We start from the raw sequence: 62,649 nt of genomic DNA on the forward strand, positions 1-62,649 counted from the left end.
GCTTCTGTTGACCAGTATTTTTCTGTTGCTAAGGAGGATGTATCCAGGGCTGAAGCACTAAACTCCAAAATTGCTGAGATCTTTTCCCTAAATGACCTGTAAGCTTCCTCAGCATTTTTTTCTCTCAGCCCAGAAGACATATTTTTTGAATCCCTGGCCTAACCATAGCATTGTTTCATTTAAGTTTATTTAGAGTCCTTTTTTGCAATTAGTGGCAGATAATATACAATGTCAGGGTCCAGGATCTCAAACAATATGGAGATAGTTACACTCTTAAACTACAGCAACATCCATTAAAAAAATAATAATCTGTGGGCTGTCCCCTAACCGCTGCAGGCAATAGGATATAGGGACAGAAGTTCTCTCTCTCCCATTTACTCTGTTCTCCTGTGCACAAAAAAAATCAAGGCTAACTGGTCCAGGGAGAGGAAGGACCCATAATGTGCTTGTAACTATGGTTTCTGTTATGTTTTGGTAAGGTGGGATTCAAACTGGCCGGTGCCTTCTCCCACATTTGGGTCTGCTTTTTGACCCATCTTCATTCAGTGGAAGCCACAACTTAAAGCAGTTGAACTTTAAAAGCAAATGGAGCTTTGCTTAATTTTTTGAGAGAAGAAGATCCTCGCATGGACTCAGTCCAGCTCTTTCCCCAAGCCCTAACTCAGCCATTTATCAAAGGGATTTGAGTCGAAGACTTTATGCTCCATGCTGTCAGTGGGGTTGGTTCCCCACTCACTTGTCAGCATGAAGCTTTTCTGATCTCCATCCTGAGAAGCCTAATATTTGGTGCTGACTTCTCAGCCACTGTGATTCTTATCCTTAGCTTGTCCAGCATCATCTTGGATGTTACTGGTCAGACTACAGAAAACCACCACAATTTACAAAATTGTTACAAGCCAACACTCATTTTGTTTTTCCTCAATATACTGGGCTGCAACTTGTGCCTGTTAACAGCTTCTTCAAGAGCTGCTAAGACCTCTTTGAATCTTTATCTGGGACTTGCTGGGAGAGGGAAACACAGACAGCAGGTGGCCATAACGACAGGGTGTCAGGTACTTCCCAGTGAGCTGTCTGCACGTTTAAACTGTAGACCTCAGCCTCCTTTGTTTCTGTGAGGAAAGGAAGCTTGGGTCTCTAGTAGTGCAAGCCTTAAGTTAGACATGGCAGCATCTAGCATTTAGCCACATTATGGCTCATACTGAAGTTCTAGATTAATTTTTAAATTTGAAATGAAGATTCTTTTTAGTCTTCGAGAACGTTCTTCTCCCTAAATCATGTCTTAGAGTCAATCTTCTATGGATTCTAGATACAGCCACTGCAGCCTTCAGTTCCTCAAAGACTATTCCAGAAGTAGCTGGTGTCATTACTGAACAGCAAAGGGCGAAGCCTATGTAGCTAATTTCTGAAGTGACATGATTTGTAGTCAGCTGCCCAAGCCATATCTCAAAATATATGCATGGATGCATATACGGCTGTCACAGGGATTATGAGTTCTAAACAAAAAGCAAAAATTGAAAGGATAGTTGTGTATCCACTGGAAAATGTCATTTCACATGACTTCTTTGTTAGGATGATACAAAGAAGCAGAGGTCAAATCACATTTATGAACAAAATCAAGCCAACTGATATGTGCCAGCAAATGAAAATATCTAGTTCCTACCAGACAAGTGGGGAACAATGGTTAAATAAATAAGTAATATGTGTTAAAAGAGCTGTCTGTTAATATGTTCTTGCAAACTTTGTAGCTGCACTGAGAAACATTTTCAGTCTGTTGATAAGAGCTCAAAAAACTGTCCTAACCAGCCACATGGGCGAGGAGATGTATGCTGTGAAGCAGCCTATGAAGGAAAGGCAGACAGTGAGAAGTAAATGGAGTGCAGTCGGAGTAAATTGTATTTTTTCACTTGATGGACAGCAGCTCCCCAGGGCAGGGGATTGTGGTGAACGGAAGAATATCACACAATCATAGGATCATAGGGTTAGAAGAGAAGGCAGGAGGTTTCTAATCCAAACTGCTGCTCAAAGCAGAGCTCCAAGGTCAGACCAAGCTGCACCAAGTTTTGTCACGTCTAGTCTTGAAAATATCCAAGGATGAAGACTGTGTAACCTCAGCGCAATGTATTCCAGTGTTTCACCACCCTCATGATGGAAAAGCTTTTCTTTATATCCAAGCAGAACCTCTTGTTGTTTCAGTTTATGACTGTTGTTTCTCATCCTCCTGTCATGCACCACTGAAGAGGCTGCTCTGTCTTCTTGAGGAACTGGTACATGCTGGAAGATGTCATTTGCTTTATGTTCAATGCACAGTCTTTTGCTCTCTCTGCCTCACTGGGTACATTCCTCTTGTAGAAGAAAGGGTCAGAGTTTGCAAGCTGAACTTGTCAGCTGCCAACAATGTAAACTGTATTTTAGCTGGAATCTGAAGTTCAAGATAACAGAGACTCCAACTCAAAGCATCAGAATCTACTACCCTTTTCATCTGGTAGTCAGCCAAACTGCAGAGACCGTGAGAGAGTTCTGGAGGACTGTGCAACTGGCAGCATCAGAAGGAATCTGCTGGTTTGAGATTGTGGTTGAACATTCCCTGGTTGCCATTTTTCCTGCAAGAGCTGCCTTTCCCACAAACCAAGGCCCTTTGTCCTCTCAAGGCACAAGTTCAACCTCTAGTCAAACAACAGGTCCAGCAGCACAACAGCAGCGTATCTCCTGCTGCAGGTAATAACCTTTGGGGCCCAGTGGCTGAGCAGCTACAACCTATAATTTACAAGCATTCGTGGCATTACTGGCATCCGTTCTGTGTTACGTATTTTTATGTACTGCTGCTGGTTTTGCTAATTGGCTGCATAGCATAATTATGCATGCAACAAAGATGCATGCCAGTTTGGATTTGGCATGTGTATCTTTGCCATTTTTGGAGCTTTTTGAGTTTACCAGGGATATTTTTTTGATTTTTCTTTTTAACTAAGTAGAATCTATCTACCTACCTTCAAGTTCTGCCCACCTCAGCTGAACCTCACTCTTGTTTTCACTCTCAACATGTGCAGTTCTCACCACTCCTGAGCTCAATATAATGCCCATGCAGTAAATGGTTGTTTTCTTGCTACCTGTGAGCTCTCTCCTTGGCTGTGGAGTGAGATGCTCAGTAACAGCTAACAGTGAGGTGGGGTTTGGTTTGGAGCAGCTCCTTCCACCTCCCTACAGATGTAACTTTGCATTCCAGGTCTGCTCTACTTCAGATCTCGCCATGTCAGGCTCATTTTTCTCTGACTCCAGTTATTCTGAGGAGCATTTGTAAGACGTGATACTACAGCGTTGGCTTTGTGATTTGATAATGTGTATAGTGGGTTATTAAGGCCATGTTTCCAGACTCAGGAGACAAGAAACATGCAGGATAGATATTGCATTCCTTATGCTGCGTATCTTTAAACAGGTAGCACCAGCAAAGGGGAGACAGTAAAGGAAATACAGAAACAAAAAGAGGGGGACAGGAAAGGAGCAGCAAAACAATGCTAAAGAGAACCCCCCACACACCCCTTCCAGGCCAGGCACTGGGGAAAATAGAAGCTGATACAGGAGGAAGTAGCTTTATTCCCCCTTCCTTCTTTTGGAAAACTTGGTTCTAGCTGCTGCCACCCCACATTCTTTAAGAAGCATCTGCATTGCTGAACCCTGTTCCCCCTTCCAAAAGGGAAGCCGGCAGCATTTATAAACTCTGTTATCAAGCCAAAACTTCTTTTCACCTGGGTGAATGGTATTTACTTAGCCTTTATAGGCTATTTATCTCATCTTCCTAGGAAGTGTGTAGATGATATAGCTCAGGGATACTTTTGCAAGGTATCAGCAAGCAATTTCAAATATCTATGTATAAAATAGATATGATTCAAGAGGGATAACAAAAATTCTTGCGTAGTAATGTTACTCCTTACACTGCCCTCCACAGTAGACCAAGCTGATTCATAGAAAATAGAATAGAATAGAATAGAATAGAATAGAATAGAATAGTTTGGGTTGGAAGGGACCTCTAAAGAGCAATGAGCAGGGACATCTTCAACTAGATCATGTTTCTCAGAGCCCTGTCCACCTGACCGTTCCAGGGCTGGGAAATCTACCACCTCTCTGGGCAACCTGTGACAGTGTTTCACCATCCTAATTGTAAAAAATGTCTTCCTTGTATCTAGTCTAAATCTACCCTTTTTTAGTTTAAAGCCATTACTCCTTGTCCTATTGCAATACCCCCTACTGAAAAGTTCATCCCCATCTTTCTTATGAGCCTCCTTTAAGTATTGAAAGGCCTCTATAAGGTCTCCCCAGAGCCTTCTCTTCTCTGGGCTGAACAACCCCAACTCTCAGCCTGTCTTCATAGAAGAGGTGCTCCAAACCTCTGATCATCTTTGTGGCCTTTCTCTGGACCTGCTCCAGCAGGTCCGTGGAAGAAGCAGTAAATAACCCCTTATTCACGTGTGAAAGAAGAATAAATGTTTCAAGAATTTGGTGCTGGAAAGAACCCCAAATTTCCAATTTACTAAAATAGGAGTTTTCAGATTGTGACTTTATTCAACACTGGAGTAGGACTACAACAATTTGTGAGAAAGAAACCAACTTTCTTTAAAACAATTGGTTGCACAGTTGTTTAGGAATCTGTTCAAGCAATACATAAATAAAGTTTATTAGTTTTCTATGCCTGATGGAGAGTATGATGGTAATTGGTGATTGATGTCGCTGTCTTTATCTCAACCTGAGCTTTTTCATCTTATTTCCTGCCCCTGTCCTGTTGTGGAAGGCATGTGATTCAAGGCATAGATGTATACTGTGTGTTATACTTGCATTTAAATGAACATAATATATTCCACCCGTGGCTAATCCATGTGATGTAAGAACATGCCACAAGCAATAACTAATAGTAATAGGACTGTATTTTAAGTGGTAGAAGCCGCTTGGTTGCTGCTATTGTTCAACCTGAGCATAGCTGATGCTCTTACCACTTTAAAAAGATGTAGGCATAGAAATATATACATTTTATACTTTTTCATTGTTGCTATTCTTACCTTATTCCTCCACTGATGTTATCATCATGTGAGGTCTAATTTAGATAGTAATCTCCAAAAGCCTTTGTCACTTTACTCTATTATGTGCCAGTCCTACACCTGTGGTGCTATATAAATGCTAATAATGCATCAATATGCTCATTCTTTTATAAGTTCTGTAGGTGGAATTCCATCTGGTTTGTACATGTCAAGTGAGATGTTGGTGTGAAAAGTCCTTGCTGTTCAGAATTTGTGTTGGCTTATGAGCAGTTGGGAAATGACAGAAAAAAAGATCACAAACTGGACGTGCTTATCATTTGTACAAAGCCACCGAGATGTGTGCTTAAGAGGGTGGCTGTGACTGGTGCAGAATCCCCAAGTGTAATTCTTCTCTAATCTCTGAAAAGCCTTAGTGAAGTAATTAGGACATTAACTAGTCTTTTCAGCTGTTTCTGAATATCTTCAGCTCAACCTCTATCTATTTAACAAAGTTTTGATACTTGGAGCACTGTCATTTCTTTGACAAGATGTATCTACTTCGGACTCTTGGGAGTGAGTGTTAAGAACTCAGAGCATGTCCAGGCTCCCAGAAAAGCTTTCCTTCCTTCCAAACTGGTCTCAGATGGACAGGTCTCCACTTCCAGAAAAATCAGCCTTGACCTCCACGTAGCTGTGCAGAACCTCACCAGCAGGGAGTGACGTGCAAGGCCAGGGTAAGTTTTTGCAAAATATGTTGATTCTATGAATCTGTGAAAGCATCTTGACTATTCCCTGAGCTGAGTTTGTATCCTTTCCCATGAGATAATTGTGGATTTGGCTGAATTAGACTAGGAAAACTTGATCCTAAGAACCTTGTAATCCAAAATGTAAAAAGCTAAAGAATATAGGAAATAATTTTGCAACTTTTCCCAGTTGCAAATTGGATGACATCTGGAAGTGTCTCCATTGGTTATTCTAAATTGTATTCTGAGCTGCTCTAAGTGTTCATCATTTGCCAAGAATTAATGTAGCCACAGATTACAAAGGGGAGGAATTCAATGTTCCCTTGGTAAAGAGAAAAAAACTTTCCCCTTCCTCCATTTCATCTTTTGGCCACTTTCACTGGAACAGATACTGATTGTGATTAAGCCCAAAACAGGAACTTTCAAAACCAGAAAGTCCTGATTATTAATAGAAATTAGCCCTCGTGCATTGCCTGGTGCACAGACTAAATGCGAATTTGTGGCAGAGACACACATACAGCTACGCACAAGCTGTTGTGTGGGGTGAGACTGAGAAATGGAAGTGGTTTGTTGCACTCAGAAAATCAAAGCGTCGTCACGCAGGGATTGAGGCTGGTGAGGCAGGAGGAGAGCTGAGAATCACAGGAGCTGGGCAGCCCCGGAGCTGAGGGCGGGAGGAGGAGGAAAAGGAGGAGGAGGAGGAGGAAGGCAGCTGCTTGCCTGCCCTCCTCGCAGCCTGCAGAGCTGCTGGCCACCGGTGTCTGAATGTCCAGGAGCAAGGCCACCCTCTGGACATGGCTGGGCTGCCCTGGGCTGCTGGGCTGCTTCTTGCTGGGCTTTCTTGCAGGTGAGTACGGAGACCCCAGGGCTCAGCCCGCAGCCTTTGCCCTCCAACAGGTATTTACATGCGACTCCTTGTTGTGATTAACTCCCCATCAGGGAGCTTTTTTCTGCTTTTTATGGACATTATAAAATACTCATTCCGCTGTTTGTCTAAAGGGTTGTTCTCTCTGCCAGTTTTGGTCTTTGGGGAGTGAGGAATAGAACGCTGTGTGCTTCAGCCCAAGAGGAGCCCTGCTGAACTGACAGCTTCCCGTAATGAGTAGACAGACATTCAAAGAGGAGAGATTAATTGAAAAGTTTGAGACGTCTGTGATTGCAAACCCTCCAGGATTATTTTTTTGCTGTTTGTGTTTCCTGATTTTTACTGAGGATGTGTTTAAATGCTTCTATTCAGTTGCTATTTTAGAAATGAAAGGGCAGAATGTAGAGGAGGAGGAGTTTTGACTGACAGCCAGGAGTGGAGTTGCTGAATTTTCCATCATGTACAATGAACTTCACTAGAACATTAAATTCTTTTCTGCAGTCATTTACGGCATTTGATTTTAAGTCTAAAATTGCACATCTGCATCTATGCTTTTTAAACTTTTGTTGTAGCACACACCTAAGGCTGAACCATGAAAGAAAATCCATGAGGTCTATTAAATATAAAAACTATTACTTTGATTTTGGTGGTCCCTGAGCTGCAAATTTCTGATGCTTGTGCTATTCTTATACGTTTCCCTGAACATCATATTTGGCCATGCTCCAAAACAGAATACTGGGAAAGATGGACCTCTGCTCTGATCCAGTGTCACTGTTATGTTCAGAGTGTTACTACAATTGCATTTAAGTCTAAAAGATCATATGGTTTGTGCATGTGACAGCATGTATACTTGTCTTTATTATTACAGTTTTCCCAGTTTGGTATTTTTGTAGCTAGAACAGTAAAAGGATTTGGTTTGGTTTGGTTTCTTAAGACAAATTCATGCAGTTGATATACTGTCTGCTTTCAGATTTATGGCAACTGAGAAATCTTTAACTTTAAAACTAATTAGGGTCACAGTTAACTTTTCTTCTTTAATTATTAAATAGACTGACCCCACCCTTCTCCAAATCTGTAACTATTATAGTGCTGGCAGGGTGGCTGTTGAACCTTAGATCTTCACTTTAAATATGCTTACGCACATATTTTTAAGTATATGTATAAATTAAGTAAGGGAATTTCATCACAAGTATCAGGAGTTCAGTCCTCCCACTGCACATAGTCAATTGTGAATTTGAACTATAGTTTAAAGTTAATGAGACATGAATCTGCCTTAAAAAGGGGACTGTATCTACCAGGTATTTATGGTGTGTTCTTTTAAATATATCCCTTTTTTGGCAATTAAGTCAATGAAGTATATTTAACTTCTCTGTTTCGCTTCTAGGAGCCAGCAAACACTGACAGAGGGTGCTCTAAGCCCTGTTCATTCTCATAGTTTTAGTGCAACTGTTCAGTACTTCAGGTTGCACATGGGCTCAAGTATGAGAGGGCTGGAGTTCTTGCTAAGCAGGAAGCTTTTCAAATGTGTTTCAGGATGGTTTACAAAACCGACCGAGAAAACGCCCAACTCTTCAGATGTCTATCAAAATGTGAGACAGAAACTTGTGGCTGAAATGAAAGCAGAAAACATCAAGCAATTCCTTCGGTAAGCCCTGCACATCTCTGTTTTTGAATCATTTTATCAGTCACAAAAGCGGGAAAGTGATAGCATCAGCCCCAAGGAACAGCTCTGAAAGCAGAGCTATTCAGACACTTTGGAAGTATTTGATTTGTACTGAATGTCTGGGGGAAGGAGAAGGGAGAGACTCACAACCTTTCTGTCCCCCCCCTCCCTATTTTTGAAGTTACCTTTTGGAGTGGTTGTGCCATTAAGGGTACTTCCCTCAAGGTATATTACTGCCAGTGCTTATCATGGTTTTTATTATGATTTTTCATAGTCTTGGTTTAGTGCAGTATAAACATCCTCACAACTGTCTGAAACTCTAACGTAAAATAACTTTGCTTTATCTCAGTCTGAGTCTATTTTACTGTGTTTGGGATACACCGATTGCTATTAATTACATTTGATGATAATCTGTCCAGTGGCCCCTTAGACTTTCAGGTTGAGTGGCTAATAACCCAGTCAGTCTAAGTAGAAAATTAATATATTCAAAATGCTACAAAGTTTGCATGGCAATGAGTTGCATGTATAGTTCCAAGTGATAATTCCTTTAGTGTGGCCAGATTGGATAATGTCCTGTCACTTGGGTGCTTAAGATCCCATTATTCTCTGTCTTCTGTTTCCGAAGGTGAAGGTCCCTGTCCAAGTGCAACATGTGTGTATGGTTGGTTAAGTCTTGCGTGGCACAATTGTTATTAAATAAACTTTTTTGCATCCTAGTGCATCCATATCTAAAATGCTAGGGTTATAGAAATACCCTCTTCTTTTGCTGTGTAATTCACTGGAAATGAAAAAAAAAATCATTCTTGTGCATATTTATATCTTCTACAGAAGAACAAATATATTCTCACAAAAAGTAAACTAATATAACCTCTGGTTAGTAACATGCTGATATTCAGCATGTAAGTCAGCAACTGCATCAGAAACATCAAAGGTTTGCTAACAAATTTGATTTCTGTACATTTATTCTTAAACTAAAATGTTTCATTTATAGTATCAATTAGCTTTTTAAGTCTATAGGCCTTATCTTATTTTGTATTTGTGGCTCTCAGTAGACTGAGAGTTTCTGAGATTGTGTTTGAGAGTCCAGGCAACATAGAGATTGATGACAGCATGAAATAACACTGCAATTATGCTGAAGTTTCTTGGCCATAGGGTGTTAATGGTGTCTGGTTTGTCTGCTCACTTTGATGATGGGCCAAATGCTTCATACGTTTTTTTTTCCCCCTAAATTCAAATTAAAAGCAGGAACTGCAGAAAAATGATACCAATACGCTATCCGAAAAGGTTGTTAGAGGCATAAAAAATGTAAACTTGAGAATTTTTAATTCTTATTCTTAGTTATTCAGACTACTAAATCTGTTTTTATCAAGTGGGGAAAAGAAACTTTGAGTCTTAGAAAATGCAGGCACCTTGACACTGAATCATAGCTCTGGGAAGGATAAAACTGTTTCGAAGTGAAAAATTGAAAAAAAGCATTGTGTGGTGTTCAGCCGATTTTTCCTGATGGCATATGTAGTATTTAAACTAGAGTACTTAAGGAATTAAAAAGTGCTTAAAATACTCTAAAGAATTAAAGCACAAGATGACAGGCAGTAGCTTTGGCAAAGGTTGCTGCCACACCTCAGTGCATACACGCAGAGTTTAAAGAGAGGGAAAGACAACAGCAGAGGGAAAGACAACAGCAGAGAGCAGAAGGTTGTGGTCTACACAGAGAACCTAGGTGCATTCAGATCCGGGGGGGGCAGGTGGGATTCACCTGAAAGATCTAAATGTTCTGACTGCAAGGCTGCAGTCTATGAGAAGTTCTGGTGATTGAAGGAGGTCCCTGGTGGCTGAAAAGGCCTGATGTTGTGCCCATCTTTAAGGTAAGAAGGACAATCTGGAGGCCCAGTGGGCAGGTCAACTTTACTTCAGTCCCTGGAAGGGTGAACAAACATCCTTCTGGAATCTGTTTTCAAACACGTGAAGAACACAAAGAATATGTGTTTATGTGATCACTCTGATCAAGGTGATTGTCTTCTGAAGGAAATGACTGTCTATGTGTATCAGTGGAGACGTTACAGTGCCTGAAACATCCTTGACTTCAACAACGCTTTAGATGTTGTCTCCTGAAGCATTCTCATTTGGAAGTGCATTCTGAAGAACAAGTTGTTACATGGGTTGAAACTGAACAAATTGAAGTGGTACTAATCATGGTACTTGGAACTCGTCTAATTAATGGTGATTAATGGTATTTGACATCCATGGGGCAGCCATTAACAAGCATCCTGTTGCGAATTCGAAGCTGGTGCTTAGTACCCAGCTGACTGACCAGCGTTCACCATCACCCATTTGTTCAGTGGGCCAAATTGTAGGCAGATTTCTGTAGGGTGGCCGAGGGGGCTGAATATTGTTTCTGACTACTTATCACCATTATGTGTTGTATCTGATCTGGATGTAAATGTTATTAAGAAGGCTTTTATTATTCAGGCTTTTGATTAAGGAAAAAAAGAACAAATCTGTGCGGATAATTTGACATAATGATTTTCAAGTTAAACTTATTGGTACATGTTATGCCAACAACATACAAAGCCATCATCTGATACCAGAATTATTTGGAGGGCTCCTTTCTGAATGTGTAGCTTTTCTCTATCTATTTCTGCTCCTTGCACACTGTTCATATTCTTTTGCTGAATGTCTTTGACGCTGATTTTCATTGTGTGTAGATGTGGCTATTTCTGCTATGCAAAGAGAAAGGTTCAGCTGACTTATCTTAAGACCTCAGGAAAGATTCTCTGCTCTGACTAGATTTTGAGCTTATGCTGATGCAGACTGATAAACAATCACGTTACACAGCTCAGACTTTAACTGTAAGACCTGACTTTCCATGCATGTGGCTTGAAGATAAGCCTTATACACACTTATCTGAGTTCACTATTGTGCTTCTGTGCATTTGCTGCTTACTGGGGCTTTTCTATTTTATTTTAGCTCGTTTACCAAGTTGCCTCACCTCGCAGGAACTGAACAGAATCTTCTTCTTGCCAAACAAATTCAAGGCCAGTGGAAGGAATTTGGACTGGATTCAGCAGAACTTGTTCATTATGATGTGCTTCTTTCGTACCCAAATGAAAAGCAGCCAAACTACATCTCAGTAATTGATGAGCAGGGGAATGAGGTGACCCTTTTAATGACTAAACTATATTTGTGTAAGACTTCTTTAAAGAAACAGCATGTGCCTTATAATATGATTAAAAAAAAACAAACCAGTGCAAATGGAACCTGTATTTAAAAATGGTTTTCCAGACTCTGCAGCAGAACAGCAGAGTAACTGAAATCTCCATGCCTCATACAGCAGAGAGTGGATGTGTGGAGAGGCTGTGATTAACACCAATAGACCATAAGGTGTAAGAATGGCCATATTGGTTCAGCTTAAGCATGCATCTAGGTCAATGTCCTGTTTCCATAAGTGGAAGTGCCTGAAGTGGATGCACAGGGAAGTTTAAGGACAAATAAATTTATGTAAGGCATGCAATTCTTCCAGTGTCTAGCTGTTTTCAGCTTAGGTGTTTGCTGAATATGGTGCAATTAACCTCTTTAAGAATCCTTAATAGACCTTTTTTCCAAGTATTTATCCAATTAGTAACCCTCCTTAGATCTCTCTTCTGAGTAGGTTTCCAAACTCTGCTTGAACATCTTGTTGCTTCCACAAGCTGAGAGGTAAGGAACACCACACAGATACTACCCCTTCTATGAAGTGCTGCCTTGTTTCATTGGCTCTGAACATGATCCTACTGTCTTCCAACAGTGTCTCCTAAGCGAATGTTGGAAGCAATAATGAACAGTTGGTCTAGAGTCACCTGCTCCATTTTGTACACCCAGGGGAATAAAGAAGTGGATGTAAGATCTGACACGGAGCCTGAGGGAGGAGAGGAGATGGGACTGCTAGAGAAGCATTAGAGCACGTAGGCAGGGATGAAGAGCCCTGGTAGAAGTGAAGGAGTATGTGCTTGTGGATGACATGAGCTTAGAGGTGAAAGAATAGAGGAATTCTTCCAGAAACTCCCTGACACAGTCTCTCAGCTATAATCTCACATGGTGAGAAAGCCCGGACGTGAACCTTGAGGCAACATGGGTGTTACGATGGATGGTGATGGAAGGCAGCACGTGTAACTGGAGTGTAACTAGCAAAGGGGTGAAGAGAGGAGTAATGATGCGTGTGAGAGTGATCACAAAAATATCTGTGATGGCATGGATGAACTCAGTGTCTTTTTATTGTCACCACCTCTTGGCAATTTTCAGCTACTTCCTTGCTTAGGTTCAGGCAGTGACTGATGAGCACCTTCTGACAAATGATCTATCTCTGTATTCATACCTGCATTCTCTTATAAAAATTCAGCTATGTATCCCTCTTGTGTGTAGTTACACAATTGTGTAACTATATAGTTGCACAGTTGTGTATAGCCAATTTTTTATTTCAACTTTTGCGTGCTAGTTAGAATTGTATTTTTTGCTAACAATTTATGGAAGTTAGCATATCATTTGCAATAGCCAAGCTTAGTGTATAAACTTCTGCCTTAGAGGTAGAGTGTTTGACCAAAGGCTTCTGTTATTTATTGATAGATTTTCAATACCTCGTTGTTTGAACCACCTCCACAGGGGTATGAAAATGTCACTGATATACTGCCACCATATAATGCTTTTTCAGCACAAGGAGTGCCAGAGGTAAGAAAAAAAATTATGTAAGAGTATTATTAGCTGAAGTCATATATTGCAAAGCACTTGCTGGGATAGATTGCTCCAGCTTCTCAAAATATTTCTTGTAGTAGTTTCAATTAACCATTAGTATAAGAGAACACCCAAGGACAGGTAGGCCACATATTGTGTGAAGGTCAAAAGTCTCCTATTAGAAGCTTTCTCAAATTGCTAGAAGTCTGAATCACATAACAAGTGAAAAGCTTTTATCTTTAAGGAAAATGTTGGATACATCTCAGGTTACTCCACAATACTCAATCATATGGAGAGGAGTTGCTGAAGTAATAAGTCCAAATAGCAATATATAAATCATTTTGGAAGACATTTTGGATTAAGTGAGTGTCTTCAAAGGCTACAAAATCTCTCACTTAATCTGATAATTCATCACAGAGGAACATGTCAGGGGCAATTTTGCATTTGTTCAAATTGCGAATGAAATTATATAATAGTGAGTGTTTGTGTATGCAAGGGATAGCACTATTTTTGCATGGCCACAGAAGTTTGTTAGTTTAGCAAAGTACATTGGTTTCATTTCCAACCTCAGTTGAGCCAAGACATCCTATAGAATATTGTAGAAATCTTTTGCTGTTGTTTTTCTGAGCACTGCTTTTCATTGGTAGACATGCAAAGAAAAAAAAAAAAAAGAACTATACATAGTGAATAAAACTGTATTTCTGACAACAGATATTTTGTTTGTTGAATGGCCAGTTGCCATGAAACTGCCTTTTTTTTTCCTTTTCTGTGCAGGCAGATCTGGTATATGTGAATTATGGCCGCACTGAAGATTTTTTTAAGCTGGAGCGTGAAATGGGAATTAACTGTACAGGAAAGATTGTCATTGCCAGATACGGGAAGATCTTCAGAGGAAACAAAGTAAGGGTTGTGTTTTACTTTTTCCTCTGTGGGTCAGACACTGCTCATGGTAGAGCCAGCAGGAGTTAATGGGGGCTGTAAGTTGGAACATATGAGCAGAATGAAGCCTGCAATGTGTCCATTGTGACTGCATTTGAAGAGTAACTTCCAAACCAATAAAACCAGATGAATGTGTTAATCTCCTGAGACTGAGATGACTGCACACTCCTTAGGCAGTTCTCGCAAGAGATTAATTTAGGGAACTGAGTAGTTTGTAAAGCCAAGGCTTTTAAGACTTTTCATCCATGGAACTGCAGTATTTTGAAGTATTTGACAAGGAGTCTGAAGCACAGAGATTGAATAACTAATGCTTCTGACTTTACACAATGACTCTGACAAAACTGGTGATAGTGGGACAGTGGGGATAATGGTCAGGTTTTATGCCTGTGCTTTATTTCATAGCCTTGAACTATGATTAAAGGTGTGACACAAATAATGAACTGTGTTTCACTGTGGTTTTTTCTGCTTAGTCTGTGGTCATTTTAACTCTTACACATATGCAGCTTCTAAAGCTGTCCCCATGGAAGTAAGTTGCAACATTCAGATGTATTGTTGAATTAGAAAAAAAAGAAAAAGGGCATTTCTTAAAAGCAAATATTTTGACAGGTTAAAAATGCCGTATTAGCAGGAGCCCAAGGGATCATACTTTATTCAGATCCTGCTGACTACTGCGCCCCAGGAGTAGATCCCTATCCAAACGGCTGGAACCTTCCAGGTGGAGGAGCCCAGCGTGGGAACGTCTTAAACCTGAATGGAGCTGGGGATCCTCTGACACCAGGTTATCCTGCAAAAGGTGAGTGAAAGATCTGTACCCCAGGTCATTGAACACTTTATAAACTGATGCTGAAAGTTATTGTGGTACTAGAAATTAATCTATTTTCAGTATGGATGTAAAGAAAAAAGCTGCTTAAAATTATTTTAATTTTCCTGTTGCAGGCTAAGTTCTACCTGTATGTCATAAAATCATAGAATCATAGAATGATTTGGGCTGGAAGGGACCTTAAAGATCACCGAGTTCCAATCCCCCTGCTATGGGCAGGGACATCTCCCACGAGACCAGGTTGCTCAAAGCCCCATCCAGCCTGGCCTTGAACACTTCCAGGGATGGGGCATCCACAGCTTCTCCGGGCAACCTGTTCCAGTGTCTCACCACCCTCACAGGGAAGAATTTTTTCCTAAAATCTCATCAAAATCTCCCCCCTTTCAGTTTAAAACCATTACTGCTTGTCCTATCGCTACTCTCCCTGATAAAGAGTCCCTCCCCATCTCTCCTGCAGGCCCCCTTCAGGTACTAGATAGTGACTATAAGTCTCCCCGGAGCCTTCTCTTCTCCAGGCTGAACAACCCCAACTCTCTCAGCCTGTCCTCATAAGGGACGTGCTCCATCCCTCTGATCATCTTCGTGGCCCTCCACTGGACCCGTTCCAACAGATCCATGTCTTTCCTGTGCTGAGAACTCCAGAGCTGGATGCAGCACTCCAGGTGGGGTCTCGCCAGAGCAGAGCAGAGGGGCAGAATCACCTCCCTCGACCTGCTCGTCATGCCTCTTTTGATGCAGCCCAGGATGTGGTTGGCTTTCTGGATTGTGAGGACACCTTACCAGCTCATGTTGAGCTTCTCATCAACCAAAACCCTTAAGTCTTTCTCTTCAGGGCTGCTCTCAATCCATTCTCTGGTCCCAGTAGTGACACCTGAGGAACCTCACTTGTCACTGAGCGCCACTTGACATCGAGCCGTTGACTGCAACACTTAGAGTGTGGCCATCCAGCCAATTCCTTATTCATTGAGTGGTCCATCCACCAAATCCATGTCTCTTGAATTTAGAGACAAGGATGTTATGTGCGACAGTGTTAAATGCTTTGCACAAGTCTAGATAGATGATGTCAGTTGCACTTCCCCTATCCACCAACACCTTAATCCCATCATAGAAGACCACCAATTTGTGTGTGCCAGGCCCACCAGATTCAGACAGACGTTGACTGTCTTCAACATAGGTAAACGCATCTGTGGATGCCCTCTGCAGCTTGTAAACAGGCTGCACAGGGACTGTCTTCACACACCAGCTTGGTTGTCCCACTCTCAGCCTGGAGGAGATGTAATGATACGGATGGACAGCAAATCTAACCTCACATCAAATGTGGGGACTTCTCCTACACAGCTGTGCAGATGCGCTATTGGGTTTGTGGCTCTGTCATTACGTTTTGGTTTCCTAGAAGCAATATCTAAGAAATGATGTAAGAATTAAAAAACTGATGCATGCTTGTGGCTACTGTGTGGCTGCACTGTTCAAAAGTATTTCCAGTTTGGTGGAAGTTGCTAAGAACACTATGAACTTGACATTTTGTTCTGGTTTCTCAGAGTACACTTTCAGGCATAAAGTTAATGAAGGTGTAGGGATTCCCAAAATCCCAGTTCATCCCATTGGATATCATGATGCAGAAGTACTATTACGGTGAGTATACATCAGTCCTCCTCACCAGAAGTCAATATTCACAAACGTGCAGCAAAATTTTTTTTACTAAGGTGGTAAAATCTATGCTGTTACTTGTATTTATAGTTAATTTGAAGTTATGTATACTTCAGAAAGTGTGGAAAATTCAAAGCAGTCTATTTCTGGTGTGACGCTTTTAAGAATTTTGTAAACCCACCTTGTGTTAGGTGCAGTAACCATTAAGGGAATTTAAGGTTTTCGCCTACTGGTTAACTACCTTTGTCTTGGTTTTCACTTAGTGCAATGGGAGGATCTGCAGCTCCAGACAGCAGCTGGAAGGGAAGTCTCAATGTGTCTTATAACATAGGGCCAGGATTTGCAGACAGCTCTTCTACAAGGTCTGTTTTAACACTTGCCTATTTATAAAATATTGCAAAAAAAAAAATCTCCACAAGAAAAATATTGTGAAACAATGCATCTAGAAATATTCTCGAGAAATTTACTTCCGAGAGGGAAACACTTGGTGATAATTATCAGGACTACAAAGATGATTAGGGGCCTGGAGCACCTCTCTTGAGGAAAGGCTGAGGGACTTGGGTCTTTTTAGTCTGGAGAAGAGAAGATCAAGGGGGAAACTGATCAACACCTATAAATACTTAAAGGGTTGGTGTCAATAGGATGGGACCAGTCTTTTTTCAGCGGTGCCCAGTGACAGGACAAGAAGAAATGGGCACAAACTTGAACATAAGAAGTTCCATCTAAACACGAGGAAGAACTTCTTCACTTTGAGTGTGGCAGAGCACTGGAACAGGCTGCCCAGAGAGGTGGTGGAGTCTCCTTCTCTGGGGACATTTAAAACCTGCCTGGACATGTTCCTGTGCAACCTGCTCTGGGTGGACCTGCTTTGGCAGGGAGGGTTGGACTAGATGGTCTCCAGAGGTTCCTTCCAACCCCATTTCATTTTGTGATTCTGTGATTTGAAAATAAATTATGAAAAGCGTTGCTCAGTGTCCCCAGTGTCAATGGACAGACAGATTAAGAGGGTGTAGGTCCAGCCCTGTTGTTCCAACTTTAATCCTTAATTTAAGGTTTAGACATTGTTTCACTGGTCCTTTTAAAAATGGCTATACAGCAATAAGTAGACATTTTATTAATACTGTTGAATTAACCCTGAACTTCCTCCTTACTTCAAGCTTTGTTCTGTTCTTTCTTGTTTCTGATGACTGAAGGGACAATGGGACAGCCAGCCTGTAGCAGTCAAACAGAAAAGGACTGATAATTCAGTAGTTCTCTTCTACAAATGTTTTCCTTGTCCACTGGAAGCCTCCAGGGTTCCTGTGAACTTAGAGCTGTGAAGTGTGGCAATGATTTGGGAGTCCATCAGCTGTTCCCTGAAGCTGGTAGGCCCCATGGTTGAAAGCCCTGAACAATAACAGGACAGAAGAGTCCAAAGCACATATATCTTATTAATTTGCTTGGAAGGAACTGGTCTTTGACCAAATAGATTAACAATTCTGTGTTGGCAGTTTACATTTTTCAGCTCTAACAGAGAAATACAACCGTCCAGGTCTCCAGCACTAACAGAGTCACTCTTTAAGGGTTTCTGTGAACTTAGAGCTGTGAAGTGTGGCAATGATTTGGGAGTCCATCAGCTGTTCCCTGAAGCTGGTAGACCCCATGGTTGAAAGCCCTGAAAAATAACAGGACAGAAGAGTCCAAAGCACATATATCTTATTAATTTCCTTGGAAGGAACTGGTCTTTGACCAGATAGATTAACAATTCTGTGTTGGCAGTTTACATTTTTCAGCTCTAACAGAGAAATACAACCGGCCGGGTCTCCAGCACTAACAGAGTCACTCTTTAGCAGACCAAGACACATAACAATTGCACTTGGCGACTGGGAATTTGACTGCTGTCAGGGACCGTTGTAGTGTTCTTCCTTGTTTATAACTTGTAAGCTGCAATAGGTAAAGCTAAAGATCACTTTTCTATCACTTTTTCACATAAAAAATACTTTCAGATAACATGAGGTATCATTCTATGGGGACTGGTTGCAGACCACAGTGAACAGTGTCTAAAAATGGTGTGTCATTACCACTGCTCCACCTCCTGCAAAACAAGAGTATAGAATTACAGAATTTCCTAGGCTGGAAGGCACCTTTCAGACCATCTAGTCCAACCTTCAACCTAACACTGACAAAACCCACCACTAAACCATGTCCCTCAGCACCACATCTACACAGCTTTTACATATCTCCAGGGATGGTGACTTCCATGGGCAGCCTGTTCCAGTGCTTGATAACACTTTCAGTGTAAAAATTTTTCTAAACTTCCACTGGTGCAGCTTGAGGCCATTTCCTCTTGTCCTATCACCCGTTACTTGGGAGAAGAAACCAACCCCAACCTCTCTACAACGTCCTTTAAGATAGCTCTAGAGAGTAGTAAGGTCTCCCTAAAGACTTCTTTGATCATTATTCTTTTCTGCTCTGCTTTAACACTAACTGAAAATAAATAAAGAAGGAATAAATAAATAAGAAAGCATATTTGACATACTCTACAACGTCCTTTAAGATAGCTCTAGAGAGCAGTAAGGTCTCCCTAAGGACTTCATTAATCAATTATTCTTTTCTGCTCTGCTCTAACAGTAACTGAAAATGAATGAAGAAGTAATAAATAAATAAGAAAGCATATTTGACATAATTAAGGTGCTGTTTAGAATGTCTTGAAGAGCAACAGCGAGAAAAGAAACAATATGATTCATTTACAAAACATTTCTCAGAGTAGTTCCATATAAAAATGAACCTTTTGAATCTAGGTAGAAAGTCACTCACACATGGAAAGTGTGCAAGTATATGCACGCTCAAGGCACTGGTGTCAGTTTTTTTCTGGGCAAAGATCCAGTAGCTGTCCTGAAGTAGGTTTTGATTTTGACAGCTATGCAGATTTGCTGCTGAAAAGATAACTTCAAATGTGAAACTCTTGGTGTAATAAATAAGAAAGCATATTTGACATAATTAAGGTGCTGTTTAGAATGTCTTGAAGAGCAACAGCGAGAAAAGAAACAATATGATTCATTTACAAAACATATACATGGGAAAGTTTTTTAAATGCACTTTTTAACATCTTCCTACTTAATAGGGTAACAGTTTTGTAAATATGGGGTAATCCTTCATATAATTCTTTCTCAGAGTAGCTCCATATAAAAATGAACCTTTTGAATCTAGGTAGAAAGTCACTCACACATTGAAAGTGTGCAAGTATATGCACGCTCAAGGCACTGGTGTCAGTTTTTTTCTGGGCAAAGATCCAGTAGCTGTCCTGAAGTAGGTTTTGATTTTGACAGCTATGCAGATTTGCTGCTGAAAAGATAACTTCAAATGTGAAACTCTTGGTGCCTTGCCAGACACAAAAAACAGACTTGATCCTTTGTTTCTTCTACAGGTTGAGAGGGGCTGAATACTACTTCATTTTTAGCTAATATCTGAATTTCCTTCCTTTTTATAAAATTTCACAGGTGGTAGAAAGTCACTCACACATGGAAAGTGTGCAAGTATATGCACGCTCAAGGCACTGGTGTCAGTTTTTTTCTGGGCAAAGATCCAGTAGCTGTCCTGAAGTAGGTTTTGATTTTGACAGCTATGCAGATTTGCTGCTGAAAAGATAACTTCAAATGTGAAACTCTTGGTGCCTTGCCAGACACAAAAAACAGACTTGATCCTTTGTTTCTTCTACAGGTTGAGAGGGGCTGAATACTGCTTCATTTTTAGCTCTCCTAATATCTGAATTTCCTTCCTTTTTATAAAATTTCACAGGTAGATTTTCCCAGGAAGAGGGATGGAGAATTGACAAATCTTGATCACTTAGGTCTGCTGTCCTAAACTGGGATTTCAGTTTATTCCTGGATGAATATTTCTAGTGACCTTCTCTCCAAGTTCTATCTTATTATACGGAATTATGCTATGAAACCAAAGTGTATTCTTTATAAAAATATGTATATCCACAATTATCAAATATGTTTTTCAGTTTACTCCTCTAATACACGGTTATCACGGAATTATGCTATGAAGCCAAAGTGTATTCTTTATAAAAACATGTATATCCACAATTAACAAAATTCATTACTGTATATGATTTTCAGTTTACTCCTCTAATACACGGTTATCCAATTGACTCCCATAAATAACAGGTCAATGAATTCAGTAAATGTTTGAAAGTTTATAGATTGGCCCGCTTCATAAGGTTGTTGTTTCTAAGGCATCTTTCTGTCAGAGGGTTAACCTGAAATGAAAAATGGGACACTGGTACAGCATGATCAGTGCTGAACACACAAAACAGAAGAGAAGCACCAACTTTCTGGCTCACAAGGTATTACATTGACTTTTTGTTGCCTTCTCAGTCAGAAATGGTTACTCTCTACTGCTTTTCATTTCAGAAAAGTCAGAATGCATGTTCATACAAACAATAAAATAACACGAATTTACAACGTCATTGGCATCCTCAGAGGAGCTGTGGAACCAGGTGAGCATCAAGGATTTTAATTCCTTTCTTATTTTGTGTTTGGTGAAGTTGTTCTCATGTTGCGAGATATTTCAAGTTTTTCAAATAGCCAGATGTTGGGTCCCAGTCCAATTTTTGGTCCAGGAGGGGATTTGTAATGATTCCAGGGATGTGATGTACACTGGCAACAGCAATCTTGTGGCAAGTGAGCTGTGAGATATCTTGTCTTTATGTTGGGTTCTTACACCAGATAATATGGAATCTGAGAAACCTTTAATAGTTGTCCTGTCCCTACTAGCACACTGGTTTTAATTGGCATTCCCAAGAATATATTTGAATGGGAATGCTGGAATGATAGATGTCAGGGAATTTTTTTATAACACCTGTCAATTTACACTAGGTCTCCTCTTACATCATTCATACATTTTACCTTTGCAAAAATTAACACAATACAAAGTACAGAAAACTAGTGATGATTTGGGACCTCAACATACTATTGTTGTTACTTAGTGGCGGGCCATATATGTGAAAAACTTTTAAGTGGAAAAATATGTATAAAATATTTATTGTTTTTACTTATATACTTCAATAGAGTAAGCGAATGATTGCAGATTACCTTAAAAAGTCAATTTGTAGCACTGGTATTAAACTTCTTCGTATTTAATTTGATACAAGTAGGGATGCGATCATAGGAAATACAGGTAACCTAAATGCATTTTTAATTAAGGCTTGACATTGTGTATTTGTTTACAGACAGATACATTATTTTAGGAGGGCATAGAGACTCCTGGGTGTTTGGTGGTATCGATCCAACTACAGGTGCAGCTGTTCTGCAAGAGGTTGTACGGAGTTTTGGTAAAATGAAGATGGAAGGTAATTTATTACAGACATAAAATGATGGATATGGAAAACAGCAGCTTTGAAGAACTGTGTTGAATGTTCCCATAAGCAGTGGTGTTGATTTAACTTACCACCTCAACAGAAAGTTGTATTTCTCATTATGAAAGATGCAAATTCTTTTAAGAGATGCATATGTAGTATTGCATCTTAGTTTTTCAATTTATTCCCTCATGTCTCTCATCAGTATAATAGTACCCTTTTACTTGTGTGGAATGAAAATACTGCATTAAGAAGAAATGCCTCTGCAATAATGTGTTCCTCTAAGGAGTTTAGAGAGGACTTTTTTTACTTCTATATCAATTAGGTGCTATTTTTTTAAGGTTATTTCAATTAACTGTGTTGATCTTTCACTTAAGTTTCTAACTTTGAGTTTTCAAGTTTAACTTTGTGACTGCAGGTTGGAGACCTAAGCGAACTATTATTTTTGCTAGTTGGGATGCAGAAGAATTTGGATTGTTGGGTTCCACAGAATGGGCTGAGGTAAGTAAAAAATAGTGTAAAAAAACCAAAACCTGAAAGTCTGCTGCAGGAAGCTGCAGCACCCAGTGGCAACTATTCCTGACTATATTTCTGCCTGATAGAAGGATGTTGAGAAATTCAGAAGTGAGGTTCTGAATGTTTTTCTCTTCCTTTCCCTCTTGGGCACGGTCAGTTCTTAACCCTGTAAGTGGTTTTGTTCAGCCCTGCTAAGAAATACACATCTAACCAGAGTTTTCATTGCTTTGTCTGTAAAATCCAAATTAGAAATAGAGCAGACAGACAATTGTTTGATGAAACACATTTCTGCTGAACGATGTCAACTTAATAGTACTGAATGGCTTAACAGAAACATGTTGTCTTGTTCTTCTGCTAGAATTTTTTTTAGAATTTTATTTAGAAGGTTATATTTAGGTATGTGGAAAGAGCTTTTAAAATCTATAAAATAAAATATTTTAATATTTTAATTTTTTTTTAGTTCATTGTTAAGTATTACAGTAAACAAAATAATTACATAGAAAATGACACATTTCAGAGGAGGGAATAAAACCAGAAACGTGCTCCCAAACACCAAAGGGATTCCATCATTCTTCTGCTAACAAAACTGGGATTTCTGTTCCTTTGGATTTGCACTAATTCTTTCTCTCATAAACTGTTTAGCTTCCAGTTGCAGTAGACTCTCTGCATCTTATTCCTGGTTTATGGGACATTAGATGAAGAAAGCATAATTTAAATTATCTTTTAAATCATTTAGTGAGAGATTTTTAAGACTTAGGTATTAAATTTCATCCCACTTGAACTCCACTGGTAACAAAGGTATACTGTATATAAAAATCTATTTGTGATTTCTTTGTCTGTGCACGTATTTAGTTGCTGTCAAGAAAAAACACACAATTGTTTTATCTCTGAGGAACACAAAACAATGATACTTAAAAGATCAATTTTTCTTGAGTAAGTCATGAATAAATTAAGAGTTCTCTTTATGTTTGCGTTGTTCACATATTGCTACAGCTGTTCTGTAATGTTTTTTGTTTAATAATTTAATATATAGTAATCTATCATTCCTTATTTCATGAAGCAGCAGCTGTACTAGATTAGAAATCCATGAGCACAATTTATATTAGAAGCTCAATGTTTTTATATTATTGTTTCCTTGCCTTATCTTGGTGATGTGCATTCCTCCCTTTTGACACCTAAATTAGATTCAGTTTCTCTAGGGACATTCCTCACGGCTCACATTCCTGTTTTCTGTAGCTGCCAGATCTGTCATCTAGTAAATCTTGAGGAAAATTAACCCATGATATTCACCATCTTCTGTGCAACAAAAAGGGTCTGCAACTGTGACAACATCTTTTTGTTACATCAACAATCTCCATTGCTCATAAATGAAGGAATTTCTTTATGTTGCAAATATGCTTTTGCATATATGCAAGGCCTCATGTACGGATATACAGGCCTGCCCCCTTCCTTCATACTCTTTTTCAGAATCTCCTCTACTGTTTGTTTTGAAGATATCAATTTATTCCTGAAGTTATCAATTACCAATCGGATTTTTAATTCTCGTGACTTACAGATGATTAGTTGGGTTATAAATTGAATGAATCAAATAACAATTACTAACCTAATTAGAATATCTATCACAAAGCCAAGGCTCAGTAAAATACCACTTACTGATTAGAATATCAATTTCAAACATAATTACCACTTTCCAAAAAATTAAACATGCGTGTGTGTATATTTAATGTGAAAGCAATGCTTGGTTGACTCAAAACAGTCAAATTAATCTGAATAGGAAATGTCAGCGCTTTGACTCATCCCTTTTTGAAATGGAGGAGTGTAGAAATGACAGCAACGCTCGGTTTATCGGTGTTAAAATTGAGTTCAGTGCTGGGAGCTCACGTTAATGCCCGCGGAGGAATTCTGACTGACCCCACAGTTGCATGTGCAAGAAGTGCTGCCTGTGTGAAGTTAAAATACATATATAACCTTAATTTACCCTGTTGCAATGCTGGTCAGTACTTTTCCTGTTCCGCCTTGCTCCCGTGCGATGCAGCAGCCAGCACCTGCACATTGAGGATGTTTTCTGCAGGAAATTCAGTCCCAGAAAGCAGGAGACAATTTCATATGCCCAGATCATTGACCCATCCTCAAACGTTAATATAATTAGTAAGGTACATAGTGTTAATTTTCCTGAGTTCTTAAAGGTAACACTGTGAAAAACAGTGCACTTAACATACTCTTGACAAAATGCCACTAATTGAAAGTAATAATTACACTCTTACAACCCCAGGAAAATGCCAGAATCCTGCAGGAACGGGCAGTTGCTTACATCAACACAGATTCCTCTATAGAAGGTGTGTCTTTTATTTTTAAACTCACTTTACTTCACAGCTGTCAATTTTAATAGTTCACTGTTTATTATTTATTGCAGTCAGAGCTGGCAAACATAAGACAGATGATGTGTTGTTCAGAGTAAGTGTAGCAAATACAGAATTAAGTGGAGGGAGAGAACAATTTAAATTCTCTTTTTTTTTTTTTTGTTGCAAATAGCAGCACCCATGAGCTGCAGCCCACGTGCGTGGGGTCCAGAATGTCTCCTCTGGAGGAGTTTAGTATTCTGTGCTAATGAGCTGAGCGGTCTGATTTTGAAACTCTCTCTTAACTACATTTACGATTTAATTTACAATTTAATTTACGATTTATGATCTAATTTACGATTACAGTTTCAATATATGACAGACTGCTGCTTATTCTGTTTGCAGCTCCAGCTCCTTTCCCTGTGTAATTACCTTTTTGGAACACTAATTTATTATGATCTTAAGACAATTTGTGTTGAGACCACAGAGTTACATTTTGTGGGGGTGGAACCCATTTTGGTGCTTTGGGCCAGCGTGGTCACCTTTGTTCATTGCTATGAGCAGGGAGAATATGCAGGGAGTTACATGTGTCTTATGGCAGGGCTCTTCTAGAAAAATAAGCTCTGAAAAGTGTTTCATGAAAAAACTGATCAGCCATTATCCAATTTACTGTGCCCCTCAGATTGTGAGAAGAATCTGTCATATGGGAAAGCTGCTCAGAAACTGGACTTTGAATTTTGGGTCCAAAATTATGACCTAAATCACAAAAACCTTAAAATATACTGAGCTTTATTACAGAAGGACTTCATTTAGTGTTGTCTGTGCTGAAATAATAGTCAGTAGAGTCCTGTGAAGCTGGAGTCCTGCATCATAAGCTCAGTTATTTAGGGCATTGCTCTTCCCATGTTAAACCCAACTTATTTGGGCTTACTGTGTGTGAATAAAACGGATATCAACAGGCATATCAAAGAACTCTTTTTATTCCTGTCAGCAGAAAATTTTGTCTGTCACAAAAGGATTGGAAGGGAAGAAAAGCCAAACCCAGTTTCTAAATGCTCAGTTGGAGTTGAGCTACAGGGAGGGTTAGAGCTGTTCCTTCAATTATGGAGCCTACGTGCTGTGTAAAAAGTAGAGCAGAATTTCACGCCTAGAAGATCTCACGAATGAAATAATAGCTTTACAACCGCTTCATATTCTCAGCATGGACTGTAACATATTTTTAGTTGGTTTGCAGCCAACATGCTGCTGCCTTAACAATTTTCTTCCAAATCTTGATTATTTAAACGTGTCTCGTGCTTTATGCATTAAAGAAAATGTGAAAGTAAAAGCATTGGAAAAGAAATATGTGATAAGGGTAAGAACACCGTATTCAGTGTTCTGTTTTAAGTATCTTGGACATCTTTCACCTGACTGAGCATTAAAATCCCCTGTATAGCCATAGCATCCATGCACTCTGCCGATTATTTTGTTTATCATCATACATTCTCCACAGCACTTCTTGTGCTACGTTTTGGACAACAAATTATTTCTATTCATTGTCCTTTAGCAATTAAAGGGAGAATAGAGGGTCCTCTTTTTGAGCATTTTTGTGACTGTAATTTCCAGTTCTCAGATATAGACTCTCCATGGAAACATCATTAACATTATCTGGTACTTTTTCCATCATCATGGGGTTTTCTGTAATCGTCAGTCTAGTCCTCTTCTAAGTACACACCGTGCAAAGGATGACCCAAAGGTCTAAAGCCATATTAAAACCTCATAACAGTGTTATCTGAGAGGTTATATTTTATTATGTCCAAGCCTTCTTGCCCCTCTTCCCCTCTTTGTTGCTGCCCGTATTTGAGGGCAGAGGGCTTTGCCCAGCTGCTGTGCGGTGGCTGGAGCCTACAGAGAAGACTGTTTTACACTCCTGCCTGCCTCAAAAGTGGTGATAGTTTCTTTGTGATGGGGCCATTACTGCTGTAACAGACAGCTTTGATATGAGGTAGGCACCTAACTCAACACAGCCTGCAGGTGGTGTGGAAACCTCATGGGTGGAAAGCATAGCAGCCACAGCCTGGTGGTAAATGGGGAGGTTTAGGAGACAGTAGATGGAAACATTACTCTGCATCTTTTTTTGGCTCCTATTTGGGTGAGACTTACTTAGTTCTGAAATGTGAAATGCCAAACATCTTGCAGGTCTCTTACTCAGAAGGTGACCTGTTGCTCAGATACGGTCTGCATTGAAAAGCATTGTAAAAGTGCTCTTCATGATAAGAGCAGAAGCAGCTGCATTGAAAGGCTTCTTAAAACATCTTGCAGGGAATATGTCTTTCCTCCTGCAGCTCCTGAATGCACTAATTTTATTTTTAACATCCTACAAAAAGCAGGATGTTACCATTGCCTTCTGTTTAACACAAGCTTCAGGGGGTGTATGAGTGACAAAGGCTTGTAGCTAATGAGGGATGGTTGGGCGTATTTTAGAACTATGGGAAGGCTTAATGACATTACTGTGTATGTGCTATAACCAATGCATCATTGTTGTGCAGTAGCAGTAGCTTATACAATGTGACCAAGTGGTTATTTTTCTGTATATATTCTGAGTTCTTGCCTTGGAACCAAGAACTTTGTCTAAGATAGGATTGCAGGGTTTAATCCTTTAAGAAGATATTGCCACTGGTATGTGAAAGGAAAATTTCCGTGTCTTTATTTCATTTTTAGGTAACTACACATTAAGAGTTGACTGCACCCCTCTTCTCTACAAACTGGTATACGATCTGACAAAAGAGGTACAGAATCAGTGTGTCTATTATTTGCGACTTTTTAAGAATATAAACCTGCAAGTTTATTAGATAAAATTGAATTATTGAATTTATCTTATGAATTATTGGATTGATCTTATCGCTGTGCTGGAAGAATCTTGATCACACCAAAATCAATAGCAAAACATTCCATCAGTGGTCCACAGTCCAGGCTCACAGTTTCTCAGTATTCTTAGAAAGGTTGAAATGTGTTGCTGGCATAAGTGAAATATTATTTGTAATACAAAGTAAAAAAAAAATAATTAAAAGAAGATAAGAAAACACTTGAGCAAGACCAATTCTCTAAAGTGGTAAGCATTCAAGGAAATAAATTGCATTTTAAATTTCCATTTCATGTGCAAAAGGGAATCTATTAATTTTCACATTGGCTAGCTACCATTTTTTCTCTGTCTCTTCCCCCTGAATCTCTTTCATATCTCATTGAGCCCCTGAAATACCGTGATAAATACTGAAAGACTGAGTGGTTTTTTTTTAACAGGCAGATGTATGGATTTGCATGACTACAAGTGGTCTAATCATGCCTCCTTTGCTTCCACCTCTCAGGATGAATTATCATAAGGCTGAAAGATTTATTAAAACATAAAACTTCATTGGCTGTATGAGGAGTTAACCAAGTTTGGCACCTTGCATGAGCCATTATCATTATCCTCAGATCTGGATCCATCTCAATTAACAGAAGACATCTCTGTCTGACTTAAGCAACATGGGCTCCCTTTAAAGGCAATGCATAGGAATAAGTACCTTTAAAATGGGATTCATTTGGCCAAATGTGTTTGTCTACTCTTGTACATACAGAAATCTCAACTACTTCCCCCACCCCTGATATTAAGAGAACCCAAGTGACTTGGTCCAGTGTAAAAATCTACACTGTGATGACACTTGGTAGGTTGAGTCCATCCATTACTCTCCCATCCCATTCCCTGCATTCATCCTGAGTTATTTTCAAATGCAGTGTACTTTCTTTTAACCCTGAAAATGCCCTGGTTTGAATCTGAGGCGGTTTATCTGTGCTATGCCCATGTTCTTCTTTTCTACATTTTATTTTCTTACCAGCTTTTTCTATCTTACTCTTTCTTCCTTGCTGGGGAAAAAGCTGTGCTTGATCAAAGGTTAACTGTGATGCTTCACACAGTGAAGGGCATTTTGTTCCAGCTATAAAAATGTCTATGTCCCTAGTGCTGCAAGGCCCTGGATAAAATAATTTACTTTCTGTCTGCAGCAAGCCACTTACTCAGGGATCCATTTTTCTGCAAAAGATAAACAAAGTTAAAAAAAAAAAAAATAAAAGCTCTGGGCTAAAAATAGTACCTCACTGTTGATCTTAAGTCAACTATTTAACTAATGCTGGGTTTGAGTAGAAAAATTCCATTGAAGTACCAAGTACCATACGAAGTACTTGAGACTGGCTTTTTTGAAAATTTTCCCGTTCAGTGTTATTTAAGCTTTTAACAGTAGAAGCATAATACAAACAACAGAAATTGTGACAACTATTCCATAATTCCATGCTGTTTCCTTGGTAAAAAGCTCCTAGAAGTACATTATATTCATCCATATTCTTCATAGCTTCGTTGGCAAAGGTGATTATTTCATAGAGAGTTGTCCATGAAAAGTCTTATTATTTCTTATTATTTCTTATTATTTCTCCTTAAAGACACTGTTGGAACATCTTAGATTTTTTTTCTTGTCAGTTCCACAGAGCAGGATTCTGCAACAACGTCCTCATTCTCTGCTGTTCTCTGCTTTCTGTGCAAATTCAAAGAGCACTTTCCCCAGTTTTACCATATTGTCTCTGTCCAAAGAATTTCATCTGGAATCCTTTTTTCCTTTTTACTCCCTTTTTTTCGCTGTCTCACTAAGTAAATTTTAGACACTATTTGTCACACTTTTATAGTGGAGTGTTTTCCTCTTTTTTTTTTTTACTGCTGAACCTGGGAACACCTTATTATTTCTTATTATTTCTTATTATTTCTCCTTAAAGACACTGTTGGAACATCTTAGATTTTTTTTCTTGTCAGTTCCACAGAGCAGGATTCTGCAACAACGTCCTCATTCTCTGCTGTTCCCTGCTTTCTGTGCAAATTCAAAGAGCACTTTCCCCAGTTTTACCGTATTGTCTCTGTCCAAAGAATTTCATCTGGAATCCTTTTTTCCTTTTTACTCCCTTTTTTTCGCTGTCTCACTAAGTAAATTTTAGACACTATTTGTCACACTTTTATAGTGGAGTGTTTTCCTCTTTTTTTTTTTTACTGCTGAACCTGGGAACACCTCTCATCTTTCTGAAAAATACAATGATGGTTCATTTTTTACAATGATTCAGCATTGTAGTTTTGATTTCCAAACCATTTTTCATTTACCAGTGCGCCACCAGTGACCTCCTGTCATCCATAAATCACAGCCTGTGAAACCTTTCTCTCGTCCTCATTCTCTGCTGTTCTCTGCTTTCTGTGCAAATTCAAAGAGCACTTTCCCCAGTTTTACCATATTGTCTCTGTCCAAAGAATTTCATCTGGAATCCTTTTTTCCTTTTTACTCACTTTTTTTTGCTGTCTCACTAAGTAAATTTTAGACACTCCTTGTCACACTTTTATAGAGGAGTGTTTTCCTCTTTTTTTTTACTGCTGAACCTGGGAACACCTCTCATGTTTCTGAAAAATACAATGATGGTTCATTTTTTACAATGATTCAGCATTGTACTTTTCATTTCCAAACCATCTTTCATTTACCAGTGTGCCACCAGTGACCTCCGGTCATCCATAAATCACAGCCTGTGAAACCTTTCTCTGGAACACTTACACTCTTTTGATCTTTCCTGTAAGATTGTTCATAGAGATTGTTGGAATTTTCCCAAGGAAAAAGAGGTTTTGATGAACTCTTGGAGACAAGTCAGGGCGTTTTCTGCAGGACTGCTTCTAACTAGGATACCATTTTTTTGGCATAGAAACACGTACACAGAAGGTTGATAGACCCTGTAGAAATGTGGTACATCTCTAACTTGGCTCACTGCTTCTAGCATCTCAGAATAAAATCCATTTAAGGGTTCAAACGTCTTTATTCTCCAGGTCTCTAAAAATTCCAGTGAATAGGAATTCACTCCAAAAGAAGGAGAAAAACCAAAACAACTGCTAGAACAGGGAAGGTCTGTTTTGCAGAGGGATCTGCTTAATTTTCTTTACTCTTTTTTTTTTCTTCACTTGCTTTCAGGTAGCCTCTTGTAAAGATAACCAAAGACTACAATCTGTACCTTTGCTACTCAGTTGCGTCTTTTCCACTAATATGAAAAAAAACCTAATTTCTGTAAGTGCTAGAAGCTCTAAGGCAGAGCGATTATATTCTTAGTTTTGCTATTTTAATGGCAATGTATTTGGGTTGGAATGACACTGGGAAGCTATATGTACATGTCAAACCCTCAACCCATTAAGTCTTTGCATATCCCAGTTGTTAGTTTCTTGAATAGGAATAGTGAGAAGTCCTGTGCGCCTCAGGAGCCCTAGTTAATTCTTGGAAACAGCAAATGGGGCCAAAATGTTCCCTATGCTTTGCATTAGGCTTTTGCATGGGATTGAATTTCATTCAGGAAGCTCAGCATGTGACAGAACATTACTGCAGATGTGGGTGATTCTGTATGTTCAAAAGAAAGTTATTTCTGTTCATATTAAAAAGTCCAACATCCAACTATCCAACATCCCAAGATCCCTTTGCTTTTCTTGTTTTTAGTGAGCCATTTGTCACCAAAAAAAATGTTGCGTACACATGAATTCTTGTCTTCTAAGGAGTTCTGCATTTAAGTGTAGTCCTCAGCATGCAGATGGGACATTTAGCTGTTGGAAGTCCATTTTGGCCCCACTCTACTGCTAGGCTTTAGACAGTTGGTCACCATCAGCCAATATCTGCAAAAGTCCAACTCCAATTCCACTATTCTGATCATCACTTCTTACTTTGTATTTATAGTTAAACAGCTCTGCATCTTCCTGTGAAGTAGCAGTGAGTTTATGCTGATTCTAGGTTTGGATCTAAGTCAGGGCAAATAATATGTTTTACTAGGCTCTCAGTGGCGTAGGAAAAAGCTGGCCAATGGGTTTTACATAAGCAGAGCTGTCAGAATAACATCTCTGCCAGAGCATGAAGTGCTTTTTCTCCCATATGTCAGAGTTCAGCTTGCTCTTATTAATGTGCCATTTTCAATTTAGCCCTAGAACTTGACCAAAGTGCCCTGAAAATGACAGCAGCCAAGCCATTACTTCACAAAGTTGTTATTTTTCTGCTAGCTGCTGACATAATCTCAGAGGTCAGAACTCTTTGGGTTTTCAATTTAGAGTCTGTATATTTTCAATGCAGAATTTAAGTCTCAACAATAATGTGGGATGAAAAAAAATCCCAATCCTCTGCATATCATAACCAATCTTATATTTAAAGGACCATGACTATTAAAGATTGTTTAAGTGTAGATGGAGACCAGGGCCAGAGCCTTGATTTATTTTTACCTCTGCTACAGATTCTTTTTCTGGGATACTCTTTCCTAGTTGTCCTGGCTGTATGATGGCTGTACTAATATTTACCTTTTCCATCCTGGTTACATAGCTTTTCGATTTTTCTAAGGTAAGGGTAGGACCTACATTTGTACATACAGTGTCTTGCACAATGGTGCTCCAGTCTTGCTTGAGTCCCCTTGGCACTGCTGTAATATAGTTAATGACTGGTTTTGACCCTTCTTTGTAGCACAATGCTTTTATACCCTTCCTATACCAAAAAGCATTCAAATTTCAGGCTTAGCCTGTTGAGAGAATATTGCTGCTGTGTGGGGCAAACCTCCACAGGGTTAGGACTGGCATCTCCCTTGCCTGCTGAAAGGAAAGCAGCTGGGGCTTCCTGGCTGCTGGAGGAGCTCCATAGTGCTACCTCTCCTGTGAGGACAGACTGAGATAGTTGGGACTGTTCAGCCTGGAGAAGGGAAGGCTCCAGGGAGACCTTATTGCGGTATTTCAGTATCCAAAGGGAGCCTACAAGAAAGATGGAGAGGGACTTTTTACAAGGGCATGTAATTACTCCTCAACTATGATGAGGCTAAACGGCTTCAAACTGGAAGAGAATAGATTTAGACTAGATGTCAGGAAGAAAATTTTCTCCCTAAGAGTGATGAGATACTGGAACAGGTTGTCCAGAGAAGTAGTGGATGCCCCATCCCTGGAGGTGTTCAAGGCCAGGTTGGATGTATGATTTTACATATACTGTTGTGTGTGTCCTAGAAATCCACAGGATCCACCTCCCCCTTTACATATATGGTTGTGTGTGTATCTATCTACACAGTGAATAATAGGGTGGTAAGAAGTCCTAGAAATCCACAGGATCCACCTCCCCCCAAAATGGTTGAGCTACAGCTAGTGTCCTTGAGCTTTTAACCTGCTCTTCCCCCCTGTGGTTGGTTCCAAGTGCATGTGAGATGCCTTTCATGATTGGGAACCATAAATGTATGTAACAAATGTAAATAGTGTTTGTGTCCCGCCCTGCATGCAGCAATGCAGGGGACAGCTGCAAAGGTCTCCTTTGATACTGAATTGTCAGAGGTACTTCCAATGAGATTATAATGTTTTCCTCTCCAGATTTTAAGCCCTGATGAGGGTTATGAAAATAAGTCTCTTTATGACAATTGGCTTGAGAAAGATCCTGCAACTGAAAATAATAGCTATCCCAGGTAAGTTGTTAATCAATTTTTTCTTTCCCTATATTTTCATCATATCATGGCATGGCTACTCTCCAGAGTTTTTCAAGATGTGCTATTGATGACAGCAATAGAAAACCTTTTAGTACAAGGTGACTCTCTAGCAATATCTTTTAAAGTAAAATAAAATAAAATTTTATGGCTTTTTTTTTAAATGATGCTGACATCTATGCCTGCTGTAAAATGAGACTTCATGCGTTTTAAAGGTCTTTTATTAGTAGAAAAGCAATTTGGAAAGCAATCAAAAAAAGACCGGGTGGGGAAAGAGTTTGAAATATAGTTTAGTCACCCTACTGGATGAGATAATATCAAAATTGTTAGAATAAGCAAATGCTCAGTTGAAAGAAAGTGCCTAGAGCGGTAATTAAAAAGCTCTCTTGATACTTAATCTTTGGTTATACAATAAATGTAAATGTAATGCATTACAAATCTATATCTGGAGCTATTAAAACTTCATAGTCAAAGGTATTAAAACTCCAAAACACTGTTTGAGCCTGTGACTCATAGAGCTGAATCTGATTCACCATGTGGCATTACTCACGTAAGGGAAATGGAACCGCCCCTTGGTGTGATTTGACCAAAGTGTTCTGTGTGTGTTGCCCTGTCTCTCGGACCCCGGTAAGGTGAGTGTCCAGATCCATTAGACTCACTGAGATTTCCTCCTTTTGAAAAAGCTACCACATCTGATCTTTCTCAGTGGATACAAATAGCTCCTTACAGAAATTTATACTAATAGAAGAACTTGAGCTGGGTTATTTCTCTTTTTTATAGCTAAGAAACACCAATTATTCACCAGGCTGGACATATCAACAAAAAACTTAATATAAAATTTAAATAAATATTTGAAAATACTTAGAATATTACATCTGTCTTTATTATCATTTTCTTTTCCTCTGTCTTGCCACACCTACCCAGTAGATGGCAATATTTACTTGTAAGTAACAAATCCTCCTTGTGTCTTCTGCAGTGGAAATTATTTATCAGTCTTTGATTCTACTACGGAAAATGCTAAGTATATAAACATATCTGTCTTTACATATACTGCTGCCCAATCCATATTAGTTTGGAAATAAATGATTAAAGTTTTAAAATTGCAAAGACATATCTGATACAATTTTATGGCACTTGTGCATAATGTATTCATTGGTTTTTAATTGTGGTCAGTGTCATAAGCAGGATTGCTGCCTTTGAAAGATCTTCCTAGTAATATAGAACACTGAATTCTTGTGGTGGAATAAAATCAGTTAGAGTAATTAAGCTTGCCACTCATCTCGTCTCTGATCTTACTCGTGTCCCTGATGTGCCCTCCAGAAGAACTGACCTCCAGTTGTTTGAAAAATTTGCATTTTGCATAAATTACTACCATACTGTAATGTAAGAGGCCTCACTAAGGTTTGTCTTTTCTGCATGTAGAATAAACAAACTGGGATCAGGCAGTGATTTTGAAGCTTACTTCCAGCGACTGGGAATTGCATCAGGCAGAGTCCGTTATACCAAGAACAGGGTAAGTCTTAACACATTGCTTGAAGTTTGGCAGTAGTGAGGGGTCATCTTTGAAAAACATTTATTCATGATTAATAAAAAGCTACAAAGAATCTTAGACTGGTTTGCATATCAGTGCCCTTTCTAAATTTGGCAAGAAACCTAAATGTTTGGAGAATAAGACGCTTAAGTGATGTGTATATTCTACATTGTCAAGTTCACAGAAAGGTATTTATAGAATCTGATTGGAGGTGTATAGTTCATTCCACCATACTATTAATAGGAGCCTTAATACACAAATCTTCCTTGATTGTGTTTAGAAATATGCACAGAAGGGGCCATGAGGATTTCTGCTGTCCAAAACCCCAAACTGTTTTCACTTTTAATGAAGGCAGTCTCTCTCCAATGGGCTGAAGGCAGGTCTGTATAGGCAGAGAGAAGGCAGCCTGCTCACTTAATCTTGTGCAACAGTCCATGGATTCAGGTTGTTTTAGTTTCCTAAAATAAATGCACAAAAATGGAAGGGTAGTAAATTGTGTTCTGTAGCAAATAGCTTTTTTGGTTTGGAATCTGTGCAAAACATCATAGTCGTTAAGTGATCAATACATCCCTTAACTGCAGTTAGAACACAGGGCACTGACAAATTTGCTTGGTCTTTTTCAGAAAGCAGACAAATTCAGCAATTATCCTGTTTATCACACTGTGTATGAGACCTTTGAGTTAGTGGAAAAGTTTTATGACCCCACCTTCAAGAAACAGCTTACAATTGCCCAGTTACGAGGCAAACTGGTTTATGAACTGGCAGATTCCCAGGTCATTCCATTTGACTGTAGAGATTATGGAGAAGCCTTAAAAGGATATAGCAATAGCATATATAAATTGGCCAAGAAACATGAAGAACAGCTGAAAACGTACAAAGTATCATTTGGTGAGTAATAGCCACAACAGTATTTCTTATGTGCATTAATGAGAATTATGCAAGGACATGATTTATCTGTCGTAGCTCTGAAACTGAATCCCTTGCTTTCCTGTTTCAATTCTGCTATCATAACAAAGAGCCTCCATTTTTATTTTTTTTTTAAAAAGGTTAAGGTTTAATACATTATAGTTGTGAGGGTTATAGATTAGAAAGGTTTAACACATTATAGTTGTGAGGGTTATAGATTAGAGAGTCACGATAACTTTCATGCGTATTACTAATTTTGGGCATTATTGCAGTGTTCACAAGCAGTCATGGACCGCAAACAAATACAGAGCAAAGAGACAGCATCAGCCTGCTTCTCACGTTCTTGCTTAAAAAAGAAGACAATTTAAACATTTATGGCAACTGCCTGGAATTTGGGAGACACGGGTGCCCGTTCCTCCTCAGCCAAAGACTTCATCTGACCTTGGGAAACATGCTGACCATGTGTCTCAGTGCCTGGGCACCTCTTGTAGGCAACAGAAGCACTTGTCTAACTCTTCTGCATAAGTACATCCATTTGCTGAGCACTTGAACACGTTGCAATGAAGCATATAATACAGGTCGGAAGCAGCAGAGTGCTCTGGATCCCAGGCGGGGAATGCTTCCACAGTAATTTCCTTTCTCTCCCCCCCACTCTCTCTCTCCTCCGCTCTCTCTCTTCTTTCTCTCTTCCCTCCCTTTCCTTCCTTCCTTCCTCCCTCCCTTTCTTCCTCCCTCCCTTTCTTCCTCCCTCCCTCCCTCCCTCCCTCCCTTCTTTCTTCTTGCCTCATCACCCCTTGTGTTTCTGTACTAAGCAGGATTTCCAGTCAGTCCAAATTAACTTGGTATCTGGGGGGACCCACGGTTTAGAGACATAAACCAGCTTTTTGGAGATGAGTTACAATTCCACCTTGTGTGAAGCATTAGAAGTAACTCAAATCAACTGAGTTCCCTCAGCCTCTCCTCGTAAGACTTGTGCTCCAGACCCCTTACAAGCTTAGGTGAAAAATTCTTTACTATTTTGGAAAGTCGCCCTTTTCTTAAGAAAGGCCACTCAAGACAGGAAGCCCTGCATGATGGATCATCTGGTCTCAGATTTTGCATAACACAAGGATTTATTTCCATAAGTCCTTGTGTTTACTGCAACATATCTTGTAAGGAAACACCAAGTCTGGACTTTCTTTTTGCAGTAGTGGAACATCTAGCAACATTTCTGTTAACTGATTTATTTCCATTGTTTGGGTTTCTTTCTCCTTTCAGATTAGAAGTTACCCAATCTATCCTCTGACCAATGCATCTTTTTTCTGTTCCATGATTCTAGAAATGATCTTTTTTTTAATGTTTTCCCACCAAAGTATCCCTTAAGCCTCTCCTTAATAACGTAATAAATGTGTGACTTTGACCAGTTTTTTAGAAGGCATATTTCTTAGTCTGAAAAGACTTTTCTCTGATGCCTGATCAGTTTTAAATCATTTCTTGAATAAAGCTACAATTTCAAATTTTTGTTTATTCTGTTACACCGGAAAGCATTAAAATGTATAAGTATTTTTTATAATACTGTGAAAATTAAAATTCATTTCACTCAGAATTTTCATAGAATTGGCTATTGACATCACTGAGTGTCAGAAAATTGTTAATTAAGCCAGAACAAATCACATAATTCTCCTTCAAAATAATAGATTGAGGGTTTTATTTGCCTTTGGATTCACATTTCAGCTGCTGCTCTGCAATAGTGAAGGCTCGAAAAGTTTTCTCATTAAATATGTACTTGTAGCTATATGCTATCAGGAACGAACGTTTGCAGGGAGGAAAAAAAAAATAAATGTGATATCTTCTGAAAAAAAGCAACACTGACAGCACTGAATAGTTAATGAATATGAGCACAAATTCTCTTACATATTTTCAGATGATCTTTCTTTTTTTTTTTTTTGTCTTAAATCTCCTCCTACAGCTTGTGAAACATAATCGGTTGCCACGATATAGCCATGATGTCAGCAGGGCAGAACTCGTTCCTCTGGCAAACTTAGGACTATTTGCCACAGTTGTGGACGAGTGTAAATTCTCACCCTCACAAGGTGACATGGGTCTGTCTACACTGCAGTCCGCAAACAGGTCGCATACGCAAAATCTGTGCCTCTAATTATGTAAACTAAACAAAAGTATTCATTCAAGAACAAGCAGGTGTAGGCTGGTGATGAATAAGTTTGCTAGAAATAGAAGAGCAAATGAGACTGCAGAGTCCTGGGAACAGAAAGCCTGTGATGCTAAATGTGGTGATAAATTTATAAACAGCAGAGGGCCATATCCAGGACTGGATTTAGGAGATGATCTAATTTTATGCCCCATATTCCTGTGCGATCAAAGAAAGGGTACTCTGGTTTATCTAGAGTTTCCTGAAACTTGTGAGCAAAATGCACCAGTTGAAAATCTTCCCTCTTTGAGTTGATTTTTGGGAAGGCCGGAAGTTCTTCTCCTGATAACATCCATCTTTTACTTACTCTACAAAAATTAGTTGTATGAATTGATAATTTTTCCAGGTCCAAGTTAAATAGACCCTTCCACGGGAAAATCATCACAGCTGATATTGTCATTGAAAGGAAGGCCCGCTGCTCCTTTGGCTGAGTTATTCCACGTGGCTTGGACACACTGCCAGGGACACAGCAGGACAAGCAGCTGCCTTACCCTCCATCCTGCTTGCACGTAGTCAGGTGTCCTGGTTTGAGGTAAAACCACGGCATTAGGGGTAACAGGCAAAATGCTGGGCTTTGAGCAGCAGCACTATGGGGTGGCAGGCAGGGATGTGGCAGAGACACCTCCTTTGCCATAATTCTAGTGTGTGTGTGGAGCGAGGAATCCATTCAATCTGCCTTGTCTGTCACTGTGGTCCATGTCTTTTATGCCTCACCTAATACTACTCGATAAATATATCACACTCTTCTGTTATAATATGAATAGGGAGTGATGTTCCAGGAGGGAAATCCCGCTGTTCTTCCACAGCCTGCGGGAAGAACTGGGGTTTTTTTTATTTAAGTCAGGCTTTTTATACCTAAACGCTGCAGCGCAGCCCTTTGTTAAAAAGGAACCTGCAGAGTTCTCTGTTTTGTGATGCCAGCCAGTCTTCCCCTCACTAGGCAGAGGGAAGGGGTGTACTTTTGAAAGCTTTATCAAGCTTTCTGCTTCATTGTCAGCCTCCTTGCACAAGGTCTTGGTCTGTTACTGCTAGTAGTGCAGTTATTTAAAGCCTGCACTGGGGAAACTAATGAATTATGTGAAAACAACAAAATGAATTCCATTCTATGAGCCAAACAAATGTAGTTTTTCGCTGGGCAACTGAAAGGTATATTGGGGTCAGCAGATACTCTGGAGTTGCTCACAAAGTCCTTCCTTTCCTAGATCCTCTTTTTTCCGCTGTGGTGAACTTCTCAAAGGCTGCTGCTGAATTTCACAGGAGACTTGAACAAGTAGACAAGAAAGAGTAAGTTTGAAAAAAAATTATTTTATACAAAAATATATTTATATATATATATAATATCTGCCTTAGGTACCCACGGTGGAAGTTCTTTCTTTCCAGTGACTTACAAAAGGAGTCTCTCTGATTAGTGTAGAATAGCCTTTAAGCTCGGAGACAAGCAGTATCTGCTGAGATGAATTCTGCTTCCCGTGATGAGCAGTACCAGCTGTAGAGCTTATTGCTAGTATCAGCTTGTCATTACAATTATTGCATTACATGGAAAGGCAGGTATCAGTGAAAGTTAAACCAGAACTGAGCTCTGTGTTTATACACCTACACTTGAGTGTTGTAGGTGACAGAAGAATTTGTACTTTCAGCACACCTCAAGGAGACAGGATGATGCTTCAGAGTATCTAAGATATCCATATGATGCTTGCGAACCTAAGGGCCCTATAGGACTCCCGTGCCCTCTGAGTGCAGTGGCTGGAGGCCAGGTGCCCCTATGAACCTCATGTGGTACCAAATAGTTGTGTTTAGGCAACTGAATCCCATCCTTACTATGTTACTGTGTAGACTAGATCAGGAGTTTGGACACTTGGCTTACGGGTGGAGACCAAAATCTTCATCTCGATCTAAATTTCAGCCTTCCTCTCCCCTCTTTTACATGGGATATTTCTAATGCCATTTAATACTAAACAAGGATCTGACACTCTCAGAAAGTCTCCCATTTTATTTTGCATAGTCTGAAATCTTGCAGTTTTATTTCCTGGCACAGGAATCCTAATGCATTATTATAACGTATTAAATATCTCCATTTGCAAAACCTCATCTTTTTGCAAACCGTAGACCACCTTTGTAATTTTTTTTTCTTTCCAAAGGAGAGGAAGAGTGTTTAAATGAAACTGTAAAGACATGTTTCCTCATTGTGTGAAATGTGTCTTGTCTCCATTTCCTGCAGTCCAGTCGCGGTGCGAATCATGAACGATCAGCTGATGTTTGTAGAAAGAGCATTCATTGATCCTCTTGGCTTACCAGGAAGGAAGTTTTACAGGTGAGGCAACAAGCTTCTTGAGCAGCTGCCTAAGGCCCTGTATGGCAGGTCAACCCCACTCCAACTGACCGGTCAGCTGAACTGGTGTATAGGCCTCATATAGGAATTATAGCTCAGCAGATTCTGATTTAAGGAACAATCCAGTGAGTAGCAGGATTTGTTTACAGCCTCCAAGGTGCACCAGTCTTGTGGTGCCTAATTCCTCTTCACAATCCAGTGAGCAGCGGGATTTGCTTACACCCTCCAAGGTGAACTCCTCGGCTGCACCAGTCTTGTGGTGCCTAATTCCTCTTCTTGGGTCTGGCACTCTGGTTTTTTAGCCATCGTACTCTATAACTTCTTTTATTTGCAGGTGTGTAGGATTGTTTCTGCTGTCATTTGCTCTTTTAGAACTGTACAAAGTGAGGATTCAGTAGAGCATCCACAGGATCGAAAGAAAGGAGAAATGAGGGTAGAGTAAAAGAGAGAAGAGGATGAGAATGGATGTGTAGTGAAGGTCAGGTGAAGAGAGAAGTCCAGAATTATTTTTTTTTTACTTGCTTGCATTTATTAATGTAGTTTGATTTAGGAGGACTCTTTTGCATGCTACAAATGTGCTTTGATACTTCATATGAAGAAAATCAATTTAAAAGCAGGTCTGAAACTATTAATTATTTAAGAAAAGAAAGCCCACCAACAAATAACATTGATATTTTTGTGGAGTTCTGTTCCAACATGATCACTTCTTCTCTGAAGAATTCATGCTCTTTTCAAGAATTCTCCCATAGATTTCCTTTTTCTTTTTTTTACATTCCTTTCCCAGACCTGCTGACCATCTGCTGACCACCACTGCTTATTTAGTTTTGAGGTTTCTGTTCCACTTTTTCTTGTTCACCCATAACTAGTTTTACTCCCTGTTGCAGAGTATCGCATTAGTTCCACAGGTTTGTTGAACTCCCATTTTCAAAAAAATTGACATAGATTCATTCCTAATTAGAAAAATGTATCATCCCTTCCTGAGAAGAAGGCTACGTGTCCTAAATTCGTGCCCTTTCGCATAGATTATGCCAATGGGACTGCTTCCTCCTGGCCTCTGAAAGACAGGTACAGGTAGATTTCCTGTGTTTTTTGTAAATTCTGATTTTCACAGGATCCGTGGCTGCTTTATGTAGCACACATACAGTTTCCTACAATGAACACACACACACGGCTAATGGTTATTTTATCTAGTGTACCTAAATTATTTTCTTCCTTCCCTGCAGACATGTCATCTTTGCTCCAAGCAGCCACAACAAGTACGCTGGGGAGTCCTTCCCGGGGATCTACGATGCCATGTTTGATATTGACAGCAAAGCAGATCAGCACGGAGCCTGGGAAGAAGTAAAGAGGCAGATTTCCATCGCAGCCTTCACTGTGCAGGCAGCAGCAGGGACGCTGGAAGAGGTAGCGTAGGATGATGGCCTCGAAAAGCTCAGTCAGACAGCAAAGCCTGAAATGCACTGTGGTCAGGCTACGAAAGCCACCCAGTCTCTCCTGCCTGCCTGCCCCTCTGAGCTTCCAACCCTCTGAACCCGTGGAAGCGCACAGGTAGGGTGAGCAGGAGCTCTGCATATCAAAGAACTCCTGAGCTAGAAATTACTGCTTCTCTGAGAGTGACAAAACCATAGCTTTAAGAACAGCCCTAGATGGAAGCTAATTAGGGGGTGGGGAAAAGGAAGAATCAGTTCCCAATTAGAGTTTTCTGAAAGATCTGCCAGTTTTGGGGACCTGTTATTTTGAATGTCCAATTACAAACGCAGTCATTTGCCAAGATACCTGTAAATCTCATCCGTAGAAGTGATCAACTGCATGCACTTCATGAGCAAATTTGTAAGACTCCTCAGCACATGCATTTTTCTTGTTCTGATAATTACTTTTATAATATATGACACTAAAGGCATCTCTGAATTTTATAATCTATTCTGCAGGACCAGTGAGTGCTCATTATACTGATTTGCTTTCTTTCCTGAAAAAATAAAATCCTCTTCCTCCTGCAGATTGACAAAGCAATACCTGCCATTCTTGATAATCAGAGAAAACAGCTGCTTTTATGCAGAAATCCAACAGCATTTTCTTGGCAAGTGAGTGTCCATCCCTCTGAAAGACAGTGTGCATCTCCCTCCTCTATTTGCACTTTTTGGAATATGCAGACTGGAGAGGAAGGGGGGGATAACTAAAAAGCTGACCTCCATGCTTGTTTTGGCACTTTCACTCATCCCAAACCCATGGCAGTTTTTGTTCCTGGTTTTTCCTGGGAGATTTCTTTCATGCAAATGTCTTCTTCCCAGTTGAGGCAGCTGGAGGACGCTGTCACTATTGGCCTGGGCCTTGAGGTTATTCTGTCCTCAAACAAGACCTGAAGAAAGCTTTCCATCAGGACCTGCTTTTACAAAGAGAAACTGAAATGCATGAGAATGCTAATTGTACAAAAATGTTTAATTTGTAAAAAAAAAAAGATTCTTGCTTCATTTGCCCTTCATATGTACTTCTAATCTACGTGCTTTATAACTAATAAAATTGCCAGAATTTTCTTAAATCACATTCCAATTTGTGGGAGCTGATAATAACCAATTTCTTCTCTTACGTAAAATATACTACAGTTTTTCTTACAACCATAAATTGCACCAGGTTGTAGGAATAAAATCCTTTTTGTTTTATGGGGAATAGAACAGATGTACTAAAAAAGACAGAATTAGAGAAACAGGACAATTACTGGGCTACAGAAGGAGTTGTTTTCATCTCAGATGCTTTGAATTCAGACAAGGGGACCAGAAATTACTATGGTTCGGTCCTTTGGGAAGTTGTTTTGGGGGGTATGAGCCACCAAGAAGAGCGGCTTTCATTGGCATCACTTCCAATAAGCCTCTCTGAAAGACAAAAGACTGTGTACCTACGGATGTTCTGCTCATAATTTGCTGTTAAATTGCTTTTCACAAATCAAGCCTCAGGCCCGTGAGGAGGAAACTACACTTCCACAGTCCATGCTTTACCACTTCTTTTGGAAAAAGTAGTGCTTAACTGACCTTGTCAGAAGGCACGTAAGAGACATGAGCAGTCAAGGCTGAGGACACCAGAACAGTGACTACACTTATGTTGTTCTCCTTACTTAGAATCATAGAATTATCCAGGTTGGAAGGGACCTTTCAGGTCATCTAGTCCAACCATCAACCTAACACTGACAAACCCCATCACTAAACCATATCTCTAAGCACTATGTCTACCCGTCTTTTAAAGAAATTTTTCTAAGAAATAGGAAATAAAAATTACTAAACCATATTCCTGAGGACCATGTCTACCCGTCTTTTGAACACCTCCAGGGATGGTGCCTCAACCACTTCCCTGGGCAGCCCATTCCAATGCTTGATAACCCTTTCAGTGTAAACATTTTTCCTAATATCCATCCTAAACCTCCCCTGGTGCAACTTGAGGCCATTTCCTCTTGTTCTATCACCTGTGACCTGGGAGAAGAGTCCGACCCCCACCTCGTTACAAACTCCTTTCAGGTCCTTCACTCACAGTTAAGATGTTCATCTCCCCACCTGTAGCTGAAGATGCAGCTGAAGGATGTGTTACCCTATCAATGATGACTGGTGTGTAACTGCACTGGTTTTTTTTCTTCCCTGTTCCTGTATCACCCACTCCTCCTGCCCCATCACAGCTGTGTGTGAACTGCAGCGGGCAGCAACTGAATGTGCCCCCAAGGAAGGGGTAGGATCTCTGGATGATGGAAAAAACCCACAAGTGCCTCTTCCTTGTGAAGAGCCAGCAGCGTTTGCTGCCGTGGGATCATCAGAGAATAAGACAAACACGGAATTTCCACATAAAAAGGAAATATCTGACACAGCGTGCTTCCTCCCTGATTTACAGAAATCTCTTTCATAGCATAAACCAATTGAACAATTGTTTCACCAGTGAACACGCTTTACCAGCGGTAGTTGGCCTTTTGAAGTTCTGTGCCATTACCTTGCTGCTGCAAAAGAAGAGCTTATGTCTTCTTGTTTCCGTGTGTGGTTTGAAGCTGCAAGAATAAACGACAGCTCACATCAGGCTGGGTGCACAGCTGGCATCGATCGCTTTGTTCCTCGTCTCAACCTAATTGATAACTCCATATGAGTTATCCATAACTCCATTCATCATGACCCACTGCATGCTGAGAAGTATAAAAAATAGCTTAAATCTATTTCCATTCCTCTCTATAAATTTCTACTGAGGTGAAATTACACTGGTTCGGCCACAACACACTGGTGAGGCCACAACTGGAATACTGCATCCAGTTCTGGGCCCCCCAGTTCAAGAGAGACAGGGAACTGCTGGAGAGAGTCCAGCGTAGGGCAACCAAGATGATTAAGGGATTGGAGCATCTCCCTTATGAGGAAAGGCTCAAGGAGCTGGGACTCTTTAGCCTGGAAAAGCGAAGACTGAGGGGAGACCTTATTTATGTTTATAAGTATCTAAAAGGTGAGTTGGAGGATGTTGGAGCCAGACTCTTTTCAGTGGTTTCCAGCAATAGGACAAGGGGCAATGGGCACAAGCTGGAACATGGGAAGTTCCATTCAAATATGAGGAAGAACTTTCCGGTGAGGGTGACAGAGCCCTGGAACAGGCTGCCTAAGGAGGTCATGGAGTCCCCTTCTCTGGAGATCTTCAAGACCCGCCTGGATGCAGCCCTGAGTGATGTGCTCTGGGCAATCCTGCTTTAGCAGGGGAGTTGGACTAGATGATCTCTAGAGTCCCTTCCAACTCTGACAATTCTGTGATTCCATGATTCCGAGAGTGATGTCCAACCCCTTATAAATAAGGAAACCAAACCACTGATACTAGTTTATTTCCATAACATCCCATATTCTTGCTATTGAAAGGATCTGTTACTCACGGCTGAGGTTGCCTTCCCTTCTTCTGACAGTAGTGTCTCCTCTGCTATAGGTGGGCAACCAAGCAACTGCTGCTGTCTCCCAGCCCAAAGGCTGCTGGATTTGTGTAGCTCTGCCTGCCCATCATTTCAAAGCCTGGGGGGGGATTTTTCAGGCTCTCCTCACAAATGGGTAACACGGGATCACCATCTCCCTCCTTCCCTGGCTCTGTTTGCACGGGTCATGCACTCAGCCTGGCTGAAGCAACCTGTGAATGACACAGCTGGGAGAAACAGACTCTTCAGCCAATTTTTTACCAAAAAAGATTGGTAAAATAAATGTATCACTTGGATATTTGGTTTGCCAATTGCCTCTTTAGAAAGTAAGTTTCAAAGGGACAGTGCCAATGCTGCCCTGGCTGGACAGCAGGAGCCCATCAAATCCACTCCATCACTCCCCTCCTCAACTGGACAAGGGAGAGAAAATATAATTCAAGTCTCATGGGTCAAGATAAGGACAGGGACATCACTCAGTAATTACCATCATGGGCAAAACAGACTCGATTTGGAGAAATTAATTTAATTTACTACCAATCCAATCAGAGTAGGGTAGGAAGAAATGAAAACTAAATTTTAAAACACCTTCCCCCCACCCCTCCCTTCTTCTCAGGCTCAACTTCACTCCCAAATTCTCTGACTCCTCCCTCTGAGCAGTGCAGGGCGAGAGGGAATGGGGGTTGTGGTCAGTTCACCATACGCTGTCTCTGCTGCTCCTTCCTCCTCAGGGGGAGGGCTCCTCATGCTCTTCCCTGCTCCAGTGTGGGGTCCCTCCCACGGGACACGGTTCTCCACGAACTTCTCCAAGGTGGGTCCTTCCCATGGGCTGCAGTTCCTCACAAACTGCTCCAGCATGAGCTCCTTCCACGGGGTGCAGTCCTTCAGGAACAGACTGCTCCAGCACGGGTCCCCCATGGGGTCACAAGTCCTGCCAGCAAACTTGCTCCAGTGTGGGCTCTCCATGGGGTCACAGCCTTCTTTGGGCATCCACCTGCTCCAATGTGGGGTCCTCCGCAGGCTGCAGGTGGATCTCTGCTCCACCATGGACTTCCATGTGCTGAAAGGGGACAGCCTGCCTCACCATGGTCTTCACTTAGGCCTGCAGGGCAATCTCTGCTCCGGCCCCTGGAGCACCTTCTCCCCTCCTTCTTCACTGACCTTGGTGTCTGCAGAGTTGTTGCTCTCCCATATTCTCACTCCTCTCCCCCAGCTGCAATTGCCTAGTTGTTTTTTTTCCTTCTTTTAACCATGTTATCCCAGAGATGCTACCACCATTGCTGATGGGCTGAGCCTTGGCCAGCAGCAGGTCCATGTTGGAGCCGGCTGCATTGGCTCTGTTGGGCATGGGGGAAGCTTCTAGCAGCTTCTCACAGAAGCCATCCTGCTACCAAAAACCTTGCCAAGCAAACCCAATACAGTCAGGAAGATCATTTAGATTCTCTTATGGTTGAAACACCTTTGGTTTGCCTTTGGAAAGGAAGCCGCAACACTTGGTCAATTTAGTGATGGCTGGAAAGTGGGGATAACCTAACCTTCTTGCTCCCTTCTCCACCGAGTGATAAACACTCATCCAGCTACAACACTCACTCATTTGCACCAAAAATGGTAGTAATCTAAAAGAGCTATTTTGCTGTGTTTTTCCATCAGCCAATAAACAGAAATCGAACAACCTAACAAAATGTTCTGAAGATCTTAAGCTTAATAAAACCTCAGACTGATTCAAAACCTTTGAAGAGTAAGTGTTTGGGATTAAGTGATGCCAGTGCCACTCTCAACACCCTGTAATTTAGCAACCCTTCCCAAAGCTGACTCAGCCATCACGGGGCTGAAGAATTTTCAGAAATCTTGTCAGTAACTCTACAGTTCAGGTGTTCAAATGTGGCATTTGGATTTGTCCAGCTTTTTGGTTCAGCCAAAGCCATTTATCAAGTCCAGGTCAAACTTTTAAGTTGCTTCAGCTGATCTGAAATTGCATTTGTTTACAGCAGTGATAGAAATAAACACACACTGAAACTTGGTGTATTATTAAGGGAAAGACACTGCAAGAGCAAGGTTCCAAAGCTGTCCATCAACCCATTGAGTTGATCTCAGTCAGTACCGGTGCTCTGGGCTCACATTTCCCAGCAGACAGATCCATTTGTGACAGACCCAATTTCTAGTATTCTGTTCTTCCTCTACAGATTACCTATAAAATAATCTCCACAGGTTCATAAGCACCAAGAGAAGGTGAACTGTATGGACTGCATAGGATTTTGCAGCAGAAGAGGACCTGGGCACCTGGCCAGCAGCCCTCGATGACCTAAAACCCTTTCTTTGTGTGGAGGAGCTGCTGGTGTTCCTGTCCATGCTGCCAAATAAAATACCAGTTTAAAACAAAGGGATTCCTCACGCTGCCTGTGATTAGATGGTGAAGCTCATCCCTACAGGAGCTTGAGAAAGGTGAAATGGGTTAAAAAAGGATCAGACACAGGCAAGGAGTGCTCACGCCCAGTGATTCAGATGCAACTTTTCACTCAGAAGGCCGTAAGCCCTTGTGAATTTAAGCATTTATGAGGGAAGGGATTAAAACAGACCTGCTTCATTCCTTGCTTTAAGTGTTTGTCACGGGGAGATGATTGTGAAAGGCAGTTCTTTGCACGCTCCCAGCGTAGTGCTTTCCACTCAACAGCCAGCCCCCTCCGTGCTGCTGGCAGTCCTCGGCTCCTCTGCTCCTGATTGAAAAGCATGAAAATTAATCAATGTATCTTTAAAAGGTTAATAGACTGAAGGTTAATAGAAAGCAACAACTCCAGCTATGAAGGAGCCAAAGCACTGAATATTTTTAAAGGACTGTTTTACAATAGTTTCCTGTATCTTTATAAAGGTTCCCCTTGTTGCTGTGTGCTGGGGGAGTGCGGTGGCACTGTTCACTTGTTCACCATTTCATCTCTTGCTGTTGTTTCTCCTCAACAATATTTTACTTTAGAACGCAGACGATTAACTTTATTGCATTTATTATTGAGCCATTATATTGATGTGCATCACCTGAAGACTGCGGTGTGGTTGGGACTTGTATGATGAAAAGTGGCCAAGAACTTCAGCGTGGCTGAGTGACCCTGCCAAAATGCTGAGCTAAAACATGCATCATTTTAATGAGGTTTTGCCTTTCACGGTTTTAGGATATAATGCACGTTTGTTCTTTCTTAAACTGTACTTAAGGAAACACAATTTTTCAAGGGTATATTGCAGGCTGTGGTGTTGCACATCCTCATTTCCCTCCACACACTGTAGGTGTTCCTCACTGAAACGGTGTGGACATGCTGCCTGCAAGACACGCAGCCACGAGAGAGCTGCCAGATTTCACCAGAGCTTCTCCCTGTTCTGCTAATCAAAGGAGTATAACACTGCCCGAGTGCTGAGTCCTGCAGTTACGCCCTGAATCCTCTATAAATAGGATTACAGGTTACCATTTATCAAACCACAGCTGACAAGAACGATGGCTATTTGCAAAAGCAAAATCCAATCTGGCTGGATTAGGTGAACAGGAACAGTTTGAAAAATGTAGAAAGAAAAGCTCGGTCCATTTCATCCATTTCTCAGATTTGCAGGAGTAGTCACAAGGCTATATATAAGTAGCTGTCCTTATTCTTTCAAAAACTTGGGGTGTCCCCCAGGTAGTCCCCACGTGCTGATCTCCACTGACAGCTCCATAAATACCATATTGCAACAGCTGGTAGCAGGGCACAAGCTTTGCCCCAGCCCCTCAGGGTCTCAGAACTTGCCAGGCTTGTGGTGTCTTCACCTGCCTGGGGCTCAGGTTTAGCTTCTTTGGCTGCTGCAAGTTTTGTCATGACCTTATTTGTTTTACCTTTGTAGTTGTACGGCAACTTGTATGTACTTGTATGGCAAGTTGTATGGTTACCTTTTAGAGTTGTATGGCATAACCACATTTTTTGCATCAATACTAGTAACAAGCAGTTTTTCTGCGTGGAACAACGTATTTCTGACTCTGGCATCATGCTGCAGAGGAACACAAGCCTGATACAAGCAGGGGACTTGGAAACTGGGGGTATGGGAGGTGGTGTAGCCGAGCATGGGCATGGGACAACTAGAGAAGGGGCACAAGATGATACTGGAGACCTCAGGGGGGTGAACAGCTCATAATCATTTCAATTGCTTTGTTATTGAAAGGTTTCACTGAATTTCACTGAATTTTTAGAGTTGGAAGGGACCGTAGAGATCATCTAGTCCAACTCCCCTGCTGAAGCAGGATTGCCTGGAGCTTGTCAGAGCATGTTACTCAGGACTGCATCCAGGCGGGTCTTGAAAATCTCCGGAGAAGGGGACTCCACAACCTCCCTGGGCAGCCTGTTCCAGGGCTCTGTCACCCTCACCGTGAAGGAGGTTTTTCTCATATTTGAGTGGAACCTCTTATGTTCCAACTTGTGCCCGTTGCCCCTCGTCCTCTCACTGGGAACCACTGAAAAGAGTCTGGCTCCATCATCCTTCAACCCACCCTTTAGATACTTATAGGCATTAATAAGGTCTCCCCTCAGCCTTCTCTTCTCCAGACTAAAGAGTCCCAGCTCTCTCAGCCCTCCTTTGTAAGGGAGATGCTCCAATCCTTGAATAATCTTCGTTACCCTGCGTTGGACTCTCTCCAGTAGTTCCCTGTCCCTCTTGAATTGGGGAGCCCAGAACAGGATGCAGTATTCCAGCTGTGGCCTGTAATAGTGTTTTTTCTTTTCCTGTAATAAATTGAGGCTAAACAGTTAAGATTTCAAGTATACTCACAATGAACTTGTCTTTATTTATAAAGAGTATTTCTTTCTGCCCATAATAAGAGGGGCAGGATCCTTGGGTTTCACTCCTCTGCCCTGGCTTCTCCAAGGCTGGCTGTTGGGATAATGCTGTCTGAGCTGTGGTCTGGAGATGGGGTTTTAAGGTGGGCAGGAGGTGCCAGGACACGCAGGCTCCAGTGGAAAGGGTATGGAACCATGGCTTGGGAGACTGACCAAGCTGAGGAAGCAAAAGCAGGGCTTCAGGAGAGGGGTTTGGTTCCAGGAATATCTGAAGGGACGGGTGATCTCAGAGGGAGCTCAATCTTTCCGTGTTCACAGCTGACTGTGTTTCCCCAGCCCGGCGTCCTGCCCCTGATGGGTTCCATACGGGTGTGTTGTCACAACAGTCACTGCGTCCAGCAATCTCCTGCTAAAAATACCGCCAAGTTTGGAGGTACCGTGGATGGCTGCGTCAGCAGCTCACTGCCAGCAAGCTGGCAAAGCACATCTGGGGAAGGTGCCATGTAAACACAGCACGTCTATTCTTATCTGATACCCTCCGCTGAAACGCCTGTCCCAGTATCACCTCGCCTGTTCTGTCCCTTTATGGAAGGTTGTAACGTGCTTGCAGCTCACTTGAACCAGGTCCAGCCCCTCCTGCATGAGGTGCCTTATAAACCCGTCCTCCTCCTCCTCCCGTTCTTCGTCCTCTTCCTCCATTCTTGGAGCTCCCCAGAAGCTTTCATCCAGCAAATGGATGTGCCTTACAGATTGGGTTGAAGAACCATAGAATCATAGATTTGTCTAGGTTGGAAAAGACCCTTGGGATCATCGAGTCCAACCATCTACCCTACTCTACAAAGTCCTCCCCTACACCTTATCCCCCAACACCATGACTCTTAAACACGTCCAGAGATGGTGCCTCAATCACCTCCCTGGGCAGCCTATTCCAGTGTCTGACCACTCTTTCTGTGAAGAATTTCTTCCTAATGTCCGATCTAAACCTACCCTGTTGGAGCTTGAATCCATTCCCTCTTTTTGTATCGCTAATTGCTTGTGAGAAGAGACCATGCTCCCTGTGAAGGTCACATGCCAGCTCCTGAGCTGGGAAGATGTTCCAGCTGGTGGGCATTTGCTCCGGGAGCTGGTGAGAGAGGCAGCAAGACCTCCTGCGAGGGCTGGGAGGGCGGCACAGGGCTGCTCCAGCTTAACTTCCTCTAACTCACTCCATTTTCTGAAATTAACGACATCTTTTGCGGGCAGTGTCCACTTTGAGCAGATAAGGTCTGATGTTTCCAGTGAATACCAAGGCATGGGATGCAGAGAGGCTCCTGCTTATACTTGCTGCTAGACTTCACAGGGCCAGCTTGCTTTGTTATGCACAAAGCTGGTGGGACCCAAGGGTGCACCAGTCTTGTGGTGCCTAATTCCTCTTCTTGGGTCTGGCACTCTGGTTTTTTAGCCATCATACTCTGTAACTTCTTTTATTTGCAGGTGTGTAGGATTGTTTCTGCTGTCACTTGCTCTTTTACAACTGTACAAAGTGAGGATTCAGTAGAGCATCGACAGGATCGAAAGAAAGGAGAAATGAGGGTAGGGTAAAAGAGAGAAGAGGATGAGAATGGATGTGTAGTGAAGGTCAGGTGAAGAGAGAAGTCCAGAATTATTTTTTTTTTACTTGCTTGCATTTATTAATGTAGTTTGATTTAGGAGGACTCTTTTGCATGCTACAAATGTGCTTTGATACTTCATATGAAGAAAATCAATTTAAAAGCAGGTCTGAAACTATTAATTATTTAAGAAAAGAAAGCCCACCAACAAATAACATTGATATTTTTGTGGAGTTCTGTTCCAATGTGATCACTTCTTCCCTGAAGAATTCATGCTCTTTTCAAGAATTCTCCCATAGATTTCCTTTTTCTTTTTTTTACATTCCTTTCCCAGACCTGCTGACCATCTGCTGACCACCACTGCTTATTTAGTTTTGAGGTTTCTGTTCCACTTTTTGTTGTTCACCCATAACTAGTTTTACTCCCTGTTGCAGACTGTCGCATTAGTTCCACAGGTTTGTTGAACTCCCATTTTCAAAAAAATTGACATAGATTCATTCCTAATTAGACAAATGTACCATCTATTCCTGAGAAGAAGGCTACGTGTCCTAAATTCGTGCTCTTTTGCATAGATTATGCCAATGGGACTGCTTCCTCCTGGCCTCTGAAAGACAGGTACAGGTAGATTTCCTGTGGTTTTAGTAAATTCTGATTTTCACAGGATCCGTGGCTGCTTTATGTAGCACACATACAGTTCCCTACAATGACCTCACACACGGCTAATGGTTATTTTATCTAATATACCTACATTCTTTTCTTCCTTCCCCGCAGACATGTCATCTTTGCTCCAAGCAGCCACAACAAGTACGCTGGGGAGTCCTTCCCGGGGATCTACGATGCCATGTTTGATATTGACAGCAAAGCAGATCAGCACGGAGCCTGGGAAGAAGTAAAGAGGCAGATTTCCTCCTACAATGAACACACACACACGGCTAATGGTTATTTTATCTAGTGTACCTAAATTATTTTCTTCCTTCCCTGCAGACATGTCATCTTTGCTCCAAGCAGCCACAACAAGTACGCTGGGGAGTCCTTCCCGGGGATCTACGATGCCATGTTTGATATTGACAGCAAAGCAGATCAGCACGGAGCCTGGGAAGAAGTAAAGAGGCAGATTTCCATCGCAGCCTTCACTGTGCAGGCAGCAGCAGGGACGCTGGAAGAGGTAGCGTAGGATGATGGCCTCAAAAAGCTCAGTCAGACAGCAAAGCCTGAAATGCACTGTGGTCAGGCTACGAAAGCCACCCAGTCTCTCCTGCCTGCCTGCCCCTCTGAGCTTCCAACCCTCTGAACCCGTGGAAGTGCACAGGTAGGGTGAGCAGGAGCTCTGCATATCAAAGAACTCCTGAGCTAGAAATTACTGCTTCTCTGAGAGTGACAAAACCATAGCTTTAAGAACAGCCCTAGATGGAAGCTAATTAGGGGGTGGGGAAAAGGAAGAATCAGTTCCCAATTAGAGTTTTCTGAAAGATCTGCCAGTTTTGGGGACCTGTTATTTTGAATGTCCAATTACAAACGCAGTCATTTGCCAAGATACCTGTAAATCTCATCCGTAGAAGTGATCAACTGCATGCACTTCATGAGCAAATTTGTAAGACTCCTCAGCACATGCATTTTTCTTGTTCTGATAATTACTTTTATAATATATGACACTAAAGGCATCTCTGAATTTTATAATCTATTCTGCAGGACCAGTGAGTGCTCATTATACTGATTTGCTTTCTTTCCTGAAAAAATAAAATCCTCTTCCTCCTGCAGATTGACAAAGCAATACCTGCCATTCTTGATAATCAGAGAAAACAGCTGCTTTTATGCAGAAATCCAACAGCATTTTCTTGGCAAGTGAGTGTCCATCCCTCTGAAAGACAGTGTGCATCTCCCTCCTCTATTTGCACTTTTTGGAATATGCAGACTGGAGAGGAAGGGGGGGATAACTAAAAAGCTGACCTCCATGCTTGTTTTGGCACTTTCACTCATCCCAAACCCATGGCAGTTTTTGTTCCTGGTTTTTCCTGGGAGATTTCTTTCATGCAAATGTCTTCTTCCCAGTTGAGGCAGCTGGAGGACGCTGTCACTATTGGCCTGGGCCTTGAGGTTATTCTGTCCTCAAACAAGACCTGAAGAAAGCTTTCCATCAGGACCTGCTTTTACAAAGAGAAACTGAAATGCATGAGAATGCTAATTGTACAAAAATGTTTAATTTGTAAAAAAAAAAAGATTCTTGCTTCATTTGCCCTTCATATGTACTTCTAATCTACGTGCTTTATAACTAATAAAATTGCCAGAATTTTCTTAAATCACATTCCAATTTGTGGGAGCTGATAATAACCAATTTCTTCTCTTACGTAAAATATACTACAGTTTTTCTTACAACCATAAATTGCACCAGGTTGTAGGAATAAAATCCTTTTTGTTTTATGGGGAATAGAACAGATGTACTAAAAAAGACAGAATTAGAGAAACAGGACAATTACTGGGCTACAGAAGGAGTTGTTTTCATCTCAGATGCTTTGAATTCAGACAAGGGGACCAGAAATTACTATGGTTCGGTCCTTTGGGAAGTTGTTTTGGGGGGTATGAGCCACCAAGAAGAGCGGCTTTCATTGGCATCACTTCCAATAAGCCTCTCTGAAAGACAAAAGACTGTGTACCTACGGATGTTCTGCTCATAATTTGCTGTTAAATTGCTTTTCACAAATCAAGCCTCAGGCCCGTGAGGAGGAAACTACACTTCCACAGTCCATGCTTTACCACTTCTTTTGGAAAAAGTAGTGCTTAACTGACCTTGTCAGAAGGCACGTAAGAGACATGAGCAGTCAAGGCTGAGGACACCAGAACAGTGACTACACTTATGTTGTTCTCCTTACTTAGAATCATAGAATTATCCAGGTTGGAAGGGACCTTTCAGGTCATCTAGTCCAACCATCAACCTAACACTGACAAACCCCATCACTAAACCATATCTCTAAGCACTATGTCTACCCGTCTTTTAAAGAAATTTTTCTAAGAAATAGGAAATAAAAATTACTAAACCATATTCCTGAGGACCATGTCTACCCGTCTTTTGAACACCTCCAGGGATGGTGCCTCAACCACTTCCCTGGGCAGCCCATTCCAATGCTTGATAACCCTTTCAGTGTAAACATTTTTCCTAATATCCATCCTAAACCTCTCCTGGTGCAACTTGAGGCCATTTCCTCTTGTTCTATCACCTGTGACCTGGGAGAAGAGTCCGACCCCCACCTCGTTACAAACTCCTTTCAGGTCCTTCACTCACAGTTAAGATGTTCATCTCCCCACCTGTAGCTGAAGATGCAGCTGAAGGATGTGTTACCCTATCAATGATGACTGGTGTGTAACTGCACTGGTTTTTTTTCTTCCCTGTTCCTGTATCACCCACTCCTCCTGCCCCATCACAGCTGTGTGTGAACTGCAGCGGGCAGCAACTGAATGTGCCCCCAAGGAAGGGGTAGGATCTCTGGACGATGGAAAAAACCCACAAGTGCCTCTTCCTTGTGAAGAGCCAGCAGCGTTTGCTGCCGTGGGATCATCAGAGAATAAGACAAACACGGAATTTCCACATAAAAAGGAAATATCTGACACAGCGTGCTTCCTCCCTGATTTACAGAAATCTCTTTCATAGTATAAACCAATTGAACAATTGTTTCACCAGTGAACACGCTTTACCAGCGGTAGTTGGCCTTTTGAAGTTCTGTGCCATTACCTTGCTGCTGCAAAAGAAGAGCTTATGTCTTCTTGTTTCCGTGTGTGGTTTGAAGCTGCAAGAATAAACGACAGCTCACATCAGGCTGGGTGCACAGCTGGCATCGATCGCTTTGTTCCTCGTCTCAACCTAATTGATAACTCCATATGAGTTATCCATAACTCCATTCATCATGACCCACTGCATGCTGAGAAGTATAAAAAATAGCTTAAATCTATTTCCATTCCTCTCTATAAATTTCTACTGAGGTGAAATTACACTGGTTCGGCCACAACACACTGGTGAGGCCACAACTGGAATACTGCATCCAGTTCTGGGCCCCCCAGTTCAAGAGAGACAGGGAACTGCTGGAGAGAGTCCAGCGTAGGGCAACCAAGATGATTAAGGGATTGGAGCATCTCCCTTATGAGGAAAGGCTCAAGGAGCTGGGACTCTTTAGCCTGGAAAAGCGAAGACTGAGGGGAGACCTTATTTATGTTTATAAGTATCTAAAAGGTGAGTTGGAGGATGTTGGAGCCAGACTCTTTTCAGTGGTTTCCAGCAATAGGACAAGGGGCAATGGGCACAAGCTGGAACATGGGAAGTTCCATTCAAATATGAGGAAGAACTTTCCGGTGAGGGTGACAGAGCCCTGGAACAGGCTGCCTAAGGAGGTCATGGAGTCCCCTTCTCTGGAGATCTTCAAGACCCGCCTGGATGCAGCCCTGAGTGATGTGCTCTGGGCAATCCTGCTTTAGCAGGGGAGTTGGACTAGATGATCTCTAGAGTCCCTTCCAACTCTGACAATTCTGTGATTCCATGATTCCGAGAGTGATGTCCAACCCCTTATAAATAAGGAAACCAAACCACTGATACTAGTTTATTTCCATAACATCCCATATTCTTGCTATTGAAAGGATCCGTTACTCACGGCTGAGGTTGCCTTCCCTGCTTCTGACAGTAGTGTCTCCTCTGCTATAGGTGGGCAACCAAGCAACTGCTGCTGTCTCCCAGCCCAAAGGCTGCTGGATTTGTGTAGCTCTGCCTGCCCATCATTTCAAAGCCTGGGGGGGGATTTTTCAGGCTCTCCTCACAAATGGGTAACACGGGATCACCATCTCCCTCCTTCCCTGGCTCTGTTTGCACGGGTCATGCACTCAGCCTGGCTGAAGCAACCTGTGAATGACACAGCTGGGAGAAACAGACTCTTCAGCCAATTTTTTACCAAAAAAGATTGGTAAAATAAATGTATCACTTGGATATTTGGTTTGCCAATTGCCTCTTTAGAAAGTAAGTTTCAAAGGGACAGTGCCAATGCTGCCCTGGCTGGACAGCAGGAGCCCATCAAATCCACTCCATCACTCCCCTCCTCAACTGGACAAGGGAGAGAAAATATAATTCAAGTCTCATGGGTCAAGATAAGGACAGGGACATCACTCAGTAATTACCATCATGGGCAAAACAGACTCGATTTGGAGAAATTAATTTAATTTACTACCAATCCAATCAGAGTAGGGTAGGAAGAAATGAAAACTAAATTTTAAAACACCTTCCCCCCACCCCTCCCTTCTTCTCAGGCTCAACTTCACTCCCAAATTCTCTGACTCCTCCCTCTGAGCAGTGCAGGGCGAGAGGGAATGGGGGTTGTGGTCAGTTCACCATACGCTGTCTCTGCTGCTCCTTCCTCCTCAGGGGGAGGGCTCCTCATGCTCTTCCCTGCTCCAGTGTGGGGTCCCTCCCACGGGACACGGTTCTCCACGAACTTCTCCAATGTGGGTCCTTCCCATGGGCTGCAGTTCCTCACAAACTGCTCCAGCATGAGCTCCTTCCACGGGGTGCAGTCCTTCAGGAACAGACTGCTCCAGCATGGGTCCCCCATGGGGTCACAAGTCCTGCCAGCAAACTTGCTCCAGCGTGGGCTCTCCATGGGGTCACAGCCTTCTTTGGGCATCCACCTGCTCCAATGTGGGGTCCTCCGCAGGCTGCAGGTGGATCTCTGCTCCACCATGGACTTCCATGTGCTGAAAGGGGACAGCCTGCCTCACCATGGTCTTCACTTAGGCCTGCAGGGCAATCTCTGCTCCGGCCCCTGGAGCACCTTCTCCCCTCCTTCTTCACTGACCTTGGTGTCTGCAGAGTTGTTGCTCTCCCATATTCTCACTCCTCTCCCCCAGCTGCAATTGCCTAGTTGTTTTTTTTCCTTCTTTTAACCATGTTATCCCAGAGATGCTACCACCATCGCTGATGGGCTGAGCCTTGGCCAGCAGCAGGTCCATGTTGGAGCCGGCTGCATTGGCTCTGTTGGGCATGGGGGAAGCTTCTAGCAGCTTCTCACAGAAGCCATCCTGCTACCAAAAACCTTGCCAAGCAAACCCAATACAGTCAGGAAGATCATTTAGATTCTCTTATGGTTGAAACACCTTTGGTTTGCCTTTGGAAAGGAAGCCGCAACACTTGGTCAATTTAGTGATGGCTGGAAAGTGGGGATAACCTAACCTTCTTGCTCCCTTCTCCACCGAGTGATAAACACTCATCCAGCTACAACACTCACTCATTTGCACCAAAAATGGTAGTAATCTAAAAGAGCTATTTTGCTGTGTTTTTCCATCAGCCAATAAACAGAAATCGAACAACCTAACAAAATGTTCTGAAGATCTTAAGCTTAATAAAACCTCAGACTGATTCAAAACCTTTGAAGAGTAAGTGTTTGGGATTAAGTGATGCCAGTGCCACTCTCAACACCCTGTAATTTAGCAACCCTTCCCAAAGCTGACTCAGCCATCACGGGGCTGAAGAATTTTCAGAAATCTTGTCAGTAACTCTACAGTTCAGGTGTTCAAATGTGGCATTTGGATTTGTCCAGCTTTTTGGTTCAGCCAAAGCCATTTATCAAGTCCAGGTCAAACTTTTAAGTTGCTTCAGCTGATCTGAAATTGCATTTGTTTACAGCAGTGATAGAAATAAACACACACTGAAACTTGGTGTATTATTAAGGGAAAGACACTGCAAGAGCAAGGTTCCAAAGCTGTCCATCAACCCATTGAGTTGATCTCAGTCAGTACCGGTGCTCTGGGCTCACATTTCCCAGCAGACAGATCCATTTGTGACAGACCCAATTTCTAGTATTCTGTTCTTCCTCTACAGATTACCTATAAAATAATCTCCACAGGTTCATAAGCACCAAGAGAAGGTGAACTGTATGGACTGCATAGGATTTTGCAGCAGAAGAGGACCTGGGCACCTGGCCAGCAGCCCTCGATGACCTAAAACCCTTTCTTTGTGTGGAGGAGCTGCTGGTGTTCCTGTCCATGCTGCCAAATAAAATACCAGTTTAAAACAAAGGGATTCCTCACGCTGCCTGTGATTAGATGGTGAAGCTCATCCCTACAGGAGCTTGAGAAAGGTGAAATGGGTTAAAAAAGGATCAGACACAGGCAAGGAGTGCTCACGCCCAGTGATTCAGATGCAACTTTTCACTCAGAAGGCCGTAAGCCCTTGTGAATTTAAGCATTTATGAGGGAAGGGATTAAAACAGACCTGCTTCATTCCTTGCTTTAAGTGTTTGTCACGGGGAGATGATTGTGAAAGGCAGTTCTTTGCACGCTCCCAGCGTAGTGCTTTCCACTCAACAGCCAGCCCCCTCCGTGCTGCTGGCAGTCCTCGGCTCCTCTGCTCCTGATTGAAAAGCATGAAAATTAATCAATGTATCTTTAAAAGGTTAATAGACTGAAGGTTAATAGAAAGCAACAACTCCAGCTATGAAGGAGCCAAAGCACTGAATATTTTTAAAGGACTGTTTTACAATAGTTTCCTGTATCTTTATAAAGGTTCCCCTTGTTGCTGTGTGCTGGGGGAGTGCGGTGGCACTGTTCACTTGTTCACCATTTCATCTCTTGCTGTTGTTTCTCCTCAACAATATTTTACTTTAGAACGCAGACGATTAACTTTATTGCATTTATTATTGAGCCATTATATTGATGTGCATCACCTGAAGACTGCGGTGTGGTTGGGACTTGTATGATGAAAAGTGGCCAAGAACTTCAGCGTGGCTGAGTGACCCTGCCAAAATGCTGAGCTAAAACATGCATCATTTTAATGAGGTTTTGCCTTTCACGGTTTTAGGATATAATGCACGTTTGTTCTTTCTTAAACTGTACTTAAGGAAACACAATTTTTCAAGGGTATATTGCAGGCTGTGGTGTTGCACATCCTCATTTCCCTCCACACACTGTAGGTGTTCCTCACTGAAACGGTGTGGACATGCTGCCTGCAAGACACGCAGCCACGAGAGAGCTGCCAGATTTCACCAGAGCTTCTCCCTGTTCTGCTAATCAAAGGAGTATAACACTGCCCGAGTGCTGAGTCCTGCAGTTACGCCCTGAATCCTCTATAAATAGGATTACAGGTTACCATTTATCAAACCACAGCTGACAAGAACGATGGCTATTTGCAAAAGCAAAATCCAATCTGGCTGGATTAGGTGAACAGGAACAGTTTGAAAAATGTAGAAAGAAAAGCTCGGTCCATTTCATCCATTTCTCAGATTTGCAGGAGTAGTCACAAGGCTATATATAAGTAGCTGTCCTTATTCTTTCAAAAACTTGGGGTGTCCCCCAGGTAGTCCCCACGTGCTGATCTCCACTGACAGCTCCATAAATACCATATTGCAACAGCTGGTAGCAGGGCACAAGCTTTGCCCCAGCCCCTCAGGGTCTCAGAACTTGCCAGGCTTGTGGTGTCTTCACCTGCCTGGGGCTCAGGTTTAGCTTCTTTGGCTGCTGCAAGTTTTGTCATGACCTTATTTGTTTTACCTTTGTAGTTGTACGGCAACTTGTATGTACTTGTATGGCAAGTTGTATGGTTACCTTTTAGAGTTGTATGGCATAACCACATTTTTTGCATCAATACTAGTAACAAGCAGTTTTTCTGCGTGGAACAACGTATTTCTGACTCTGGCATCATGCTGCAGAGGAACACAAGCCTGATACAAGCAGGGGACTTGGAAACTGGGGGTATGGGAGGTGGTGTAGCCGAGCATGGGCATGGGACAACTAGAGAAGGGGCACAAGATGATACTGGAGACCTCAGGGGGGTGAACAGCTCATAATCATTTCAATTGCTTTGTTATTGAAAGGTTTCACTGAATTTCACTGAATTTTTAGAGTTGGAAGGGACCGTAGAGATCATCTAGTCCAACTCCCCTGCTGAAGCAGGATTGCCTGGAGCTTGTCAGAGCATGTTACTCAGGACTGCATCCAGGCGGGTCTTGAAAATCTCCGGAGAAGGGGACTCCACAACCTCCCTGGGCAGCCTGTTCCAGGGCTCTGTCACCCTCACCGTGAAGGAGGTTTTTCTCATATTTGAGTGGAACCTCTTATGTTCCAACTTGTGCCCGTTGCCCCTCGTCCTCTCACTGGGAACCACTGAAAAGAGTCTGGCTCCATCATCCTTCAACCCACCCTTTAGATACTTATAGGCATTAATAAGGTCTCCCCTCAGCCTTCTCTTCTCCAGACTAAAGAGTCCCAGCTCTCTCAGCCCTCCTTTGTAAGGGAGATGCTCCAATCCTTGAATAATCTTCGTTACCCTGCGTTGGACTCTCTCCAGTAGTTCCCTGTCCCTCTTGAATTGGGGAGCCCAGAACAGGATGCAGTATTCCAGCTGTGGCCTGTAATAGTGTTTTTTCTTTTCCTGTAATAAATTGAGGCTAAACAGTTAAGATTTCAAGTATACTCACAATGAACTTGTCTTTATTTATAAAGAGTATTTCTTTCTGCCCATAATAAGAGGGGCAGGATCCTTGGGTTTCACTCCTCTGCCCTGGCTTCTCCAAGGCTGGCTGTTGGGATAATGCTGTCTGAGCTGTGGGCTGGAGATGGGGTTTTAAGGTGGGCAGGAGGTGCCAGGACACGCAGGCTCCAGTGGAAAGGGTATGGAACCATGGCTTGGGAGACTGACCAAGCTGAGGAAGCAAAAGCAGGGCTTCAGGAGAGGGGTTTGGTTCCAGGAATATCTGAAGGGACGGGTGATCTCAGAGGGAGCTCAATCTTTCCATGTTCGCAGCTGACCGCATTTCCCCAGCCCGGCGTCCTGCCCCCGATGGCAGGTGTGTTGTCACAACACTCAGTGCGTCCAGCAACTGTAGCTCCAATCTCCTGCTAAAAATACCGCCAAGTTTGAAGGTACCGTGGATGGCTGCGTCAGCAGCTCACTGCCAGCAAGCTGGCAAAGCACATCTGGGGAAGGTGCCATGTAAACACAGCACGTCTATTCTTATCTGATACCCTCCGCTGAAACGCCTGTCCCAGTATCACCTCGCCTGTTCTGTCCCTTTATGGAAGGTTGTAACGTGCTTGCAGCTCACTTGAACCAGGTCCAGCCCCTCCTGCATGAGGTGCCTTATAAACCCGTCCTCCTCCTCCTCCCGTTCTTCGTCCTCTTCCTCCATTCTTGGAGCTCCCCAGAAGCTTTCATCCAGCAAATGGATGTGCCTTACAGATTGGGTTGAAGAACCATAGAATCATAGATTTGTCTAGGTTGGAAAAGACCCTTGGGATCATCGAGTCCAACCATCTACCCTACTCTACAAAGTCCTCCCCTACACCTTATCCCCCAACACCACATCTAAATGACTCTTAAACACGTCCAGAGATGGTGCCTCAATCACCTCCCTGGGCAGCCTATTCCAGTGTCTGACCACTCTTTCTGTGAAGAATTTCTTCCTAATGTCCGATCTAAACCTACCCTGTTGGAGCTTGAATCCATTCCCTCTTTTTGTATCGCTAATTGCTTGTGAGAAGAGACCATGCTCCCTGTGAAGGTCACATGCCAGCTCCTGAGCTGGGAAGATGTTCCAGCTGGTGGGCATTTGCTCTGGGAGCTGGTGAGAGAGGCAGCAAGACCTCCTGCGAGGGCTGGGAGGGCGGCACAGGGCTGCTCCAGCTTAACTTCCTCTAACTCACTCCATTTTCTGAACTTAACGACATCTTTTGCGGGCAGTGTCCACTTTGAGCAGATAAGGTCTGATGTTTCCAGTGAATACCAAGGCATGGGATGCAGAGAGGCTCCTGCTTATACTTGCTGCTAGACTTCACAGGGCCAGCTTGCTTTGTTATGCACAAAGCTGGTGGGACCCAAGGGGTGAGCCTCTTTCTTCAGTGGCTGGTGTCCGAGGAGGACTCACTCTGTTTGTCTGCCTTTGATGCCCATCCGTGCTTCCCTGAATCTAGATGTGGAATCCACTTCTGTCCACCGCTGACTCCAGTCTGGAGCTGTCCCAGTGCCTGCCAGTGATGTGATCACCACCCTGGGAGCTCGATATGGGTACAATATATTGTATCTATTTCATTATTTTTTGTTAATATTCTTATGTTTTCACACCTGGCAGAAAAGGACCTGGGGGTGTTGGTCAACTGTCAGCTGAACATGAGCCAGCAGTGTGCCCAGGTGGCCAAGAAGGCCAATGGTATCCTGGCCTGTATCAAGAACAATGTGGTGAGTAGGACCCGAGAGGTGATCGTCCCCCTGTACTCGGCACTGGTGATGCCTCACCTCAAGTACTGTGTCCAGTTTTGGGCCCCTTACCACAAAAAAGACATTGAGGTGCTGGCGTGGGTCCAGAGAAGGGC

The 62,649-nt window shown here is 41.8% G+C and overlaps 1 protein-coding gene across 9 annotated transcripts; it reads left to right on the forward strand.

The window, feature by feature from the left end:
* The first annotated feature begins 5,353 nt into the window (after positions 1–5,353).
* On the forward strand, positions 5,354–42,578 carry LOC106897593 (N-acetylated-alpha-linked acidic dipeptidase 2-like). Of its 9 annotated transcripts, none has more exons than XR_001413796.1 (20): positions 5,354–5,737; positions 6,350–6,593; positions 8,145–8,256; positions 11,242–11,428; positions 12,874–12,975; positions 13,753–13,878; positions 14,524–14,710; positions 16,276–16,369; positions 16,648–16,746; positions 20,782–20,867; positions 21,600–21,719; positions 22,144–22,226; positions 24,514–24,577; positions 27,281–27,348; positions 32,979–33,070; positions 34,511–34,601; positions 35,243–35,507; positions 38,916–38,997; positions 39,852–40,024; positions 41,266–42,578. XR_001413796.1 is itself a non-coding variant. In XM_014958340.1 (20 exons), the coding sequence occupies exons 2-20, from the start codon at positions 6,512–6,514 to the stop codon at positions 41,453–41,455; spliced, it is 2,223 nt and encodes a 740-aa protein (XP_014813826.1). In that variant the 5' UTR covers positions 5,354–5,737; positions 6,350–6,511; the 3' UTR covers positions 41,456–42,578. The 9 variants fall into 9 exon arrangements, 2 of the variants coding, with proteins under 2 accessions (XP_014813826.1, XP_014813824.1); XM_014958340.1 differs by having other exon boundaries at positions 39,932–40,024; XR_001413791.1 differs by lacking the exons at positions 39,852–40,024; positions 41,266–42,578 and adding an exon at positions 35,798–36,152 and having other exon boundaries at positions 38,916–38,992.
* The last annotated feature ends 20,071 nt before the right edge of the window (positions 42,579–62,649 follow it).

Source organism: Calidris pugnax, unplaced genomic scaffold (assembly GCF_001431845.1).
Source record: "Calidris pugnax isolate Ruff unplaced genomic scaffold, ASM143184v1 scaffold252, whole genome shotgun sequence".
NCBI classification, from domain to species: domain Eukaryota; kingdom Metazoa; phylum Chordata; class Aves; order Charadriiformes; family Scolopacidae; genus Calidris; species Calidris pugnax.

Bases quoted from the DNA above. Each gene is read 5' to 3' on its own strand.
- LOC106897593 (XM_014958340.1), top strand. From the start codon at position 6,512: ATGTCCAGGAGCAAGGCCACCCTCTGGACATGGCTGGGCTGCCCTGGG. The intron at 8,257-11,241 runs GTAAGCCCTGCA...ATTTTATTTTAG, and splicing joins AACATCAAGCAATTCCTTCG to CTCGTTTACCAAGTTGCCTC. The intron at 35,508-38,915 runs GTGAGTAATAGC...TTCCTTTCCTAG, and splicing joins AACGTACAAAGTATCATTTG to ATCCTCTTTTTTCCGCTGTG.